The following is a 72,089-nucleotide window of genomic DNA, read 5'->3' on the forward strand; positions in this document are numbered from 1 at the left end:
AGGTACTTCTTCTCAGGCTTCTGGAAGTAATCCGATTTCCCTAAATGTTCCTCCTGCAATTCCTTTAGCTCCCCCAGAACGTTTCTCAGGTGACCCTTTGAAAGCGCAATCTTTCCTGGTTCAAGTGGAACTACACTTCACCTGCAGACCAAATACTTTCCCCGATGCCCAGTCCAAAGTAGCTTTCTTGTTATCATATCTGTCTGGGGATGCAGCTACTTGGGCAATTCCTCTTGTGCGTAAAAATAGTCCCTTGTTGTACAACTGGAGAAATTTTGTTCGTGAATTTGAGAGAGTTTTTGATCGTAGAACTGTAACACAGTCAGCAGATCGTGAATTATTAGATTTACGCCAAGGGAATCAAGACCTAGGGGGTTATTCTAACTTTGGAGGAGGTGTTAATCCGTCCCAAAAGTGACGGAAAAGTGACAGATTTACCACCAGCCGTATTACGAGTCCATTATATCCTATGGAACTCGTAATACGGCTGGTTGTATATCCGTCAATTTACCATCACTTTTGGGACGGATTAAAACTCCTCCAAAGTTAGAATAACCCCCCTAGTGTCGTATTTAGCCAACTTTAACCGGCTGGTTGCCGAGACATCCTGGCCTGAAGAAAAACAAGCGTTCTTGTTTTACAAGGGACTCAAAGAGGAACTAAAAGATATCTTACCGCAAATCGACCCACAACCTACAGACTGTCAAGAATTAATAAATCTTGTCTTGAGACTTGATCATCGTTTAGCAGAACGTAAAGGAACGCGCAAAAAGATTGAAAAATATTCATGGCGCGTTCATGATAACAGAGACTCAAGAACTCCGAAAGAAAGAACGCCGGAACCGATGGAAATTGGAACCATCAGAAGACCTTTGACCAAAGATGAAAAGGACCTACGCAGAAAAAATGGACAATGTCTTTATTGTGGGTGAAAAGGTAATTTTGACAAAGATTGTCCAATCAAACCAAAGAACAAGCAAGGTCCAGTTCAGAAGGTCGCAGCCAATGCACCAGTCGAGTTGGAAAATTAAAACACCCAAGATGCAGAGAAGGGTTGCTCTTGGGTGTCACCGTGGACCCTTCACAATCAAGACACCTTAAACTGGAAATAAGAGTTCAGGTCAAGAAAAAGATCTATTTAAAAAAAGCTCTAGTCGATTCTGGGGCTACTGGGAACTTTGTTGATGTCCAATTGGTTTGTGCATGGGGGATCCCATGTATTGAAAAGAAGACCCCAGAAATCATCCAGGCAGTCGATGGAAAACTCTTGACAGGAGGTCCAGTAACTCTTCAGACTATCCCCTTGTCGATGATTTGTGAAGATAAGAATCAAAGAAAGAAACATAAAGAGAAAATCATCCTTGACGTGATCCATGCTCCCCAATATGGGATTATCCGCGGCTTGCCATGGTTAACTCATCACAATCCGGAGATCAATTGGGCAGAACGAAAAATCGTGTTCTCATCTGCGCTATGTAACGAACAATGTCTCCAAAAGATTCAAGTACCAAAAGTTTGCAACTCTTACATAGTTACTGCCGCGGAGAAAGAACTTCAGCTGCCCAAACAGTATTCATCTTACAAAGATGTATTTGATGAGAAAGGAGCAGAGACTGTACCTCCTCATAGATCTTATGACTGTCAAATTGATCTAGCCCCATGTGCGATCCTTCCCAACTGTCGTGTATGTGCCCTGTCAGAACATGAAAATCAACATTTACGAAAATACCTAGATCGATTTTTGGAGAATGGCTTAATTCGCCCCTCTATGTCTCCTGCAGCTTCGCCTTTGTTTTTTGTTCCAAAAGCTAATGGAGAACTTCGAACTTGCATCGACTATAGGGGTTTGAACAAAGTCACCATCAAGAATAAATATCCTTTACCCCTAATTCCGGTCTTCTTGGAACAAGTAAAGAGAGCAAAAATCTACACGAAGCTTGACCTTCGAGGTGCTTATCATTTGGTCAGAATGAGAGAGGGTGACGAATGGAAAACAGCGTTCAGGACAAGATATGGCCTTTTTGAATACTCCGTCATGCCTTTTGGTCTGTGTAATGCTCCAGCAGCATTTCAATTTTTCTTGAATGACGTTCTTAGAGAGTACCTCGACATATTTGCCATAGTCTACATCGATAACATTTTGATCTACTCAGACAATGAAAATGAACATGTCCAACATGTCAAGAAAATTCTTGCAGCCCTTCGAAAACACTATTTGTATTGCAAACTAACCAAGTGTGAGTTTCATGTTACCACAGTTGAGTTTTTAGAGGTTATTCTTACCCCTCAAGGTATGGTGATGGCAGAAAAGAAAGTAAAAGCCGTATCTGATTGGCCCACCCCAAAGACTGTTCGTGATGTACAATGTTTCCTGGGGTTTGCAAATTTTTACCGGAGGTTCATAAATCATTTCTCCCAGACAGTGGCTCCAATCACTAAGCTACTAAGAAAGAAAGAAAAGTTTGTATGGTCCCCAGAAGCTGATCAAGCCTTCTCAACTTTGAAGGAAGCTTTCTCCACTGCCTCAGTCTTGACTCATCCTGATGTGAATCAACCTTTCATAGTGGAAGCTGATGCTTCAGATGTAGCAATAGGAGCAGTCTTATCACAACGAAATAAAGACACTGGTCAACTTCATCATGTAGCTTATATGTCTCGGAAGTTGAACGAAGCCGAACAGAACTATGTCATTGCTAAAAAAGAGCTTCTGGCAATTCGTGACGCCTTTAAAGAATTGAGACATCATTTGTTGGGTGCCAAATACACTGTCACAGTATATACTGATCATCATAATCTTCAATTCATGAGTTCCGCCAGACTTTTGACCCCTCGGCAATTACGCTGGATGCTTTTTTTTGCCGAATTTGATTTTGTAGTAACCTTCCGGCCTTGTAAAGATAATTGCAAGGCTGACGCCTTGTCCCGTCAAGAGTCTACCACGTTGCCTGCATTTCAAGGCTCCAGAGCTATCATTGCTCCTGACAAGGTTCTATGTATCATAAAAACTGAAGATTTCTTTGAAGAAATTCGCAACTCTTTCACTGTTGAAAAATGGCAAACATGGGCCCAAGCAGATCCCAAAAGGTCAATCAAGCAAGGTTTACCCTTTCATGATGCTCGTTTGTTCGTACCCACTACCAAACTTCGCAAGATAGTGTTTCATTGGTTGCATAATGTACCTACGGCAGGTCACCCAGGTACTCCTAAAACTCTTGAACTGATCCAACGCTATTTTTGGTGGCCTACCCTAACAAAAGATATAACAGCAATGGTAAACAACTGTGAAGTTTGTGTTCGCATTAAAACAAGTCATTCAAAACCAAAAGGGTTGTTTCATCCACTTCCAACCCCAAGTCGTCCATGGGAGCACATTTCTTTAGACTTTATTACCGGTCTGCCAGTGGTTCAACAGCATTCAGTAATTCTGGTGGTAGTAGATAGTCTCACGTATTATGAACATTTCATCTCCTGTAAAAAATTGCCCACTTCTAGTGAATTGGCAACTATTTTACTGAACAGAGTGGTTCGTTATCATGGACTGCCAAAGGTTATCCTCTCCGATCGGGGGGTCACAATTTTCCTCCAATTTCTAGAAGACATGGTGTAAAAGACTCCAGGTGACATCCACGCTATCTACTAGTCATCATCCTCAAACAGATGGTCAAACGGAGAGACTAAATCAGACTTTGAAACAATACCTACGTGCCTACGCTCAAAAGGCACTTCATTCTTGGACCTCTATGCTCTGGTTAGCTGAGTTAGCTTACAATAACTCCTTCCATACTTCTATTGGCGTTACACCCTTTTTTGGTTTATTTGGCTATCATCCTGACACCTTGCCCATCACAATTCCTCAAAAAGTTCTCTTACTCCAGCTGTGTCAGAAACACTTCAGCATTTACATCAAACCCAGAAACTGATTCAACAGCATTTAGAAAAAGCCAAACAAAAATATAAAAGGCATTATGACAAGAAACATTGTGAGGGACCGCAATATCAACCAGGTGACAAAGTGTGGCTTTCCACAAAACATATAGACTTCAAGAAGAAGCACATGTTTAACCCCAAATTCATAGGTCCTTATACTGTCCTTCAGCAAATCAATCCGGTGACCTATAAACTACAATTGCCCAGATCCTTACGGATTCATCCAGTGTTCCAGACTTTCCTCTTGAAAAAGGCAGTCCAAAAGGTCCACTCTCATCCAGCTCCTGTTCTAGGACAAGGGGAAGAAGAATACGAAGTCAAGAAAGTGTTGAATTCTAAACTGAGAGGGCTTAATCTATGATACTTAATCTCATGGAAAGGTTATGGTCCTGAAAGTAACTCATGGGTTTCCGCATCTGATGTTCATGCTCCAGTACTTGTGAGACGCTTTCATCATCTTAATGCAAGCAAACCACCAGGCCCTAGAGCGCATCTGGGAGAGGGGAGTACTGTCAACACCAGAGCAGTACGTGCTCTATTGGTGACAAAAATGCAAAAACCCAGCACTCTCAAAAAAACGTAATTTATGCGTTGTGGTTTAACCTTTTGCATTGCAGAGTTCAATCCTGAAAACTTATTTTTAATATGCTTACAAATACTGTTCCTTTGCAATGTATTTCTGCAGGTTTTCAGAGTGTGTTAGGGTGTGGCCCCTTTCCAGGGCCTTCCGGAGACTTTCCCTGCAACATGCCTGGGCATGGTTCTGGGCTGGGCGAAGATTCTATAAAAGAGAGCCAGCCCAACTCCCGGTGCTCACTATTCAGAGGTCCCGGTGCAGAGCAGCAGCTTCTTCCTGAGCTCCTGTCCCGGAGGCCTATTTGGATCTTCCAGTCTTCTGCCCTTCATCCTTCATTGGTGATCATTGTTCCAAGCGGTAAGACAGTGGTTGGACTGTTCCGACACCGTTATTGAGAATTTTCATATTCTTGGTTTAATTCTTAAATGAGTAACAGATTACTTGCACGCTACCATTTCTTGATATTTATATGGTAGTTTACAAATAGTCAAGACGCGCAATTTGTTTCATAAAGGTTTGACTTTGTTATTCATTGCGTGCTACCATTTCTTGACATTGGCATGGTGGCTTAAGAATCAGCAAGACGCGCGATTCATTTTATGGTGTTCAAACATTGTTGTCCATTGCACGCTACTATTTCTTGACATTTACATGATGTTTTACGAATTGGCAAGACGCGCAACTCGTTTCATGAGGATTTTACTTTGTTGTTCATTGCGCCCTACCATTTCTTGACATTTACATGGTGGCTTAAGAATCGGCAAAAGAAGCGCGATTCGTTTCATTGTACTTTGATCTTGTTATTTATTGTGAGCTGTTATTTCTTGACATTTACATCGTGTTTTACGAATCGGCAAGACGCGCGATTCGATTAATGATGATTTGACTTTGATATTCATTGCGTGCTACCATTTCTTGGTATTTTACATGATGACACTCGAACCGGCAAGATGCACGATTCTCTCCTCGAGTTTATTTCATGTTGTTTATTGTATGCCACTATTCTAAGATATTTATTATGTAATATTTGAGTTGACAAGTTATGTGATTTGTTTCCTGAATCCATATTGTGTTATTCATGGTGCACAACCCTTTTATGGTGTTTACTATATATAAATATATATATATATATATATCTGCAATATGCACAATTTGTGTTGAAACATTTTAAGAGTACACAGAAGGCCAGAGTTTCTAGATGCAATATTGTATGGTCCTAGTATACATTCTCAAAACAGGATTTATATGACTGGTTTAAAATATAGTCAGAATGTTTTTTCTGATTCTCATGTAAAGGAAAGTACTTGAATAAGAAAGTTTTCATTTAATTCATCTTGATTCCCTTACAGGTATCTGGCCATCTTGAAACTTAGTCATTTTAAACTTAACTCTTAGATTGTTCATGTTTTCAGAGTGACTAGGCTTAGAATCATAGTCTAGTATTGATTTCAGGAGATATAATTTTCATATTGTGAGTTCTAACCTTTTTCTTACTACAGGTCTCCTTCCCAGCTGTTCCCTTCCTAATCCCCTCTTCCCCTCTTGAACTCTCTCAGTGTCTGTGATTTATCTATCAGAGTCTTGGAGCTGTTCAGTGGTGGACGTGTTGGGAACGTGCACAGACCCCGAGGATCTGGTGACTCTGACACTATTAGGCTCTAGGGATTTGGCAAACCTGGGCACAAACCTTCATGTACGAACATAGGGTGAGGGTTGCTGGAACTGTGCTCAAGGGGGCAATAACCCCTGGATATAGTCCATCTACTGGAATCTAAGTGATTTTCATTGAAGTCTACAGCCAAGTAGGTTGGCTGTAGAAGCCCCTCCTGTAGAACAGCCCACAAATAGATCAACTAAGCAGGTAGCCATCTCAGGTACACCTTAAATCCTTATCCACAGAGGAGACAGCTACTCCTGGGACATCAACTCGCTATTCAGAAACCATCATATTCACAAAAAGGAGGACAGTTACTCTAGTTTTTGTGATAGTTCTTCTATTCTTATTTGGATATAATCTGTGATACTAGATGATATCATATATCAGTCTACTCCCTGACACCTCATCTGCATCGGGGCATGTGCATAATGAAAAAAAGGTCCTGTGGATCTTGGCTGGTAACAGGAGGGCACAGAAGCAGGTTATATCAGCCTGCCTAACTAACCACTCAATACTAACAAAACAGGTCTCCAAAGACCAGAGAGATCTGACACACGCTGCTGGTCTCCAGCCGTCTCTAACATAATCCACCCAATAGGTTCCAAAATGTCAGATATCCTGAACACCAACCTCCTATTACAATAAATTGATGTACACAACACAGTTCATCTCCTTAGCTGAAGTCTCATCTTGACAATCATACAATGAAGTACTGTATTGTAGTTTATCTGTGCAGATCTCTGATTGTCACCTTCTCCTTGTCCACAGTGACTGGAACTGAGAATGTGAAGAAGAATTACTAACACAACTAAGGGAATGTAAAGGGGGTTCAAAAGTGGGCCAAGAGCCACAGACTGACAGTCCGAGGTCCAGGTCTAAGGAAGATTCACTATAACCAACATCTTTGTTTCATCTGCATTCAACTTCAAATTGCTATTTGTTATCAAGCAAGAGACTGAAGAAAGATAGTCCAGCCATTTAGGGGATTCTCAGAGTTACAACTAATTTGTTGTATTAGCAAATCAATATTAACAATATAGTTCAGAATGTAAAGGGAAAAAACAAATTAAAACATCTATATGGATTAAATAAACATGAAAGGAATCCACAAAGTGCAGAATAATTGTTAACAAATCAATGTCGAAGATTTTCACTTTTAAAAACAAAAGACTTTAATTCACACACAAATGAATATTAAACAAAAACATTACGAACATTCACAATTACAGAGAGACCTCTTTAGCACCATCTAATGGAGAGATAGGAGTCAGACCGTTGCGTAGAGTTAGACTCTGTATTGCCCATTCCTATAATGTTTGTGAAGGAGTTCACAACATGAAGTTCTTGATATTATAGTTGCCAAAGACTACTCAAAGTAAAATACTCCACTCTTGCATTTGTATTAGAAGCCACGATGTAAACCCTCTTCCAATTGCTTTTCTCAAAGTGTTGACAACCTGACTCTCAGACTATTTCACAGAGCAGTCTAGGACTGACTCATAGAACTGTTAAGGGTTCGAAACCCAGAAATAAGCAGCACCCAAAATAACAAATATTAACTAAATGACCTACCAATGTATTTTCTCTAAAAAGAAAATATACCTTAACGCAGACATAGTTAAGTACTGTATAGTGGTATGTGAAATTATCCCCAATGACGGAAAATACCTCCTTGTGTCCATTTTGGATGCATTTGATTCTAAACGAATTAGGCCCATATTTGTACTTTTTTTGCGCCGCGTTTGCACCTCTTTTTGACGCACAAGCGGCGCAAACTTGCAAAATACAATTGTGGGCCTTATTTGTACTTTTTGGTGCAAAACTGCACTAACGCAGTTTTGCACCAAAAAGTTTTGCACCGGCTGGGCATCATATTTATGGAATGGTGCAAGCCGGTGCAAAGGGTAGGTTAGCGTAAAAAAAATGACGTTAGGCAGGTTAGAGTCAAAATAAATGATTCTAACCAGATTAGCATCATTTTTTTACGCTAATGGGCACTTTTATATTCTGTTTGCACTGAATTAGTGTTATTTTGGGCCATATTTATACTTTTCGATGCACAACTGCGCCAACGCAGTTGTGCGTCAAAAAATCTAACGCCGGCTAACGCCATTCTGAAGCTCCATGCGGGCGCCGTATTTATTCAATGACGTTAGCCGGCGTTAGCCGGCGTTAGCCGGCGGCGCTGCCTGGTGTGCGTCAAAAATAATGACGTACACCAGGCAGCGCCGGCGTAGGGGAATATGGAGCTTGGGCGCCAATAAATGGGGCAAGTCAGGCTGAGGCAAAAATATTGCTTCAACCCGATTTGCGCCATTTTTTTTTACTCCCAACCCCCATTGAAATGACTCCTGTCTTAGCAAAGACAGGAGTCATGCCCCCTTGCCCAATGGCTATGCCCAGGGGACTTCTGTCCCCTGGGCATGGTCATTGGGCATAGTGGCATGTAGGGGGCACAAATCAGGCCCCCCTATGCCACAAAAAAAATTAAAAAAAATACTTACCTGAACTTACCTTATGGTCCCTGGGATGGGTCCCTCCATCCTTAGGCGTCCTCCTGGGGTGGGCAAGGGTGACAGGGGGGGTCCCTGGGGGCATGGGAGGGCACCTCTGGGCTCCTTCCGAGCCCACAGGTCCCTTAACGCCTGCCCTGACCAGGCGCTAAAAAACGACGCAAAAGCGGCTGGACGTCATTTTTTTTGACCCGCCCACTCCCGGGCGTGATTTTTGCCCGGGAGTGTAAATACGGCGCACATGCCTCGGAGTCACTTTTTTAGACGGGAACGCCTACCTTGCATATCATTAACGCAAAGTAGGTTTTCACGCTAAAAAATGACGCAAACTCCATGGACTTTGGCGCTAGACGCGTCTTACGCCAAAGTATAAATATGGAGTTAGTTTTGCGTCAGAATTGCGTCAAAAAAAACGATGCAATTCCGGCACAAACAGAGTATAAATATGCCCCTATATTTCTGGTTAGGTTCAAAAGATTTATGTCATAAACCAAAATTATTTATTTAAGGTCTAATGCTCCGTCACACTTGAAAACAATATTCTTACCTTCTATGTTCTATCTATGAAATTATTGATATTACAATATTGTTAACACCGTATTTATGTTTCACACAATTTTTGTAACAGTATTTTGTCAGAATTGCCACAGAGTGCAGTGTGCACTATTAATTAAAAACATTTTTAAAGCACTTGTTTGTTGCAAAGATAAGCACTGGGCTGTACTATCAAGTTAATATACTGTATAATAATTCATGTGTCCTGAATCTGTTATATCCCCACGCTGTCGTCCAGGAGAAGACTGTGACTGCTATCACAGAGTTATGTGCTAAAGGGGCTGTACGTGGCCCTGTTTGCAGAGCAATAGCCACTCAGGCCCCATGACAACAGAGGCAAATGACCCTACACCCCACGGCTTAGGCCCATTAATCCCTGTTTGCCCTATGTCTTGCTGAGCAAGGTCTGCACTTTGAATATCAAGTCGCACTACCACTGCTGTTAACCATGGCCAAGAATGCCTCCATCCGGTTGTATGACACGCATGCCCAAACCAAGCATGCCTTAACAACTTGAACAGAACCACGACTGTTTCTGTACCACGCATGCCTTTACTGTGCATGCCTTTACAATGAATTTCATTGTAAAAGCATGTTTGGTAAAGGAGTATGCCTTGTAAATTTCACCCCACCACCCCCGTCCTGCCCCTAATGCCCGATACCCTAGCCCTGCAATCCATTTGCCTCAGTGCTTAAAACTACCCCTTCCCCCTGACCTGAGCCCTAAAAATGACCCTGCCCTTAAAATTAGTTGACCCCCACCCTTAGCCCTAAACCTGGTCCCACCCTTGCCTTAAAACTACATCGACAAGCCCCTACCCTGAGCCCTACAACCGACCCACCCTGCCCTTCAAACGACTCCTTCCCCTGCCCCGCCCTGAGGCATAAGCCCCTGCCCTTTCCTTAAAACTACCCTGACCCCACCCCTAAAAACTGCCTCTTCCCCCACCTCCCTCAGCCCTAAAACCCAGCACCAGCGCTTAAAACTAATCGACTTTGCTGCCCTGAGTCCTAAATCCCTGTCCCTTTAAAAAAACACTACCGTGGCCCCCCCACCTGCCCTGAGACCTAAAACTGCCCCACCCCTAAAAACTACCCATACAAACCCAGCCCTATGCTCACTTACCCCTCCCAATCCTTCCTGTTCCTCACTTCACTCTCTGACCCCTTCCTGAAATTTATTCCGACCCCGGCCCCCCTGTCTTTAGCCCTAACAAAATCCCCCACCCCTGAAAACTGTCCCTTCCCCCTTAAACCCATCCTGACCCCCTGAACCCTAAAACACTGCTCCCTGTCAAAAAAACTACCACAGACCCCCACCCGCCCTGAGCCCCCACCCAGCTGATTTTATGTTTCAGTAGGAGCTGTGACATAAGCTACGTCCATAGGCATACTCAGTGACAACCGAAAACTATTTTAAATGTGAAATATCAATAATGAATCTGTATATAGGTTCCCATTCCCTGTATGACAATGATTCCTAGTTATATATTGACAGGTAACACCTATCTACTTTACATACTCGTTAATTTGATTAAGTATTTTGTTAAACATTTGCTAGATAAATTGATTTACATGCATTTCCTACTCACCCCAAATTAGCAATTAATCGCGTATCTATGAGACGTACTAATACAAGTTTTAACATACATCTGTATTAGTTTAAAGATATTTACAATTTTATCGTAGAGCCACATGTCAAAAAAGTATGCATGATCTCGTGTCTCCACATTTTTTCGTCTTGAGAGTCTGTCGATATTGTACTCTGTATTAATATCTCCATACTGATGTTGAACATGTCCTGCTGTATGCTTTTTTGCAGTTATATGATGTGCGTTTCGTGTCTTTAGCCCTGGTCTAAATACATAACTATGGTTATTTATGTGGGGGAGTTCAAAACATATTAACCATGTTTCAAGTCAAGATATATCTCGAAATGTTCTTGTGCTTGTGTGATTCATACATAACTACCAGTTCTTACCAGTAGGCCTTTTCCGTACACACCACCTTCAAAACATATGCTTTTTCTGAAAATATAAGAATAATGTGTACTCCATGGGAACTTTGCTCCTACATTTGTGAAACAGTTGTTTTCATGACATATTGCTTACATATTGATGTAGTGTATATGCTTCTTTTTCCTGTAAATGTGTGGTATGCCAGTAGGTACGATAAATGTGATTAGTGCTTTCTATTGCACTTACGATGTGTAGAAAACTGGCTGTGTCATAGCAACACATTTACTAGTTGTTTATTGAGCTGCATTGAGGGGTTAAAGGCACATGGGGAGTGCAATGCAGTACATGTCTTTTATTTGCTTTTGATTGTCATCTATCATATGCACCTGTTTTTTTTTGCACTTGCCTTAAGTAAAGCCGTAGCATATGAGATTTGTGAATAAAGGTTGAAGATATTGCTTATGATACTTTAACCTAGATTTACAAACATTTTGAACTATGTCGTGTCCTGTGCAAGATTTTATTTTTAAAATTACCTTCGGAAGGTTTTTTCAAAGTAACACAAATAAAGGCAAAACACTGCTTTGCTCTACCCTGCATCAAAGGATCTCTCCATTGGTGTTACATGGATGCTCCCATGGTCTTTGACACAAAACCTACCTATTAACAATAGTAGATGGGGTTGCACTAAAAATAATGCCACTTTGAAGGAGGCATTAAAATGGAGAAATGTTTTTATTTCTCCTAACTTTTCCCACTTTACATGGCTCTACGCCACACATCCGAAGTGTGAACAATTTTAAAATGTGTGTACAAATAATATTTTGTACCAGAATCTTACCCTTTCAAAACACTACCTATGCTAGACTCACAAATCAGCAACTTTCCAACATGGTGCAAATGTATGTGTGCAGTGGGGGGCGGCCTAAACATGTGCCAGGGCTAAGGAGAGAGCAGGATAGTGCCATCTTAGTACATATGGTGCGTTCCTTCTCTCTCCCTATCATTGTGTAACATTTTTATAAATCTGGGCCTTGAATTTGTACATATTCAGTTTTGTCTACTTTACCTACTTTATTCATATTTTTTAGCAGCACAACACTTAGGTCCTGATTATGAGTTTGACGGTCCATGCACCACCATGGTGGCGGCAGCGGTCCAACCGCCATTGGCTTGGTGATCGAACCACTCTATTACAATGCTGGTGGCATATAGAGCAAAGACCACTGTGGTAGTGCCGGCACTGCCAGGCAGCACAGGCCACTATGGTGACAAGGCAGGACAAACAGGCCGGCTGAGCCTGTGTTTCCGCCAGACTCTTTATGATGTTGCACACCACCAATGTGACTGTGGCAGTCAAACCACCACATCCCAGCAGGCAGAAACAGAGACCATAAAGGAAGGAACTCACCTGCAGGTACCGTTACACATCCTCTGCCACCATGGAGCCCAACACACACGGCCTACCACTGCTGCTGCTGATCGAAGGTGCGCGAAAACCACATCACCGTGGATGTAACTGACGGTAAGTACACATACCTACCTGTGTCATTAAGCTCAACAACAAATTGTCTCGCCATCTTCCAGATGATTTGGGACTCACGCTATGGGCACCAAGTACACGTGTCATTGTATATACAGTTGGAGTCACTCACAATGAATGACACATTCACAGCCATTTAAACATGTATTTTTGTGTAGTGTTGCAGTGCAGGTCACTGACACAACACCACAACACTGCACAAATATACACGTTCAACCATCTGAGGCACAGGGACAGCGAAGTGTACACAACATTGTGCCACACAACAGCAACAACACAGCAGCAACACATCTACAATACAACTGACACTCTCACATTGCACACATGCCATGGACTGTCATCAGATTGAACACACATATGTATGGATGTGTCATAGAACACAAACACCCCTCCCATCAAACAGCCGTGCAATGGACCCACACATCATCCACATTGCAACACAATGGAATGACAATGGGATGCACAATAGTTTGAGAGACAAATATACAAAACTTACTATGCAAACAATACCTGCACAATAGGGATGGTGGTATCAGGAGCACTCAGGGAACAATGCTGCACTGGGACACGTTACACTTTGAACATGCCCCCCAAACAACATTTGCACAGGCAATGGCCCTTCAGATGTCTGTGGGACAAACAATAGTAGAGCCAAGTGACATGCCTCTCTCCGGAATGTGTAAGTGCAAGTCAAGAAAGAGCATACAACTGCAACAGCATAGGGCATACATATAGATGAAGTAGTTACGAGGTACACACATGAAAATGGACACATTCACAGTCAACTGCAAATTAAGCTAGCACAATTGAACACCCTCCATTTCTGGAGAAGCCTAACAGCATACATGCTGACATTGGATAACACAAGATGAAACACTTACCATACCAAACAGAACACAATGTAATGATACCACATTTGCATTAATCAATCAATTAATCAGTGTGTTTGTAAAGCGTGGCTATTCACCTTTGAGGGTCTCGAGGCACGGGGTGGTAAGTGAAGGTCAGAGGGCATCAGGCGAAGAACCAAGTTTTGAAGTCCTTTCTGAGTTGTGATAGAGTGGGAGATCTTCTGAGGTGGTTAGGGAGGGAGTTCCAGGTCTTCGTGTGTGGTGGGAGAAGGACCTTCCTCCGGCTTTGGCCTTCTGGACGGCGGCAAGGGCGAGGTCAGCGGAGCAGAGTTGCCCGGTGGGTGTGTAGAAGTGGAGTCTTTGGTTGAGGTATTCTGGTCTGGCATTGTGGAGGGCTTTGTATGCGTGCGTGAGAAATTTGAATGTAATTCTCTTGTCTATTGGGAGCCAGTGCAGGTCTCTCAGTAGGGTGGAGGTGTGGCTGTGTTTAGGGGCGTTCTTGATGAGATGGGCAGAGGCGTTCTGGATGCGTTGTAGTCTTTTCTGTACCTTGGTGGTGGTTCCGGTGTAGAGTGCTCTGCCATAGTCCAAACGGCTGCTAGCGAGGGCCTGGGTGACCGTTATTTTGGATTCGGTTGGGATCCATTTGAAGACCTTCTGGAGCATGCACATGGTGTTGAAACAGGCAGAGGAGACTGTGCTGACTTGACGGTTCATCGAGGGTGCTGAGCCCAGGATGAATCCGAGGTTGCAGGCGTGGTTGGTGGAGGCCGGAGCGCTTCCAAGGGCATTAACAAACACATATCCATACAGTCAACATCCACCCTTGTCCTGGGTTACACCACACTGCCCCCAAAGTCAGATTTTGCAAACAACAGGAAATGGATCAGCAATCAGGTGCAACTGTAGTCATGCAACACAAGTTACTCAGGAACAATGTAAATGTGTACCACAAAATACAACTACTTAAGTTTAGTAACTGGAAAGTCTTCAGAACAAAGGCCATTGGCTAGTCCCATTAATGTACTACAACAAGAGGGACGGGAAGATTAATGCTTTAGTGTACAGCCTCCCGACCTATGATACTTAAACACAAGTGTACACTGTTCCAGAACAAGGAAGGACAAGTCCACAGAGGCACTCCTAAAGTAGAAGAAAATGCCCTCAAACATCCAGTCGGATGTCATGCTTCATCATAGGGCTTGCTTCTCATCAGACCGGCGCTTCAATGTCTGACGGGCACCCCATAGAGGGGGCACTTTACTAGAGATCTTTTTATCAGAAATATGTTCTGCGGTGTAAGCTATGGGGCAGAAATTCCACTTCCATGTAAGCAGACAAAGGGAGAGCAGAAAAGAGAAATTATAATTGGCCCAAAACCCTACACATAAACCTTGGATTTTTTTATAAAGAAAAAGGTCTTGATCAAGATTAAAATTTGTATGGGAGGGAAAAAGAGATAATGCTCAATCACTCTCTCAACACTTATCATATAGGAGTGACTATCATCCCCTATACTAGGTCAACATGTTTCACATCTAAGGGGTTCATATGGATCCAGTGATGCTTCATCAGGACCAGCTAACAAAGAAAAACACTTCTACTCGGTATTACAAAAGAAAACCACAATGTAACAATTTGGTGAGTCAAAAATACTCTCATCACTTACTTATAGAAAGTCCCTATATGATAATCTAGTTGTATATGGGGGAGACCTGTGGAGAAGGAAAAAGCAGAAAATAAAATGCAAAGAAATCAGTACAATTATGTGCAAAAAATAGTGCTATCATGCTCAGTGATGACGTGGATACTAAGATATACTAGCTTACCATCCCACATTAGGAACCAGGCTCCATAGGAAGCTGCGTACCACAGGACTGGCGTAATATCTACAAAAGAATGAGATTTAAAAAAAATCATATAAGTTAGGTAATGGTTCAGTAAGTGTATGTTCATCTGAGTGAATGATCCATCGTACATGAGACACACAAGGACACACAATGACCCCATTGCTCTGCTATATCCGTGGTGTCATAAGTTATGATCCCTACATACAGTCTCTCCTCATTGAGATAGTGAGAAGACTAGATACTACAGTATCTCCTACAGAGTCAGAAGAGCGAAGACTGCAAAGAAATACTTCTACTTAGTCATGGTTGCTATGGACACACTGACTAATGTTACAAATCATATCTTGCCACACATAGATACCCTGGGAGAAGGAGGATGTGACAACCTCCTGTCTACCGTCCACTGCCAGATCTTCAGACCATGGAAGAACACCACATCATACAGTTGTACCGTCTGAATAGGCAAACAATAGTGAACTTATGCCATAGGTTGTAGCCAGATCTGATGCCAGCTAACAGTAATCTAACCTGCATACCACAGATTGCACGTCATGTCAGCGTTGCACTTCCTGCCACAGGGTCCTTCCAAAATACAGTGGCCCTATCTGCTGGTATGTCCCAACCTATGGTGAGTCTGGTGTTGAAGGATTTCCTCTGAGCAATGTTGAAACACATTGACAGCTTTATCAGGTTCCCCCGACCTGTGGCGTTGGCCAATATGAAGGCTGACTTCTATGGTTTTGCCCACCTTCCACATGTGGTGGGGGCCATTGATGGCATACATGTTGGCTTGGTGCCACCACAGGCCACTGAACAAGTCTATTGCAATAGAAAGTTCTTCCATTCCATCAACATGCAAGTTGTCTGTTTGGGGGATTTAAGTCCACTTAAATGAGGCTCATGGAAGAACACAGCAGCCACTTGAGCGGTCTCTGGGGCACCTGAAGGACAGATTCCTCTGTTTGGACAGGACTCATGGAGCCCTCCTCTACTCATCTAGGAAAGTGTGCCAGACCTCTGTGGCATGCTGCATGCTCCACAACATCAACCTTTCCCATCAACATTGCCCTGTGGAGAAATATCTTGTGGATCCTAGAAGAGGGGAGGCTGCAGTGCCATCAGCTGAGAATCCTGAAATGTCAAGTGAGGATGACAGTGGTGAAGAAGAGGAGCTGAATTGCGAGAAGATCTAATCGACAGCTTCTTCTCATGAGTGTAAGTATGTCATGTGATGTCATGACTGTGACTGTACAATGAACTGTAGTTGTGAGAATGTATGGAATTGAGGGTTTTGGAAACAGCTAGGGAGTTGATACTCTGCAATATTCAGCCAAAGGCTATTTGATAAGATAGCTTTTGAAACATCCCCACCTTGATGATGTTGCTTTTTGTCAGGTTTCTTTCAATGCACGTTGTTTTCCAGATGCTTGCTATGTGATGTGTGTCATATGTATGGTTTCAAGCCTATTCTTGTTTTGTTCTTTGTATAGGTACCTTCACCATGACATCTTCATTGGGGCATTTCTGAGTTGTGACATTGGCAGGTATGTGATGCTGGTCTGACATAGAAAGCGGACATGGATTGTTCCAGGTCATGAAGGTCGCAGAGTTTGGGTGTATGAGACCTGTACTAAGACAGTTTGCACAGTGTTTGGTTTGAGGTTCAGAACTGCCCATTGGACTTGTTTTGTGTGCTGTGGTGGGCCTGATGCCTCATGTGTGCCATTATGTGGCCATCACATATGTTGTCCTAGCTTACAACCAAGTAATTTTCCTTCACGTTGGCTAAATTGTTTTTGTATGACCTCTATGTAGCTGTAGATATGTTTCATCCTTGTAGGCCACAGTGCCTGTGCCACAGCACTGACATATGTTTGTGTCATACCACCAGATGCATGGGAATTATATTATGATGGGCCTGTGATCAGGGACTGTTGTCTATCTGTTGGATTATGTGATGCTTAATTACTTTGATGTGGTATGTCATACAGTTCAACCTGCTGACTTTAACCACATCAATGTTTGCCTAGTCTACAGAACAATGTCTGGCAAATCCCTTATTTTTCTAGTCTGGGGGTCTGTCCCTGTCAATATGCTAATTTACTCAGTATGAGTCGATCATTCTTTATTTCCAATAGTTTAGACATATTGATAGCCTATAGCTGAACACTGTAATAAAAACGTTGGTTTGACTGGACACCTGTATGAATGTTTTTGGACAGTAGGGTTATAATTCTGAGCTAGACACTGTGACATGCAACATATCCCATCTTGAACAAGTACCTTGAAGTGTCATTGTATGGTTCACATAGTCTGACATATCTGTATGGCTAAATATGAAATCAAAATCAGCAAAGAGTCAGTGAAGGATGATTGTATTGTGCAGCTATGACCAACATAAAATATAAGAAATGACTCAACAAAAATTGAAATGTGAAGGGGTCAGTCATGCATGGTGAATGAAATCATTGGAGTAGACACCACACCATTGGAAGTCCAAAGTCCAAAGTACTCCTCCCATTGGAAATGGTAGGTGGTTCAGGATTAGTCCAGAGTGAATGTGTAGCACACAAAGGAGGTCCTTAAGGAAGAGGCTTATTACTAGCAGTGGTGGGTGTCTTGCCATATGTACCTCTTGGATTTTTTGCTGGATGTCCCCGCTTGTGTGGGGATAGGGATCTGCTGCTTCAGAAGCAGGGACATCTGGGGCTTGTTGTTCCTCTGGCAAGGCCTCTCTTCCAGTGGCTGACACAGATGTTGATAGGCCTGCTGTTGTTGAGCCAAAGGAAGGGGTAGACTGTTGTTAAAAGCACTGCTCAGGGTGGTGTGTACGTCCCTCAGCTCCCTGTCAGGGAGGCAACATTCTTATTGTCGGCCTCCACCTGTTACTGCATGTCCCTTTGCAGGTCCCTCTGTAGCTGCTTGATTTCCTGGAGTTCAGCCAACATCTGACCCATCATGTCTTGGGACTCCTGATAGACCCCCAAGACGTGGCTGATAACATCCATTGGCCTTACCACACTGGCCCAAAGCCACCCTCCCTCACACCCTACACCCACAAGCCTTTGCCCTTGCCATAGGGTACCATCTCCAACTTGGTCCTGGACCCTTATTGTACGAAGTGTTGCCCTGCAACTCAGGATCCAGGACTGGGGGGCATGAGATGGAAGACAGTGTGCTAGGGACACGGGTTGGGGACAGAATGGTTGCCTGTGATGTTGATGCAACAGGGCTTGGAGGTGATGTTGTGGGCACAGTGAGACTCACTGTTGGCATCTGACCAGGTTGCCCAGATGCGCCAGAACCGTCCTACACATCCACACGTCCAGGAGTGTCGTCTTAACTGAGGGCTTGATTCAGAGGGGTAGTGGCAGTCTGTTCCATGGCCTCTGTCTGGCCAGCAACAGCTTGACTTGTTGATGTAAAACGTACACTGTTACTGGTTGTATTGTGACATCTACATCCAAAGGAATACAGTTACAGTAAGCAGAGACCTTGTAAAAAAGATAAGTTGTAGTTAAACTAATTGTGGCAAGTATCCATGGTATTGAGTGATTAGACATGACATGGGTGAAGCATGCCAATCAAATTTGACTCAGGCAGCTGCTGAGATGTACAGATCCCTTACACTTGGGAGGATGTCCTGAAAATGACAACTTGCCACTAGTGAAGCCAAAACAGTGGCTAGGCAAGATATGGCTTTGACCGTTTGGAGTCCTAGTTGGTTGTGATGCAGGCAGACCCGGGACTTTGTTGTATATGTGACTGGAGTCATCATGAGCACAGTGCTGTGTTAACCTGCCTGCTGCCAATACCAATCTGGTGATTCATCTTGAGACCTTATGAATACTTGTTGTATACACTGGGTCAGGTGTCATTCCTGTCCACAATATTAATTAATCTTGGGTTAGCAAGTCCAGATGGAGCTATGTCGACAGACACGTCTCTGATTTGTGCATGATCTGTGCTTGATCACTCCCGGGTGAGCATACTTCATTTGAGAGTTAACAAACAGGGGTATTTTGACAAGTGACCACTGTGCTGGTGTTTGGTGTTCGAGAAACAGGGCCTCCTGGTAGTTGCAGTCAGGTCACTCTCTCTACTCCCCGACACACGACAAATGTTATATCCCCAGGTGAGTATACTTTATTTGAGAGTTAACAAACAATTGTATTTGGACAAGTGACCACTGTGCTGATGTTTGGAGTCACAGAAACAGGGCCTGCTGGGAGTTGCAGTCAGGTCAATCCCTGTACTACACACACTATACAAATGTTATGCCCCAAGGTGAGTACACTTAATTTGAGAGTAAACAAACAAGGGTATTTGGGCAAGTGACCACTGTGCTGGTGATTGGAATTACAGAAGCAGGCCCTGCTAGGCGATGCCCTCAGGTCAATCACTGTACCACACACACTATACAAAGGGTATCCCCCCCCAGGTGAGTACACTTCAATTGAGAGTTTACAAACAGGGGTCTTTGGACATGGGAACACTGTGCTGGTGTTTGGAATTAGAGAAACAGTGCCTCCTGGGACTTGCACTCACGCAACTCTCTCGACTCAACACACTATACAAATGTTGGGTATTTTATATCTGTATGCAGACTGCATTTAGGTTTGGGCAAACATTTACATGTTGAGACATACCATGAGTCCTGGGATATATTGAAAGACATAATTTGGATGTATGGCATGTGATGGTCATTGGTAGTTGTGATGTTGGGTCAAACAATACAGATTGACAGTGTTTAACTTCAGGTACTCTAGGTATTGCATGTTGGTGGGGTCCATCAACAAGACTATGGCAAAAGGTGAGCTATGAGCATGCTTGACATTGCATTTGTGTGACATCTTTTGTGTTGTGACTTACCAGACTCCACTCTCCCAGGTGTTCCTGTCAAGCCCTCAGGATGCAGGATGGCTTCTCTTTCTAAGGAAAGAGTATTAATGTTGCACTGGGAGAGCCCCACCAGTCTTCTTGGCATGCTGCTGGTGCCCAAAGATAGAGAATGGGCGTTGTCCATGAGGATATTCCACCTCTTCCTAATGTCCTTCTTTGTGCGCAGGGTGGTGCCTATAGCATTCACTCTGTCGACGGTCCTGACCCACATTTTGATTTTCCTACTGAGAGGAGTATGTTGAACTTGTGCTCCAAACAATTGTGGCTCTAATCATATGATTTAATTCACCAAGTCATCTTATGAACTGTGATTTTGTTTAATGTGACATGGTGGAAAAAACACTATATGTGATTGGGAATTACTTAACAGGGGAAGTGCAATAGAGTATGAATGGACCAAAGTGTGTGTAGGGCTTTTCATGGGATGGTGAAACAAAAGGGTGCCTAATCTATGAAGTCTATAGAAAATAAGGTGCTTAGCCTTCTGTCTCTCACATTGAAAATGCAAAGGATTGTGGTATGTGAAGGGGTGTGTTTTATAATGCCCTTTGCAGGTGTGTCCACTGTGTTTTTTCAAATCCATCCAATGTGCAGTTGTCTGTTACTTTGCTAGCCACAAACCGCTGTGTTCCAGACTGCCCCTGGCTGACCGCCATGGCAACTGTCTTCAGGCTGCCGTGCCACTGGCGGTCTGCCAGTTTTGCTTGCTGGGTAGTGATCCGGTCTGCATAACTCATAAAAGGGCGGTCTGGAAGACCGGCAGAATGGTGGTCCTTTTAGGGCTGCCAACATGGCGGTCTGGTGGTCCAACTGCCAAACTCGTAATGAGGCCCTTAGTCATATCACACAATTCTAATGTGATGTTTTACACAAATTTGCAGTTGGATTCAGTAGTTGTTTCATGCTAAAATATGTGTTTTTTTGTGCTGCGCATACACTGGCAACGTTTGTTAGCATGTCTGGGCCTATGCATATAGATACTTGCTGTAAGAAACTGAGTTATTGGTTGTGGGGTGTGGAATCCCCCTCAAGCAGCAACCACAATCTTAGCCAGGGTAAACCATGAAAAGTCACTAAATTAACCTGTGCGTAATCGTTCGTTAGCTTGGCACAAATCTGTCAGACTTGGTGTAGCGCACAAACAGTAATACACTGAAACTACAACATAAGAAAAATTCCAAACCAATTTAAAAACATTGATACATTTTGATAAATATAATGATACCAGAATGGCAAAAGTCTATAGAACCAGTGATATTCAGGTCCTGATTTATGAAAAGTTTACAGCGCCTTTGCATCATTTTTTGATGCAAAAGCGGTGAAAATTTACAAAATATAATTGTATTTTGTCAGTTGGCACCATTTGTGTGTCAAAGAATTACACAAAGATGGCGCAAACGTTTCATAAATCAGGCCCTCAATTTTAAATTTTTAAGTGAAAATAGCACCTAGAAGCGCAAAGTGTCACTCGCAGTCATCTTGTTGTGTTAGACGTGGGTCATAAGCTCAGGTTGAAAATGATGAAGCATGTGTCACATACAGGGACCGGGCTGTTCCCTCAGAAGAGTTACCTTCTCAAGTCTGGAGTGGAAAATTCCCTTCCCTTTGGAGGAAGCTGTGAGGAGATGACTTTTGCTGTGAAGGGTAGGTTGAGCGTCACAGGGGGTTGTTGCTGTAGCCTGAAGATCCATTTGTCACTGCAGGTTCACAGTAGCAGTTATCACAAGCTGTTGTCACTGTAGCACAAAGTGCAGGGCTCGCATTGACTGTCATTGCAGATGGTTGTTGTCAGCAGATGAAACAGCTCTCACTAGACCTTTGTGTTGGTGGTCATCGCTGGCAGCAGAGTTTCGGCATTAAAGGGTCAGTTTGCAGTTTCAAAGAGCTTTTGTTCCCAAAGGAGTTTCCACGGATACCAGCCAGGGGTCCAGAACCCTGGTGGGCACCTCCGGGGGATCAGGACTGACTCCAGCAGAAATGAGCAACAGGGCTCAAGCTGGTCCAGGCAGGTCTAACTGCAGGTGGTCAGCCGAGCAGTTGCAGGGATGCCTCTGAAGGTTGTAGTGTCCCTGTAGCTTATACGCAAGATCAGTGAACTGACCTTTGTAGTCACTTTGGATAGCCTGGGATCAAGGCAAGCAGGTTCACTCTTCCTTCTTTTGGCAGCAAGGGAGTCCATCAAGCAGCAGGGCAGTCCTTCTTTTGACTCTTCCCTAGGTCCAAGAGTGTTCTGAAGAGCGGCTCTGGAGGTTCATCTCTGTCAGGATGGCCCATCCTGTCCACACCTAAGGCCCATTTGTGTCACTGGCAGGAAGTAATACAGAAACTCCAACAGTAGAACCATTCTGTCATGTGACCTAGGACACAGGCACAAAGGCACAGTTGGTTGGGACAAAAAAATGCCAACTTTTTAAAAGTGGCATTTTCAGAATTCAGAATCTTAACGTAAAATACGACATTAAAATTTGAATTACAATTCCTGGGTGTGTAAACAGCATATCTCTATATGCTCTTACTCTAAAGTTGGCACTTTTTAAATGTAATAATGTAATCCAGTGTTAGTCAATGGGAGAGTTAGGCAGTATAGTGAAAAATGAGTTTAGGAGTTTTTCCACTGTCAAGACATGCAAGACCACAGTGCATGTGCTACTTTTGAAATACAATGCATCCTAACCTATGAGTCTTCAGAGCCTATCTTAGGGGTAACTTATAGCTATTAAAAAGGAATGTTGTGGCCTGGCAAAAGGCTTACTTTCCCAGGCCGAATAGGAAGTTTAAATCCGCCTTACAGGCTGCAGTGGCAGGCATGAGACATGTTTTAAATGGTTACTGTAGTCGTGGGCACAAGTAGCGCTACAGCCTACTTGTAGTATTTCATTTACAGGACCTGGGTACATGTACATGTAGTACCATTTACTAGGGGCTGCAATGTAAACCAAATGTACCAATCAGATATATGCTAATTGTACCATTTTTTAGGGAGCAAGTTAAGAACCTTTGCACCGGTTAGTGGTGTTAAAATACACACAGTCCTTAAGCCAACAAAAACAAATTCAGCAAATAAGAGGGGTGAAGCCAAAAGGTTTGGCGGAATATCATGCTAAGGATGTCAAGCCTAGCACCTGCAATGTCAATCACTGAGCCATCTTTACAGCTATATAATTCATGTCATGTGGGGATATACGGAATAATTTAAAACACAGTTACTGTGGGATCTTTAAAATATATAACATAGAATATACTTACAGGATTTTCCTCTTGAGAACAAGAGTGGTTCAGGCATGCAAATATTTTTAATGATTTAAGAGTTTGGGATGCTGCTCATGTTATTCCTAAAGGAACATTTAAGTTTGTCAGATTCTTTGGGAAATAAAGTGGTCTGTCATCTGAGCTGGTATTATGATCATTTATTTAATTCTTTTAGGTCCTTATTCATACTTTTTGGTGCAAAACTGCACTAACGCAGTTTTTCACCAAAAGATTTGCACCGGTTTGCACCATTTTTTAGCACCAGCTGGGCACCATATTTATGGACTGGTGTAAGCCGGTGCAAAGGGTAGGCTAGCGTAAAAAAAATTACGTTAGGCAGGTTAGAGTCAAAATAAATTACTCCAACCAGATTAGTGTCAATTTTTGACGCTAAGGGGCATACTTATACTATGTTTGCACTGAATTAGTGTCTTTTTTTTTAACTCTAATTCGGTGCAAAACTAACTCCATATTTATACTTTGGTGCTAGGCCCGTCCAGCGTCAAATTTATGGAGTTAAAGTCATTTTTTGGAAGTGGAAACCTACCTTGCCTTAATGAGATGCAAGGTAGGTGTTCCCGTCCAAAAAATGACTTTATGGCCTTAACGCCATATTTATACTCCCATGCAAAAATGGTGCAAGGGAGGGAAGAGGGGTTTTTAAAGCCTCGGTCAGGGCAGGCATTAGGGGACCTGTGGCCCTATTTCCATGGTGGAACACCATGGAATAAGCCCACAGGTGCCCTCGCCAGGCCCCAGGGGAACCCCCACCCACAGCAGAGGGACTGCGGAGGATGGGGGAGCCCATCCCAGGTAAGTACAGGTAAGATTTCATTTTATTTTTGAAAGTGCCATTGGGGGCCTTTCAGGGCCCCCTTACATGGCACAGGGTGCAATGGCCATGCCCAGGGGACCCTCGTCCTCTGTGCTGGCCATTAGGTTGGTGGGCATGACTCCTGCCTTTTCTAAGGCAGGAGTCATGTGGCATGGTAGGTTTAGCACCATAAAATGACGCTAATCTGGTTAGAGTCATTTTTTTTTTACTCTAACCTGCCTGAAGTCATTTTTTGGTGCTAGACCCTCTTCTTCAATGCTGCCAGCCCAGCCCGACTAAAGAATTTGTTTTCACTCTAGCCTACCCTTTGCACCGGCTTGCACCATTCCATAAATATGGTGCCCGGCTATTGCACAGAAATGGTGCAAGCTGGTGCTAAACTTTTTGGTGCAAAACTGAGTTAGTGCAGTTTTGCAGCAAAAAGTATAAATAAGGGCCAATATTTTGTAAGTTTGCACCACTTTTTCGTCAAAAAATGAAGTTAATGTGGCGCAAAAAAAGTATAAATCAGGGCCTTGGTGCTAGATAGGTCTAGCACCAAAGTATAAATATGGAGTTAGTTTTGCACTGAATTAGAGTAAAACAAAATGGCGCTAATTCGGTGCAAACAGAGTATAAATATGCCCCTTAATTTTTATGTAGTGCTAACTATGACTTAAAGGGCAACAATGCACTGCACAAAAAACCTTGCATGGAGGTGTGTATGCAATTCCCATAACATGATCACATTAAAACTAAGCAATAATTATGATACGGGGTGAACATATGGAAGGAAAGGTGAAGTTTACAATATAACGCAGTCCAGTCTCTCCATGGGAAGCTTCCGGACTGGAAGGAGACAGCCTGGGGCAGGTTAGGCTGAGGGGGAAGAAGGGGAGGGAGCTAAGGGAGTTTGTAAGGAGTGGCGGGAATGAGGATCGGCCTCTTCCCAGGTTGTCGCGCTGCAGTTAAGGTTAGCGCCGATCCCCTGGGGGCATTGATTTAGGTAAGGGATGGCCACGTCGCATGACGCGGCGGCCATACGAGCTGCGCTTCACGTGTTAAGCGAAGCCGGTCGTAGGGACCTCCTCAGGCCTGGTGTACTCGACCAGGCCTGGAGGGGGATGCAGCACGCGATGAGCACTGCCACACATGGCATCGCGGTGGCAGTTTCCACCTGCCGCTCGCCTGCCGGGGGAGAAGAAATAAATCTTGGGGGGTCGGGGACGCTGCAGGTCTGCCCCCCAGGGCCCAAAATAGTTAGTGGGGCACTGAGGGAGCCTGAAACCTGGCAACAGCAGGTGGGGGCGGGATAACCAGAGGAGGCAACTGGGGATGCACCTGGGCCCAGTCCCCAGGGCCTGCCTGTAGGGCATAACAGCCCTGATGAGGTGCAGAGGCCTGGTGGGCCTGAGGGCATAGAGCTCCCCCTGGATCTTTCAGTGGCCGGCCAGCTTAGCAAGGCTGGCAGGAAAGGAATACCTGGGGGGTATGGTGGTGCAAGGGAAAGTCTAGAGCTAAGAAAGCACAGGTGTCAGAGGGGGGCCGAGGTGGGAGCAATTGAGAGCAGGGTGAAGGAGGAGGGACTGGGGCCCAGTAGGGAGCAGGGGGAGTCAGGTGTGGTTGGCCAGGGTGGGAGATTTTTGAGCAGCAGCCAACCACTGACTGGTCAGCAGTGGACATTGAGGCCAGGAAACAGGAGCAGAGGTAGCTAGTGGTGGAGACAGAGGAGCGGTGGGCGCTGCTATGTAAAGAAAGGGGTGAGGCAGAGGGGCGGGCCAGGGAGGCAAAGAGAAAGTCGGGGGTCAGTTAGGTACCCAGGGGCTGTAGTTTGGTGCACTGAAACTGGGTATGGGTCCTGGCAGAAGAACAGGGTAGGAAGCAGGAAGCTGGTGCCACTGGTGGTGCATATGGCCAGGTGCGGCACGGGGAGTCAACGCCAGCAGCGGAGGTTGACAGACAGATGGCAAAGCCAACGGGGTGCATCACGGCCCCTGGACGTTGGCCCAAAGCAACACCGTGTTTTCTACACCGCGGGACTGCACGAAGTACGCAGTTGGCAGACGCCATATGGGTCACGGGACAGTCTGCCAGCGTGAAGCGGTGGATGATGAGGTTGAGAATAATGAATGGGGTATGGACGAGGAAGATGTGGTTGAATTGGGCTATGACGAGGAGCTGGAGGAATGGGAAGAAGGGGAGATACACAGCAAGTAGGTGAGCGGGGACCAGGGGAGGGGAACGGGGTGCAGATGGGTGCAAACCCCTCTTCTTTTCCTGTTTTGCAGGCATCAAATACTGGCACTGGAGTGCAGGAGGTGTTGCACACGGGAGGCAGCGGGCCCAAGGCCTTGTTGGAGTAGAGTACTCGAGCTCACGGAGCACAAGGTAAGGGAGACTGGTGCTCACTGTGGGGCGAGTGGAGGGGCAAGGCTGGTGCAGCCCAATATAAGTCTATTGGAGTAGGGGATGACTCAGTACATGGCACACCTGGTACCAGTGCGGTATCTGTGAGTGATAAAAAGCAAGAGGCAGAGAAGGTTGCAACACCACAGGGAAACGGAGGACACTGTGGTGAGTGGGGACAAGAAAAGTGATGTTAAAGGGGGGATAGCCATGAGAAGCAGCTTCTCTACATGGGTTTAGCTATGCCACTGGGGTCTCACGTGGTGAAGAAGACGAAGGCTCGGATCTGGAAGCGTGAGTATGTTGAAGTATTTTGGCTCCTACATAGAGACATTCAGGCTAAAGAAGGCTCTAAAGAGGAAGAGTGGGAACTGGCGTGTAGGCCTGGAGTACCTATCACTATGGATAATTGGACCTCAGCATTCCTGATTTATGCTAGTATTTACAGCCAGAGCCATTGCCATGTTTAAGTACATGGACATTATTCGCAAGGCCCAAATGCATTTTTGAGGTTTTGCACGGTTGAGCTATGATGAGGAGTTCGGGGCTAGAGTGAGTGTTAATCCTGAAAACTGTGAGGGGACGTGGACCCGGAGCTATGGATGCAGTGGATGGCTTCTTCGCGGTCTGCTGCGTCCACCCATACAGCTAGTGGCCTTCTGATGGTCCATAGGCCTTTTCAGCTGCGTCCCGCCATGGCTGGGGTGGGTCAGGTACCAAGAGCACCATTGCCTAACTCAGGATCATGCTGGAACATCAACAAGTGGTTTTGCTCTAGGCACCCTTGCAAATTCAAGCATGAATGTTCAAAGTGTGATGGGAGGCATCCAGTCACACATTGTTTGTCCTTGACCAGTCCGGCGGAGCAGTGGAGATCTTCCAGGGGCAGAGGAGGCCAAGGCGCTCCAGGGCCAAAGGGCGCCTGCTCCAATTAAGTTGGGTAGGTTACTGCCCTGGTTGCGCATGTACCCAGACACGGACATGGTGTGCGAATTGGAATGGGGTTTCAGACAGGGTTTTCGCATAGGTTACCAAGGCCCGCGGGTGAGGAGATGGGCGGAGAACTTGCAGTCAGCATTGGCCATGCCCGACGTGGTAGCGACAAAATTGGCCAAGGAGGTGGCAGAGGGCAGGATGGAGGGCTCCTTTTGCAGGTGGCCCATGGATAATCTTATGGTCTCACCTTTGGGTGTGGTCCCCAAGAAGGCTAAGGGGGAGTTTCATTTGATACACCATTTGTCATGGCCATAAGGGGCATCAGTCAATGATTTTATTTCACCAGAAGATACCGAGGTGGTATATGCCTCCGTGGATGACGCTATGTAGCTCATAAGGGGATGCGGCAATGGCATGGAGTTGGCCAAGTGTGACATCAAGGCAGCTTTCCGGCTGCTACCTATTCACCCTGAGGATTTCTCTTTGCTGGGGATGCAGTTGGGAGGGGCTATTTACGTTGACAGAGTGCTGCCATGGGGTGCACAATTTCTTGTATATTGTTGGAAACTTTCAGTACATTCTTACAGTGTTTTTTTGTGCAGGTGAGTGGGCATCAGACGGTATCACTCTGGATGACTTTCTTTTTGTGGGGGCACCATATTCGGGAGCGTGCGGGAAGGCCTTGCAGTGTTTTGAGAGCTTGGTGAAGGAGTTTGGGATGTCTTTGGCCCATGAAAAGACAGAGGGCCCTAGTTGCGTGTTGTCATTTTTGGGCATTGAGCTGGACATGTTGGCATTCATGGCACATTTGCCTGCAGACAAGGTTGCTGAAAACCTGCAATTTTTGCGACAGATCATGTTGCGACTGAGGATAGAACTGCGTGTGGCACAACAGCTCCTGGTCTTCCTTAACTTTGAATGTAGGGTGGTTCAGGGAGGTAGGACCTTTTGTAGACTCATGGGGCTGGTGATGTCTGGAGCATCTCTTCCTCATCACAGGAGTTGGCTGACGGTAGGTTTGAGGGAGGACATCAGGGTGTGGGAGCTTTTCCTGACACAGTTTAATGTGGTTTCCATGGCTTTTCAGTCAGAGGACACGGTGTGGCAAGTGCAGATTTCTTCAGACGCGGCAGGGGCATCTGGTTTTATCCTTTTTTGGGATGGACAGTGGTGTGTGGAACCTTGGTCCGGACACTGGTAAAACCAGGGAAGGAACATTGCGTTCCTGGAACTCTTCCCTCTATTGCTGGCTTCGGTAGTGTGGGGTGACAAGCTGGCAAACAGGACCATAATGTTTCATGTTGACAACTTGACAGTGGTTGAGCTGGTGAATAGAAAGAGGTCAAGGATTCTTAGGGTGCTGCACCTTTTGCAAAGATTCATGCTGCGCTGTTTGTCTATGAACATCATATTTAAAGCTGCACACATTCCTGGGGTCAACAATTCTATTGCAGATTCCCTGTCTCGTTCGCAGTGGCAGCATTTCCACGCATTGGCACCAGGCACAGCAGAGCACAAGACTGCGGTCCCAGCAGACCTTTGGGAGTGGGGGGCGTGATGGTCATGAAACTGGTGGAGATGCTGCTAGCTAAATCCACTCTGAGGAATTACTGCCTAGCATGGTGGAATTTCAGGATTTTGAGGTGGATGGAGAGCATTTCTGTTGGCAAGGGATGGGTGTGTATGAAGCGTGAGTGGTGCGTTTTGTGCTATTCCTGATTCACAAGGGTTTGTGTCTTTTTATGGGAAGTTGTTCTTTGGGTTGGACCCTGCAAAGGATAACATTTTGGTGAAAATGTTGAAAGGGTGGGGCAGGGCACAATCAGGGTCAGGTGGGGTTGTGAGTGAGGCTATTACGTTTGACCTATTGGTACAACTGTTACATGTGTTGCCGGTTTGTTGTATGGATGCGTATGAAGTAGCACCTTTTTGTTTGTAAATGACATGTGTGTTTTTGGGGGCTTTCTGAGTGTCTGAGTTGCTAGGCGTGGGTAAAGATTGTGGAATTTGGGAGAAGGATGTGTGGAGCCAGGGTGTGCGTTTGGGCATCTGGTTGAGGCGCTCGAAAACGGACCAGTTGGGGGCAGGGAAGTGGATATGGTTGTCCAAAGGTGGGTAGGGGGAACCATGTCCTGTTCAAGAATGGGACTCTTTCCGAAGCACATTTCTGAGCAGGGAGGGGGTGTTTTCTGTCATAGGAACAGGAAGAAGCTTACAGCTTTCCAGTTGTTGGCTGTGATGAGAATGGCTTTGAAGCTTATCGGAAGGCAAGTGGGTAATTTTGGAACTCATTCATTCCCGATTGGTGCGGCTATTGAAGCGACTCGTTTGGGTTGGGACTAGTATCGAATCAGGTGCATTGGGAGATGGCAGTCGAAGTGTTGCGAGTGATATGTCAGGGCTTGAGAGGGAGTATTTTCCAGGAACAGGACATTTTATGCGGTGGGGGGGTTTCTGTCCCACACTGACATATGTTTATCTTTCTAGGTTGTGTGTACGGCCTGGAGAAAGCAAAATAGGTGACATGGGCGGTCGGACATTTGTTTATTCACCGGGCTGCAAAATAGGCAGAAATGTAAGTATGGACGATCACTGGGACTTCCGAGTAGCAGACAAGAGGTGTTGTGGTGGGGGAAGAGTGGCATGAGGTGGGGCAATTTGCTTCCTTTTATAACTGCAATGTTGCCGACATGGGGTTGTCCTGATGTTTTGGTATTGCACGTAGAAGAAAATGATCTGGTTTGATTATCGGGGCTCACCCTACTGAAACACATGCAGAGGGATCTGGCCTTACTGAAGCACAATACGCACGGGACTTGCGTGGTATGGACAGAGTTTGTGCCCAGAAGGAAATGGAGAGGAGCCTTGAAGCACGGAGCCATTGACCGGGCCAGGAGAAAGCTCAATTGGGCTATGCAGGTGTTCTGTGGGACACAGGACATCAAACTGTTGACCCACGAAGGCATTAAGGAAAGTGAACAGGGACTTTTCAGAGATGATGGGGTACATTTGTCAGAAATGGGGAATGTGCATTACATGATGGAATTGCGTTTTTTGCTGACTAATTTGTGGGGAGAGAAGCTGTGGCAGGGTGAGTCTGTTTGATTTTCGAGTTGCTGTGGGTTCGCTGGTGGGGCAGCAAAATGCCTAAAGGGTTTATGCTGGGTGGCAGTAGAAGGGGAGGGAGGAGGGTCAGATGTGGGCCTGGCCACCCTTCCAACCTGGAAAAGAGGCAGGTGAAGGATGACAGAGTGGGATGCCAGTTTTCAGGCAGGAGACAAATGCAAAAGGGTGATGCGTGTGAGAAAGGAAGGGGATGCTGGGTGAACAGAGAAGTGGAGAAGGAAGTGAAATTTGAACACAGGGAAGTTCAAAGAGAAAAGAAGAAAGTGTTCAATCAAGTTCCAGTTATGTTAATGTTATGTTATGAAGCAAGCCTGTCCTAATAAATGGCCTTTTACACTATTGAGATGGGTATAGAGTGTTTATGTCCCAATGGAGGGCCCAGTGGAGAGATGGACGCAGTACAGTCTCTCCATGGGAAGCTTCGGGCCGGAAGGAGATGTCCTGGGGCAGGATAGGCTGGGGGGGGAAAAGGGGAAGGAGCTAAGGAAGTTTATAAGGAGGGGCAGGAATGGGGATCGGCCTCTTCCGCAGCTTGTCATGCTGCAGTTAAGGTTGGTCGCCCACCCGCCCTACAGGATGACAGCGAGGGTGGTAAGTGTTTGAGTGATAAGGAGGAACTGGGGATGGGGGATGGAGGGAGGGGTGTATACTGTTTGTAGGGCAGGGTTAGGGCGGCTTGCTGGTGCGGGCAGCAGATGGGGAGGGTGAAGGGTCAGATGCGGGCCTGGCCACCTTTCCACCGGGAAAAACGAAGCAGGTGAAGGATGATAGAGTGGGATGCCAATTTTCAGGCAGGAGACGAATGCAAAAGGGTGATGCGTGTGAGAATGGAAAGGGATGCTGGGTGAATAGAGAAGTGGGGAAGGAAATGAGATTGGAAGACAGGGCAGTTCAAAGAGAAAAGAAGAAAGTGTTCAATCAAGTTCCAGTTATGTTATGAAGCAAGCCTGTCCTAATAAATGGCCTTTTACACTATTGCGAAGGGTGTAGAGTGTTTATGTCCCGAAATAGAGGATAGAAAAAACACAACAATTCTTTAAAATGGACCAGACCCAAGTTGCCATGAGGCACTTCAGATAAAGGTTCAGGCGGTGAGCATAATTAATGATGTAATTCATTCATATTATCAGATTTTTGAGAGGGGGTATAAATGAAGATGTGACAAGCATGCAGTTTCTTAGTAGTACTTACAAACATATCCTTAGCAGACAACTTAATTACCTTAGTATTATTTGTATTAAGTTAAGTAAAATTGTGCTTTTCTTTAAGGTGCAGCAAAGCAAGATCCCCTGTGTCTAGAGCCATCCTCCTAGAGCAGCAAGAGGACCCTGTCGGTGGGTGCTACAGGAAGGATGCTTTCAGGAACACTGTCAGACGTTCAGACAGTGTATTTACCATAATTCTACTAGAGTAAATGTATTGCCTAACTCCTAACAATTAGGACATGGAAAAATGTAGTTTACATTAGTATTATCTTGCATGTTTTCTGGAATTACGTGTTATGCTTGTTACTCAGAATGCTCAGGATTACGACAAAATGCCAGTCGCTTAATTACGATGTTTTTCGGGTACAAATCCTATGTTAGAAGCACGAGAACAACATGAACGAACAGGATACAAGCAGATATTGTTTGCTTCACATAATTCTGCACTATTTTTACGCCCTAAATAAATTCATGCTAAAAAATAGTGCAAAAGACTGAATCACCTTTTTACATAATTTTTCAGGAATTTCAAGTAATTTCCGCAAAGCAAATTACTGGATTTCTTACCATGTTCATAAAAGTAACTGTGTTAGGTTTTATTATAGACTGAAAAGGGGACTGGGAAATTTTGCATGTTTCTTCTCCCGAAGATTTCCTCCACTTCTGGGTCATCGCCAACGTGAGTGTAAACACACACCTTCACATTTTCAGGACCACAGGTGAAGATTGCACAAAGCGGCTCTTCTTGCTGTTGAATCTTGCACTGTGCAAGGAATGGACTCCATCTTTCTTGAGGAACCCTTACCCACAGGAAGTGATGTGGTGGTAGGGTGACCAGGTGTCCCTCATTTGCAGGGACATTTCTGGTTTTTCACCACCTCTCCTCACAGATTTCTGAAAATGTATCTCATGTCCTGGTTTTCAGAGAGAATCGACTGAGAACAATCGATGTATGTTTGTATGTGTTTTAAAACAGTACCAGCTGTCAGCTGCTAACAGAAAGCAATTTAATTAAAAGATATGATATTGGCTGTAGAAATGCTTTTTTATTTATTTCCTTAGTGCCTCATTGTGGGTGTTTCTGTGTTGAGAGCTGGCAATGTGCCTTTCAGTTAATGTAAACTTGCAGTCCCTTTTCTATTCTTGTGAAATGTCCCGCGTTTTTAATTTAAAAATCTGTCAACCTATGTGGTGGTCTGCACCAATTACATTCAACAAAGAAACCTCCGCTCAAGATTGGCACCGCCTCAAAAGACCATCATACAAGAAAAAGACAATAGATGGAACATCTTTCTCTGTTCAAGCGGCCAAACTATGGAATTCATTACCACCAAATATAAGACCCATGGATAACTATCTCATGTTCAGAACACTACTCAAGAGTTTGCACTTTCCTACATAATCACCATACTCAAACAGCAATGGACTGCGTATACCTGTAGATTATATATATATTCAGCTGGTCAGTTTCTTCAGGTGTTGGTGCAGGGGACTCTGGTTAGCAATGTTTCACCTGTAGCAAACAGGGAGTCTCTCCTTGAACCAGTTGAAGCCAGCCAAAGTCTTTCTTCTGGTGGAGCCCAAGTGTGCAGCTGGTGCAGTCCTCCAGAGTGCAGTGTCAAGGTGCAGGTCAGGGGTCCAGCAGGGCAGTCCTTCTTCTTCTGTAGTTCTTCCTTGTTGGAATCTGCTAGGGATCTCAGGTGTGGTTGCAGGTCTCCCAGTTTTATCCTTGCTCCTGGGGAAAAACAGGGGTGGCCTGGTTCTCCAGTCAGGTATAGGGTCCTTCCCCCTGTGATGACCACTTCCTGGGAAGTGTTGCAAAAATCAATCCCAGGGAGCAGCATTCCTCAACAATCCATCATGGCAGAAAGTGATTTTTGGAGTTTCCATCTGACAGAGCCCACCCACTGGTGTGGCTAAAAATCTTAAACAAACCCTTCTCCTGCCCTCTCCTAATCTAATCAGGGGGGCAACTAATTTTCTGGGTTGGTAGGATGTGGGGAAGGTGCTGGCTTCTCCAAATGTCATTCCCTGCCTTTGACGACCAGTTTGTCAGCCCTCCCCCTTCCTGCTTTTCAATCTGCTGAGTGAAGTCTTCTGCCCCAGGCACATTCCATTGTGCTGAACCCAGGCTCACATTAGGGCCCAGGCTCCATAGGAAGCTGCGTACCATAGAACTGACGTAATATCTACAAAAGAATGAGATAAAAAAAAATCCTACATGTTAGGTAATGGTTCAGTAAGTGTATGTTCATCTGAGTGAGTGATCCACCGTACATGAGACACACAAGGACACACAAGGACCCCATTGCTCTGCTATATCCGTAGTGTCATAAGTTATGATCCCTACATACAGTCCCTCCTCATTGAGATAGTGAGAAGACTGGATACTTCAGTATCTCCTACAGAGTCAGAAGAGCGAAGAATGCGAAGGAATACATCTACTTAGTAATGGTTGCTATGGACACACTGACTAATATTTCAAATCATATCTTGCCACACATAGATACCCTGGGAGAGGGAGGATGTGACAACCTCCTGTCTACCGTCCACTGCCAGATCTTCAGACCATGGAAGAACACCACATCATACAGTTGTACCGTCTGAATATGCAAACAATAGTGAACTTATGCCATAGGTTGTAGCCAAATCTGATGCCAGCTAACAGTAATCTAACCTGCATACCACAGATTGCACGTCATGTCAGCGTTGCACTTCCTGCCACAGGGTCCTTCCAAAATACAGTGGCCCTATCTGCTGGTATTTCCCAACCTATGGTGAGTCTGGTGTTGAAGGATTTCCTCTAAGCAATGTTGAAACACATTGACAGCTCTATCAGGTTCCCCCGACCTGTGGCGTTGGCCAATATGAAGGCTAACTTCTATGGTTTTGCCCACCTTCCACATGTGGTGGGGGCCATTGATGGCATACATGTTGGCTTGGTGCCACCGCAGGCCACTGAACAAGTCTATTGCAACAGAAAGATCTTCCATTCCATCAACATGCAAGTTGTCTGTTTGGGGGATCTCTGCATCTCAATTGTGTGTACCCGTTATCCTGGATCAGCTTATCGTTCCTTCATAATGCAGAACAGCACTATACCCCAGCTGATGTCAAAACTGCACCAAGCGAGGGCCTGACTGGTTGGTAAGTCACATCTATCCTGATTGTGTGTGAGCAATGTCAGGTGCTACAATCATGAAGTCAGTGACTCATTGTTGCACTTATGTCCCATTTCTTAACAGGAGACTCGGCATATCCAAACCGTCCTTGGTTATTGATGCCGCTGAGGAATCCAACTATGCCAGGGGAAGTCCACTTCAATGAGGCTCATGGAAGAACACAGCAGCCACTGGAGCTGTCTCTGGGGCACCTGAAGGACAGATTCCTCTGTTTGGACAGGACTCATGGAGCCCTCCTCTACTCATCTAGGAAAGTGTGCCAGAACACAGTGGCATGCTGCATGCTCCACAACATCAACCTTTTCCATCAATATTGCCCTGTGGAGAAATATCTTGTGGATCCCAGAAGAGGGGAGGCTGCAGTGCCATCAGCTGAGAATCCTGAAATATCAAGTGAGGATGACAGTGGTGAAGAGGAGGAGCTGACTTGCGAGAAGATCTCATCCACAGCTTCTTCTCATGAGTGTAAGTATGTCATGTGATGTCATGACTGTGACTGTACAATGAACTTTAGTTGTGAGAATGTATGGAATTGAGTGTTTTGGAAACAGCTAGGGAGTTGATACTCTGCAATATTCAGCCAAAGGCTATTTGATAAGATAGCTTTTGAAACATCCCTACCTTGATGATGTTGCTTTTTGTCAGGTTTCTTTCAATACACGTTGTTTTCCAGATGCTTGCTATGGGATTTGTGTCATATGTATGGTTTCAAGCCTATTCTCCTTGTTTTGTTCTTTGTATAGGTACCTTCACCATGACATACATCTTCATTGGGGCATTTCTGAGTTGTGACATTGACAGGTATGTGATGCTGGTCTGACATAGAAAGCGGACATGGATTGTTCCAGGTCATGAAGGTCGCAGAGTTTGGGTGTATGAGACCTGTACTAAGACAGTTTGCACAGTGTTTGGTTTGAGGTTCAGAACTGCAATTGGACTTGTTTTGTGTTCTGTGGTGGGCCTGATGCCTCATGTGTGCCATTATGTGGCCATCACGTATGTTGTCCTAGCTTACAACCAAGTCATTTTCCTTCACATTGGCTAAATTGTTTTTGTATGACCTCTATGTAGCTGTATATATGTTTCATCCTTGTAGGCCACAGTGACTGACATATGTTTGTGTCATACCACCAGATGCATGGGAATTATATTATGATGGCCCTGTGATCAGGGACTGTTGTCTATCTCTTGGATTATGTGATGTTTAATTACTTTGATGTGGTATGTCATACAGTTCAAGCTGCTTACTTCAACCACATCAATGTTTGCCTAGTCTACAGAACAATGTGTGGCAAATCCCTTACTTTTCTAGTCTGGGGACCTGTCCCTGTCAATATGCTAATTTACTCAGTATGAGTCAATCATTCTTTATTTCCAATAGTTTAGACATATTGATAGCCTATAGCTGAACACTGTAATAAAAACGTTGGTTTGACTGGACACCTGTATGAATGTTTTTGGGCAGTAGAGTTATGATTCTGAGCTAGACACTGTGACATGCAACATATCCCATCTTGAACAAGTACCTTGAAGTGTCATTGTATGGTTCACATAGTCTGACATATCTGTATGGCTAAATATGAAATCAAAATCAGCAAAGAGTCAGTGAAGGATGATTGTATTGTGCCGCTATGACTAACATAAAATATAAGAAATGACTCAACAAAAATTCAAATGTGAAGGGGTCAGTCATGGTGAATCAAATCATTGGAGTAGACGTCACACCATTGGAAGTCCAAAGTCCAAAGTACTCCTCCCATTGGAAATGATAGGTGGTTCAGGATTAGTCCAGAGTGAATGTGCAGCACACAAAGGAGGTCCTTAAGGAAGAGGCTTATTACTAGGAGTGGTGGGTGTCTTGCCATATGTACCTCTTGGATTCTTTGCTGAATGTCCCCGCTTGTGTGGGGATGGGGATCTGCTGCTACAGAGGCAGGGATGTCTGGGGCTTGTTGTTCCTCTGGCAAGGCCTCTCTTACAGTGGTTGGCACAGATGTTGATAGGCCTGCTGTTGTTGAGCCAAAGGAAGGGGTAGACTGTTGTTAAAAGCCCTGCTCAGGGTGGTGTGTAAGTCCCTCAGCTCCCTGCCAGGGAGGCAACATTGTTATTGTCGGCCTCCACCTGTTAGTGCATGTCCCTTTGCAGGTCCCTCTGTAGCTGCTTGATTTCCTGGAGTTCAGCCAACATCTGACCCATCATGTCTTGGGACTCCTGATAGACCCCCAAGACGTGGCTGATAACATCCAGTGGCCTTACCACACTGACCCAAAGCAACCCTCCCTCACACCCTACACCCACAAGCCTTTGCCCTTGTCAAAGGTTACCATTTCCAACTTGGTCCTGGACCCTTATTGTACGAAGTGTTGCCCTGCAACTCAGGATCCAGGACTGGGGGGCATGAGATGGTAGACAGTGTGCTAGGGACACGGGTTGGGGACAGAATGGTTGCCTGTGATGTTGATGCAACAGGGCTTGGAGGTGATGTTGTGGGCACAGAGAGACTCACTGTTGGCATCCGACCAGGTTGCCCAGATGCGCCAGAACCGTCCTACACAGCCACACGTCCAGGAGTGTCGTCTTCACTGAGGGCTTGGTTCAGAGGGGTAGTGGCAGTCTGTTCCATGGCCTCTGTGTGGTCAGCAACAGCTTGACCTGTTGATGTAAAACGTACACTGTTACTGGTTGTATTGTGACATCTACTGCCAAAGGAATACAGTTACAGTAAGCAGAGACCTTGTAAAAAAGATAAGTTGTAGTTAAACCAATTGTGGCAAGTATCCATGGTATTGAGTAATTAGACATGACATGGGTGAAGCATGCCAATCAAATTTGACTCAGGCAGCTGCTGAGATGTACAGATCACTTACACTTGGGAAGATGTCCTGAAAATGACAACTTGCCACTAGTGAAGCCAAAACAGTGGCTAGGCAAGATATGGCTTTGACCGTTTGGAGTCCTAGTTGGTTGTGATGCAGGCAGACCCGGGACTTTGTTGTATATGTGACTAGAGTCATCATGAGCACAGTGCTGTGTCAACCTGCCTGCTGCCAATACCAATCTGGTGATTCATCTTGAGACCTTATGAATACTTGTTGTATACACTGGGTCAGGTGTCATTCCTGTCCTCAAAAATAATTAATCTTGGGTTAGCAAGTCCAGATGGAGCTATGTCGACAGACAAGTCTCTGATTTGTGCATGATCTGTGCTTGATCACTCCCAGGTGAGTATACTTCATTTGAGAGTGAACAAACAGGGGTATTTTAACAAGTGACCACTGTGCTGGTGTTTGGTGTTCGAGAAACAGGGCCTCCTGGTAGTTGCAGTCAGGTCACTCTCTCTACTCCCCGGCATGTGACAAATGTTATATCCCCAGGTGAGTATACTTTATTTGAGAGTTAACAAACAATTGTATTTGGACAGGTGACCACTGTGCTGATGTTTGGAGTCACAGAAACAGGGCCTGTTGGGAGTTGCAGTCAGGTCAATCGCTGTACTACACACACTATACAAATGTTATGCCCCCAGGTGAGTACACTTAATTTGAGAGTAAACAAACAAGGGTATTTGGGCAATTGACCACTGTGCTGGTGATTGGAATTACAGAAGCAAGCCCTGCTAGGAGATGCCCTCAGGTCAATCACTGTACCACACACACTATACAAAGGGTATCCCCCCCCAGGTGAGTACACTTCAATTGAGAGTTTACAAACAGGGGTCTTTGGACAAGGGAACACTGTGCTGGTGTTTGGAATTAGAGAAACAGTGCCGCCTGGGACTTGCACTCAGGCAACTCTCTCGACTACACACACTATACAAATGTTGGGTATTTTATATCTGTATGCAGACTGCATTTAGGTTTGGGCAAACATTTACATGTTGAGACATACCATGAGTCCTGGGATATATTGAAAGACATAATTTGGATGTATGGCATGTGATGGTCATTGGTAGCTGTGATGTTGGGTCAAACAATACAGATTGACAGTGTTTAAACTCAGGTACTCTAGGTATTGCATGTTGGTGGGGTCCATGAACAGGACTATGGCAAAAGGTGAGCTATGAGCATGCTTGACATTGGATTTGTATGACATCTTTTGTGTTGTGACTTACCAGACTCCACTCTCCCAGGTGTTCCTGTCAAGCCCTCAGGATGCAGGATGGCTTCTCTTCCTAAGGAAAGAGTATTAATGTTGCACTGGGAGAGCCCCACCAGTCTTCTTGGCCTGCTGCTGCTGGTGCCCAAAGATAGAGAATGGGCGTTGTCCAGGAGGATATTCCACCTCTTCCTAATGTCCTTCTTTGTGCGCAGGGTGGTGCCTATAGCATTTACTCTGTCGACGGTCCTGACCCACATTTCGATTTTCCTACTGAGAGGAGTATGTGGAACTTGTGCTCCAAACAATTGTGGCTCTAATCATATGATTTCATTCACCAAGTCACCTTATGAACTGTGATTTTGTTTAATGTGACATGGTGGAAAAAACACTACGGGTGATTGGGAATTACTTAACAGGGGAAGTGCAATAGAGTATGAATGGACCAAAGTGTATGTAGGGCTTTTTATGGGATGGTGAAACAAAAGGGTGCCTGATCTATGAAGTCTATAGAAAATAAGGTGCTCAGGCTTCTGTCTCTCACATTGAAAATGCAAAGGATTGTGGTATGTGAAGGGGTGTGTTTTATAATGCCCTTTGCAGTTGTGTCCACTGTGTTTTTTCAAATCCATCCAATGTGCAGTTGACTGTTACTTTGCTAGCCACAAACCGCCGTGTTCCAGACCGCCCCTGGCTGACCGCCATGGCAACTGTCTTCAGGCTGCCGTGCCACTGGCGGTCTGCCAGTTTTGTTTGCTGGGCAGTGATCCGGCCTGCATAACTCATAATAGGGCGGTCTGGAAGACCGGCAGAATGGTGGTCCCTTTAGGGCTGCCAACATGGCGGTCTGGTGGTCCAACTGCCAAACTCGTAATGAGGCCCTTAGTAATATCACACAATTCTAATATGATGTTTTACACAAATTTGCAGTTGGATTCAGTAGTTGTTTCATGCTAAAATATGTGTTTTTTTGTGCTGCGCATACACTGGCAACGTTTGTTAGCAGGTCTGGGCCTATGCATATAGATACTTGCTGTAAGAAACTGAGTTATTGGTTGCGGGGTGTGGAATCCCCCTCAAGCAGCAACCACAATCTTAGCCAGGGTAACCAATGAAAAGTCACTAAATTAACCTGTGCGTAATCCTTTGTTAGCTTGGCACAAATCTGTCAGACTTGGTGCAGACCACAAACAGTAATACACTGAAACTACAACATAAGAAAAATTCCAAACCATTTTAAAAACATAGATACATTTTGATAAATATAATGATACCAGAATGGCAAAAGTCTATAGAACCAGAGATATTCAGGGCCTGATTTATGAAAAGTTTACAGCGCCTTTGCATAATTTTTTGATGCAAAAGCGGTGAAAATTTACAAAATATAATTGTATTTTGTCAGTTTGCACCATTTGTGTGTCAAAGAATTACACAAAGGCGGCACAAACTTTTCATAAATCAGGCCCTCAATTTTAAATTTTTAAGTGAAAATAGCACCTAGAAGCACAAAGTGTCACTCGCAATCATCTTGTCGTGTTAGACGTGGGTCATAAGCTCAGGTTGAAAATGATGAAGCATGTGTCACATACAGGGACCGGGCTGTTCCCTCAGAAGAGTTACCTTCTCAAGTCTGGAGTTGAAAATTCCCTTCCCTTTGGAGGAAGCTGTGAGGAGATGACTTTTGCTGTGAAGAGTAGGTTGAGCGTCACAGGGGGTTGTTGCTGTAGCCTGAAGATCCATTTGTCACTGTAGGTTCACAGTAGCAGTTATCAGAAGCTGTTGTCACTGTAGCACAAAGTGCAGGGCTCGCATTGATTGTCATTGCAGATGGTTGTTGTCAGCAGATGAAACAGCTCTCACTAGACCTTTGTGTTGGTGGTCATCGCTGGCAGCAGAGTTTCGGCATGAAAGGGTCAGTTTGCAGTTTCAAAGAGCTTTTGTTCCCAAAGGAGTTTCCACGGATGCCAGCCAGGGGTCCAGAACCCTAGTGGGCTCCTCCGTGGGATCAGGACTGACTCCAGCAGAAATGAGCAACAGGGGTCAAGCTGGTCCAGGCAGGTCTAACGGCAGGTGGTCAGCTGAGCAGTTGCAGGGATGCCTCTGAAGGTTGAAGTGTCCCTGTAGCTTATACACAAGATCAGTGAACTGACCTTTGTAGTCACTTTGGATAGCCTGGGATCAAGGCAAGCAGGTTCACTCTTCCTTCTTTTGGCAGCAAGGGAGTCCATCAAGCAGCAGGGCAGTCCTTCTTTTGACTCTTCCCTAGGTCCAAGAGTGTTCTGAAGAGCGGCTCTGGAGGTTCATCTCTGTCAGGATGGCCCATCCTGTCCACACCTAAGGCCTATTTGTGTCACTGGCAGGAAGTAATACAGAAACTCCAACAGTAGAACCATTCTGTCATGTGACCTAGAACACAGGCACAAAGGCACAGTTGGTTGGGACAAACAAATGCCAACTTTTTAAAAGTGGCATTTTCAGAATTCAGAATCTTAACGTAAAATCCGACATTAAAATTTAAATTACAATTCATGGGTGTGTAAACAGCATATCTCTATGTGCTCTTAGTCTAAAGTTGGCACTTTTTAAATGTAATAATGTAATCCAGTGTTAGTCAATGGGAGAGTTAGGCAGTATAGTGAAAAATGAGTTTAGGAGTTTTTCCACTGTCAAGACATGCAAAACCACAGTGCATGTGCTACTTTTGAAATACAATGCATCCTACCCTATGAGTCTTCGGAGCCTATCTTAGGGGTAACTTATAGCTATTAAAAAGGAATGTTTTGGCCTGGCAAAAAGGCTTACTTTCCCAGGCCGAATTGGCAGTTTAAATCCGCCTTACAGGCTGCAGTGACAGGCATGAGACATGTTTTAAATGGTTACTGTAGTCGTGGGCACAAGTAGCGCTGCAGCCTACTTATAGTATTTCATTTACAGGACCTGGGTACATGTACATGTAGTACCATTTACTAGGGGCTGCAATGTAAACCAAATGTACCAATCAGATATATGCTAATTGTACCATTTGTTAGGGAGCAAGTACAAGAACCTTTGCACCGGTTAGTGGTTTTAAAATACACACAGTCCTTAAGCCGACAAAAACAAATTCAGCAAATAAGAGGGGAGAAGCCAAAAGGTTTGGCAGAATATCATGCTAAGGATGTCAAGCCTAGCACCTGCAATGTCAATCACTGAGCCATCTTTACAGCTATATAATTCATGTCATGTGGGGATATACGGAATAATTTAAAACACAGTTACTGTGGGATCTTTAAAATATATAACATAGAATATACTTACAGGATTTTCCTCTTGAGAACAAGAGTGGTTCAGGCATGCAAATATTTTAAATGATTTAAGAGTTTGGGATGCTGCTCATGTTATTCCTAAAGGAACATTTAAGTTTGTCAGATTCTTTAGGAAATAAAGTGTTCTGTCATCTGAGCTGGTATTATGATCATTTATTTAATTCTTTTAGGCCCTTATTCATAATTTTGGTGCAAAACTGCACTAACGCAGTTTTGCACCAAAAGATTTGCACCGGCTTGCACCATTTTTTAGCACCAGCTGGGCACCATATTTATGGAATGGTGTAAGCCGGTGCAAAGGGTAGGCTAGCGTAAAAAAAATGACGTTAGGCAGGTTAGAGTCAAAATAAATGACTCCAACCAGATTAGTGTCAATTTTTGACGCTAAGGGGCATACTTATACTCTGTTTGCACTGAATTAGTGTCTTTTTTTTTTACTCTAATTCGGTGCAAAACTAACTCCATATTTATACTTTGGTGCTAGGCCCGTCCAGCGTCAAATTTATGGAGTTAAAGTAATTTTTTGGAAGTGGAAACCTACCTTGCCTTAATGAGATGCAAGGTAGGTGTTCCCGTCCAAAAAATTACTTTATGGCCTTAACGCCATATTTATACTCCCATGCAAAAATGGTGCAAGGGAGGGAAGAGGGGTCAAAAAGTGGGGAAAAGCTTGCTTTGCCCCATTTTTTAAAGCCTCGGTCAGGGCAGGCATTAGGGGACCTGTGGGCCTATTTCCATGGTGGAACACCATGGAATAAGCCCACAGGTGCCCTCCCCAGACCCCAGGGGCACCCCCACCAGAAGGACTGCGGAGAATGGGGGGAGCCCATCCCAGGTAAGAACAGGTAAGATTGCATTTTATTTTTGAAAGTGCCATTGGGGGTCTTTCAGGGCCCCCATACATGTTACAGGGTGCAATGGCCATGCCCAGGGGACCCTTGTCCTCTGTGCTGGCCATTGGGGTGGTGGGCATGACTCCTGCCTTTTCTAAGGCAGGAGTCATGTGGCATGGTAGGTTTAGCACCATAGAATGACGCTAATCTGGTTAGAGTCTTTTTTTTTTTTACTCTAACCTGCCTAAAGTCATTTTTTGGTGCTAAACCCTCTTCTTCAATGCTGCCAGCCCGACTAAAGATTTTTTTTTTTTACTCTAGGCTACCCTTTGCACCGGCTTGCACCATTCCATAAATATGGTGCCCAGCTAGTGCACAGAAATGGTGCAAGCCGGTGCTAAACTTTTTGGTGCAAAACTGAGTTAGTGCAGTTTTGCAGCAAAAAGTATAAATAAGGGCCAATATTTTGTAAGTTTGCACCACTTTTTCGTCAAGAAATGAAGTTAATGTGGTGCAAAAAAATAAATAAGGGCCTTGGTGCTAGATGGGTCTAGCACCAAAGTATAAATATGGAGTTAGTTTTGCACTGAATTAGAGTAAAACAAAATGGCGCTAATTCGGTGCAAACAGAGTATAAATATGCCCCTTAATTTTTATGTAGTGCTAACTATGACTTAAAGGGCATCAATGCACTGCACAAAAAACCTTGCATGGAGGTGTGTATGCAATTCCCATAACATGATCACAGGAAACCTAAGCGATAATTATGATACAGGGAGAACAAATGGAAGCAAAGGTGAAGTTTAAAACATAACTAGAACCAGTCTCTCCAAGGGAAGCTTCAGGACTGGAAGGAGACAGCCTGGGGCAGGATAGGCTGAGGGGGAAGAAGGGGAGGGAGCTAAGGGAGTTTATAAGGAGGGGCGGGAATGAGGATCGGCCTCTTCCGCAGGTTGTCGCGCTGCAGTTAAGGTTAGCGCCGATCCCCTGGGGGCATTGATTTAGGTAAGGGATGGCCACGTCGCATGACGCGGCGGCCATACGAGCTGCGCTTCACGTGTTAGGCGAAGCCGTCCGTAGGGACATCCTCAGGCCTGGTGTACTCGACCAGGCCTGGGTGGGGATGCAGAATGCGATGAGCACTGCCACACACGGCATCGCGGTGGCAGTTGCCACCTGCCGCTCGCCTGCCGGGGGGGAAGAAAGAAATCTTGGGGGGTCGGGGATGCTGCAGGTCTGCCCCCCAGGGCCCAAAATAGTTAGTGGGGCACCTAAGGGAGCCTGAAACCTGGCAACAGCAGGTGGCTGCGGGACAGCCAGAGGAGGCAACTGGGGATGCACCTGGGCCCAGTCCCCAGGGCCTGCCTGTAGGGCATAACAGCCCTGATGAGGTGCAGAGGCCTGGTGGGCCTGAGGGCATGGAGCTGCCCCTGGACCTTTCAGTGGCCGGCCAGCTTAGCAAGGTTGGCAGGAAAGGAATACCTGGGGGGTATGGTGATGCAAGGGAAAGTCTAGAGCTAAGAAAGCACAGGTGTCAGAGGGGGGCCGAGGTGGGAGTAATTGAGAGCAGGGTGAAGGAGGTGGGACTGGGGCCCAGTAGGGAGCAGGGGGAGTCAGGTGTGGTTGGCCAGGGTGGGAGATTTTTCAGCAGCAGCCAACCTCTGACTGGTCAGCAGTGGACATTGAGGCCAGGAAACAGGAGCAGAGGTAGCTAGTGGCGGAGACAGAGGAGCGGTGGGTGCTGCTATGTAAAGAAAGGGGTGAGGCAGAGGGGTGGGCCAGGCAGGCAAAGAGAAAGTCGGGGGTCAGTTAGGTACCCAGGGGGTGTAGTTTGGTGCACTGAAACTGGGTATGGGTCCTGGCAGAAGAACAGGGTAGGGAGCAGGAAGCTGGTGCCACTGGTGGTGCATATGGCCAGGTGCGGCACGGGGAGTCAACGCCAGCAGCGGAGGTTGACAGACAGATGGCAAAGCCAACGGGGTGCATCACGGCCCCTGGACGTTGGCCCAAAGCAACACCATGTTTTCTACACCGCGGGACTGCACGAAGTACGCAGATGGCACACGCCATATGGGTCACGGGACAGTCTGCCAGCGTGAAGTGGTGGATGCTGAGGTTGAGAATAATGAATGGGGTATGGACGAGGAAGATGTGGTTGAATTGGACTATGAGGAGGAGCTGGAAGAATGGGAAGAAGGGGAGATACACAGCAAGTAGGTGAGCGGGGACCAGGGGAGGGGAACAGGGTACAGATGGGCGCAACCCCCTCTTCTTTTCCTGTTTTGCAGGTATCAAATACTGGCACTAGAGTGCAGGAGGTGTCGAACACGGGAGGCAGCGGGCCCAAGGCCTTGTTGGAGTAGAGTACTCGGGCTCACGGAGCACAAGGTAAGGGAGACTGGTGCTCACTGTGGGGTGAGGGGAGGGGCAAGGCTGGTGCAGCCCAATATAAGTCTATTGGAGTAGGGGATGACTCAGTACATGGCACACCTGGTACCAGTGCGGTATCTGTGAGTAATAAAGAGCAAGAGGCAGAGAAGGTTGCGACACCACAGGGAATGATGGGGGACACTGTGGCGAGTGGGGACAAGGAAAGTGATGTTAAGGAGGGGGATAGCCATGAGAAGCAGCTTCTCTACATGGGTTTAGCTATGCCACTGGGGTCTCACGTGGTGAAGAAGACGAAGGCTCGGATCTGGAAGTGTGAGTATGTTGAAGTATTTTGGCTCCTACATAGAGACATTCAGGCTAAAGAAGGCTCTAAAGAGGAAAAGTGGGAACTGGCGCGTAGGCCTGGAGTACCTATCACTATGGATAATTGGACCTCAGCATTCCTGATTTATGCTAGTATTTACTGCGAAAAACACACAGACAGAGCCATTGCCATGTTTAAGTACATGGAAATTATTCGCAAGGCCCAAATGCATTTTGGAGGTTTTGCACGGTTGAGCTATGATGAGGAGTTTGGGGCTAGAGTGAGTGTTAATCCTGAAAACTGTGAGGGGAGGTGGACCCGGAGCTATGGATGCAGTGGATGGCTTCTTCGCAGTCTGCTGCGTTCACCCATACAGCTAGTGTCCTTCTGGTGGTCTATAGGCATTTTCAGCTGCGTCCCGCTCCTGCCGGGGTGGGTCAGGTACCAAGAGCACCATTGCCTAACTCAGGAGCATGCTGGAACTTCAACAAGTGGTTTTGCTCTAGGCACCCTTGCAAATTCAAGCATGAATGTTCAAAGTGTGGTGGGAAGCATCCAGTCACACATTGTTTTTCCTTGACCAGACCGGCGGAGCAGTGGAGATCTTCCAGGGGAAGAGGAGGCCAAGGCGCTCCAGGGCCGAAGGGCGCCTACTCCAATTAAGTTGGGTAGGTTACTGCCCTGGTTGCACATGTACCCAGATACGGACATGGTGTGCGAATTAGAATGGGGTTTCAGACAGGGTTTTCGCATAGGTTACCAAGGCCCGCGGGTGAGGAGATGGGCGGAGAACTTGCAGTCGGCATTGGCCATGACCGACGTGGTAGCAACAAAATTGGCCAAGGAGGGGGCAGAGGGCAGGATGGAGGGCTCCTTTTGCAGGTGGCCCATGGATGATCTTATGGTCTCACCTTTGGGTGTGGTCCCCAAGAAGGCTAAGGGGGAGTTTCATTTGATACACCATTTGTCATGGCCATAAGGGGCATCAGTCAATTATTTTATTTCACCAGAAGATACCCAGGTGGTATATGCCTCCGTGGATGACGCTATCTGGCTCATAAGGGGATGCAGCAATGGCATGGAGTTGGCCAAGTGTGACATCTAGGCAGCTTTCCGGCTGCTACCTATTCACCCTGAGGATTTCACTTTGCTGGGGATGCAGTTGGGAGGGGCTATTTACGTTGACAGAGTGCTGCCATGAGGTGAGCAATTTCTTGTGCATTGTTAGAAACTTTCAGTACCTTCTTACAGTGGGTTTTTGTGCAGGTGAGTGGGCATCAGACGGTATCACACTATCTGGATGACTTTCTTTTTGTGGGGGCACCATATTCGGGAGCGTGCGGGAAGGCCTTGCAGTGTTTTGAGAGCTTGGTGAAGGAGTTTGGGTTGCCTTTGGCCCCTGAAAATACAGAGGGCCCTAGTTGCGTGTTCTAATTTTTGGGCATTGAGCTGGACATGGTGGCATTCATGGCACATTTGCCTGCAGACAAGGTTGCTGAAATCCTGTAATTTTTGCTACAGATCACGTTGCGACGGAGGATAGAACTGCGTGTGGCACAACAGCTCCTGGTCTTCCTTAACTTTGAATGTAGGGTGGTTCAGGGAGGTAGGACCTTTTGTGGACTCATGGGGCTGGTGATGTCTGGAGCATCTCTTCCTCATCACAGGATTTGGCTGACGGTAGGTTTGAGGGAGGACATCAGGGTGTGGGAGCTTTTCCTGACACAGTTTAATGTGGTTTCTATGGCTTTTCGGTCAGAGGACACGGTGTGGCAAGTGCAGATTTCTTCAGACGCGGCAGGGGCATCTGGTTTTATCCTTTTTTGGGATGGACAGTGGTGTGTGGAACCTTGGCCAGCACACTGGTTAAACCAGGGCAGGAACATTGCGTTACTGGACCTCTTCCCTCTTTTGCTGGCTTTGGTAGTGTGGGGTGACAAGCTTGCAAACAGGACCATAATTTTTCATGTTGACAACTTGACAGTGGTTGAGCTGGTGAATAGAAAGAGGGAAAGGGATCTTAGGGTGCTGCACCTTTTGCAAAGATTCATGCTGTGCTGTTTGTCTATGAACATCATATTTAAAGCTGCACACATTCCTGGGGTCAACAATTCTATTGCAGATTCCCTGTCTCGTTTGCAGTGGCAGCATTTCCGCGCATTGGCACCAGGCACAGCAGAGCACAAGACTGCGGTCCCAGCAGACCTTTGGGAGTGGGGGGCGTGATGGTCATGAAACTGGTGGAGATGCCGCTAGCTGAATCCACTCTGAGGAATTACTGCCTAGCATGGTGGAATTTCAGGATTTTGAGGTGGATGGAGAGCATTTCTGTTGGCAAGGGATGGGTGTGTATGAAGTGCGAGTGGTGCGTTTTGTGCTATTCCTGATTCACAAGGATGTGTCGCCAGACACAATTGGGGGCAAGCTAGCGGGTGTGTCTTTTTATGGGAAGTTGTTTTTTGGGTGGGACCCTCCAAAGGATAACATTTTGGTGAAAATATTGGAAGGATGTGGCAGGGCACGATCAGGGTCAGGTGGGGTTGTGAGTGAGGCTATTATGTTTGACCTATTGGTACAACTGTTACATGTGTTGCCGGTTTGTTGTGTGGATGCGTATGAAGTAGCACCTTTTTGTTTGTGAATGACATAGATGTTTTTTGGGGCTTTCTGAGTGTCTGAGTTGCTAGGCGTGGGTAAAGATTGTGGAATTTGGGAGGAGGATGTGTGGAGGCAGGGTGTGTGTTTGGGCATCTGGTTGAGGCGCTCGAAAACGGACCAGTTGGGGGCAGGGAAGTGGATATGGTTGTCCAAAGGTGGGTAGGGGGAAGCATGTCCTGTTCAAGAATGGGACTCTTTCCAAAGCACATTTCTGAGCAGGGAGGAGGTGTTTTCTTTCATAGGAACAGGAAGAAGCTTACGGTTTTCCAGTTGTTGGCTGTGATGAGAATGGCTTTCAAGCTTATCGGAAGGCAAGTGGGTAATTTTGGAACTCATTCGTTCCAGATTGGTGCGGCTATTGAAGCGACTCGTTTGGGTTGGGACTAGTATTGAATCAGGTGCATTGGGAGATGGCAGTCGAAGTGTTACGAGTGATATGTCAGGGCTGGAGAGGGAGTGTTTTCCAGGAACAGGACATTTTATGTGGTGGGGGAGTTTCTGTCCCACACTGACATATGTTTATCTTTAGAGGTTGTGTGTACGGCCTGGAGAAAGCAAAATAGGTGACATGGCTGGTCGGACATTTGTTTATTCACTGGGCGGCAAAAAAGGCAGAAATGTAAGTATGGACGATCACTGGGACTTCCGAGTAGCACACATGAGGTGTTGTGGTAGGGGAAGAGTGGCATGAGGTGGGGCAATTTGCTTCCTTTTATAACTGCAATGTTGCCGACATGGGGTTGTGCTGATGTTTTGGTATTGCACGTAGAAGAAAATGATCTGGTTTGATTATCAGGGCTCACCCTACTGAAACACATGCAGAGGGATCTGGCCTTACTGAAGCACAGTACGCATGGGACTTGTGTGGTATGGACAAAGTTTGTGCCCAGAAGGAAATGGAGAGGAGCCTTGAAGCACGGAGCCATTGACCGGGCCAGGAGAAAGCTCAATTGGGTTATGCAGGTGTTCTGTGGGACACAGGACATCAAAGTGTTGACCCACAAAGGCATTAAGGAAAGTGAACAGGGACTTTTCAGAGATGATGGGGTACATTTGTCAGAAATGGGGAATGTGCATTACATGATTGAATTGTGTTTTTTGCTGACTAATTTGTGGGGAGAGAAGCTGTGGCGGAGTGAGTCTGTTTGATTTTCGAGTTGCAGTGGGTTCGCATGTTGGGGGGCAGCAAAATGCCTAAAGGGTTTATGCTGGGTGGCAGTAGATGGGGAGGGAAGAGGGTCAGACGTGGGCCTGGCCACCCTTCCAACCGGGAAAAGAGGCAAGTGAAGGATGACAGAGTGGGATGCCAGTTTTCAGGCAGGAGACAAATGCAAAAGGGTGATGCGTGTGAGAAAGGAAGGGGATGCTGGGTGAACAGAGAAGTGGAGAAGGAAGTGAAATTTGAACACAGGGAAGTTCAAAGAGAAAAGAAGAAAGTGTTCAATCAAGTTCCAGTTATGTTAATGTTATGTTATGAAGCAAGCATGTCCTAATAAATGGCCTTTTACACTATTGAGATGGGTATAGAGTGTTTATGTTCCAATGGACGGTTCCGTGGAGAGATGGACGCAGTACAGTCTCTCCATGGGAAGCTTCGGGCCGGAAGGAGATGTCCTGGGGCAGGATAGTCTGGGGGGGATAAAGGGGAGGGAGCTAAGGAAGTTTATAAGGAGGGGCAGGAATGGGGATCGGCCTCTTCCGCAGCTTGTCATGCTGCAGTTAATGTTGGTCGCCCACCCACCCTACAGGATGACAGTGAGGGTGGTAAGTGTTTGAGTGATAAGGAGGAACTGGGGATGGGGGATGGAGGGAGGGGTGTATACTGTTTGTAGGGCAGGGTTAGGGTGGCTTGCTGGTGCAGGCAGTAGATGGGGAGGGTGAAGGGTCAGATGCAGGCCTGGCCACCTTTCCACCGGGAAAAAAGAAGCAGGTGAAGGATGATAGAGTGGGATGCCAGTTTTCAGTTAGGAGACGAATGCAAAAGGGTGACGTGTGTGAGAATGGAAGGGGATGCTGGGTGAATAGAGAAGTGGGGAAGGAAATGACATTGGAAGACAGGGCAGTTCAAAGAGAAAAGAAGAAAGTGTTCAATCAAGCTCCAGTTATGTTATGAAGCAAGCCTGTCCTAATAAATGGCCTTTTACACTATTGCGAAGGGTGTAGAGTGTTTATGTCCCGAAATAGAGGATAGAAAAAACACAACAATTCTTTAAAATGGACCAGACCCAAGTTGGCATGAGGCACTTCAGATAAAGGTTAAGGCGGTGAGCATAATTAATGATGTAATTCATTCATATTATCAGATTTTTGAGAGGGGGTATAAATGAAGATGTGACAAGCATGCAGTTTCTTAGTAGTACTTACAAACATATCCTTAGCGGACAACTTAATTACCTTAGTATTATTTGTATTAAGTTAAGTAAAATTGTGCTTTTCTTTAAGGTGCAGCAAAGCAAGATCCCCTGTGTCTAGAGCCATCCTCCTAGAGCAGCAAGAGGACCCTGTTGGTGGGTGCTGCAGGAAGGATGCTTTCAGGAACACTGTCAGACGTTCAGACAGTGTATTTACCATAATTCTACTAGAGTAAATGTATTGCCTAACTCCTAACAATTAGGACATGGAAAAATGTAATTTACATTAGTATTAACTTGCATGTTTTCTGGAATTTCGTGTTATGCTTGTTACACAGAATGCTCAGGATTACGCCAAAATGCCAGTCGCTTAATTACGATGTTGTTTGGGTACAAATCCTATGTTAGAAGCACAAGAACAACATGAACGAACAGGACACAAGCAGCTATTGTTTGCTTCACATACAATTCTGCACTATTTTTACGCCCTAAATAAATTCATGCTAAAAAATAGTGCAAAAGACTGAATCACCTTTTTCCATTATTTTTCAGGAATTTCAAGTAATTTCCGCAAAGCAAATTACTGGATTTCTCACCATGTTCATAAAAGCAACTGTGTTAGGTTTTATTATAGACTGAAAGGGGGACTGGGAAATTTTGCATGTTTCTTCTCCCGAAGAGTTCCTCCACTTCTGGGTCATCGCCAACGTGAGTGTAAACACACACCTTCACATTTTCAGGACCACAGGTGAAGATTGCACAAAGCGGCTCTTCTTGCTGTTGAATCTTGCACTGTGCAGGGAATGGACTCCATCTTTCTTGAGGAACCCTTACCCACAGGAAGTGGTGTGGTGGTAGGGTGACCAGGTGTCCCTCATTTGCAGGGACATTTCTGTTTTTTCACCACCTCTCCTCACAGATTTCTGAAAATGTATCTCATGTCTGAAAATATATCTCATGTCCTGGTTTTCAGGGAGAATCGACTGAGAACAATCGATGTATCTTTGTATGTGTTTTCAAACAGTACCAGCTGTCAGCTGTTAACAGAAAGCAATTTAATTAAAAGATATGATATTGGCTGTAAAAATGCTTTTTTATTTATTTCCTTAGTGCCTCATTGTGGGTGTTTCTGTGTTGAGAGCTGGCAATGTGCCTTTCAGTTAATGTAAACTTGCAGTCCCTTTTCTATTTTTGTAAAATGTCCCGTTTTTTAAATTTTAAAATCTGTCAACCTATGTGGTGGTCTGCACAAATTACATTCAACAAAGAAACCTCCGCTCAAGATTGGCACCCACCTCAAAAGACCATCATACAAGAAAAAGACAATAGATGGAACATCTTTCTCTGTTCAAGCGGCCAAACTATGGAATTCATTACCACCAAATATAAGACCCATGGATAACTATCTCATGTTCAGAACACTACTCAAGAGTTTGCACTTTCCTACATAACCACCATACTCAAACAGCAATGGACTGCGTATACCTGTAGATTATATATTCAGCTGGTCAGTTTCTTCAGGTGTTGGTGCAGGGGACTCTGGTTAGCAATTTTTCACCTGTAGCAAACAGGGAGTCTCTCCTTGAACCAGTTGAAGCCAGCCAAAGTCTTTCTTCTGGTGGAGCCCAAGTGTGCAGCTGGTGCAGTCCTCCAGAGTGCAGTGTCAAGGTGCAGGTCAGGGGTCCAGCAGGGCAGTCCTTCTTCTTCTGTAGTTCTTCCTTGTTGGAATCTGCTAGGGATCACAGGTGTGGGTGCAGGTCTCCCAGTTTTATCCTTGCTCTTGGGGAAAAACAGGGGGGGCCTGGTTCTCCAATCAGGTATAGGGTCCTTCACCCTGTGATGACCACTTCCTGGGAAGTGTTGCAAAAATCAATCACAGGGAGCAGCATTCCTCAAAAATCCATCATGGCAGAAAGTGATTTTTGGAGTTTGCATCTGACTGAGCCCAACCACTGGTGTGGCTAAAAATCTTAAACACACCCTTCTCCTGCCCTCTCCTAATCTAATCATGGGGGCAACTAATTGTCTAGGTTGGTAGGATGTGAGGGAGGTGCTGGCTACTCCAAATGTCATTCCCTGACTTTGACGACCAGTTTGCCAGCCCTCCCCCTTCCTGCTTTTCAATCTGCTGAGGGAAGTCTTCTGCCCCAGGCACATTCCATTGTGCTGAACCCTGGCTACTTCACACCTCATCAAAGCAGCCTGGCCAGGCTGCCAGAGGCTGGCCAATCAGAGCAAAGCAGCAAAACACAGCAGGGCTGAAGTTGACAACTTTCAGTTAAAGTTTAAAACCCTTTACCTGAACAAGTTATATGAAGTCCAATAATTGTAAGTTGTGGGATTTATTATAACAATTAATTTGATACCAATCTTAAGGTATCTGACACTTAAGGGGGGACTTTTTAAATTAAAATAAAATCTCCCCATTCTAGCCTATGGAGGCCATTCACTAAAATGAGGGAAAACAAATGTGGCTGTTTTAACTCACCAGGGTTTATAAAACTATTTTTAGAAGGTCCCTACTTATAATAACATGGCACCTAGCCCTAGGGGCACAATAGGCACACCTTAGGGGTGACTTATATGTTAAAATAAGGTAGTGTAAGACTTTGGAACTATGTTTAATTCAAAAGTCGAATTTGCAGGTAAGTTGAGTTTAAAAGCAGCCAGCAAGGCAGGCCTGCCTTTAAAATGACACAGGGCACCTCAGCAGTGCTCCTATAGGTGCACTATCTGTGCTGGGGTCCCTAAACCTACATGCCCTACCACACATCAGGGATTATAGGTAGGTTGACTTAGCCAATTATAAGTAGCCTAATTTGCATACTGAGTTTACACTGAGCACAGGCCCTGGGACAGGTTAGCAGTACCCAGGGCACGATTAGAGTCAGGAAAACAGCAGGAAAAAGTGAAAAATTGAGGCAAAAAGTCAGGGGGGCCTCTGCAATCAGCCCTGTGTTCTCACAATAGGTCATTAGATAGTTTCTATAGAAGTTGCTTGATTAGATGCTTATAAGTCTCTTTTTATTTTATCTATCACAACAGGTAAATATTATCTTTAGATGTATCTACAAGCATTTCACTACTGAAATATTGAAGAAAGTACACAGATTAATTAACTTCAAATATTGTAACTCTTGAAAGCCTATGTTTATATGATACAACTTTAAATCTCAATCTATTATAGTCCTTACATATTTATTCCCTTAAATATGCAATCATATATCCATATATTTACTACTTTAATCCTACTCTACAAGAGAAAAAAATGACCCTCTCAAAAGCTTTACTCTCTCTCACCATCACCGTATACCCCTTTCAATCTGTCCTCTATCTCTACTCTCTGACTGATCCGAAACCCATTCTACTACTATGATTCAAAATAACCCTTACCAGACTCTTCCCTCCTCCACCCCTCCTGGCTCACTCCAATCCTCAGTTTACGACTATGATCTCCCAAACAACCCTACTAAATTCTCCCACATGTATCTTTCCTTTGACTCACTCCAAACCCCATTTAACTGCTATGATCGCCCTAATCCCTTTCTACAGACTCTTCCATCCTCCACCTCTCCTTTACTCATCCCAGACGTCATCTTACTACTATGATCTCCCAATTAACACTTCTTTCCTGCTCTATACCTCCATTATTCGATTCAAACCAACTAACAGACTCACAGGTCCTCCAGTCAAATTAACTCATACCTCCCTATACTAATACTAATATTGTACTCATATTTCTCTATACTAATCAATCACTAATCCTTATGAGTTCCGGAATAGTGTGCTACTCGCCAAAAAGCGTTTTGACGCCTCATCAGGTGTAGTAAGCGCTATATAAATGCAATTACAATTACAATACAGTATCTTAACTGTAGAAGAGGTAGAAGGTGTGAAGAATGTATAGTGCATTTAAGGATTCATTATTTAATAAAGAAAGAAGCATAATACATGACACCAGAGCTGCATGGGTGACAAGCCTACAAAGCAGATAAAAGAAGACAGATAGAGGGGACAATAAAGAATAGAGTGGCGTTAAAGGAATATGTCACCTGAAGCAGGCCAAGTGGTATGAGGCACAATGAGTAGATCTTCTCTATTCACTTTAGGCCACAAAATACAAGGACCTTAAACATCATTGAATATAGTCCGGGAGCTAAGAATGAGTAGAATTGTAGTAGGTGTAGTTATCAGGACCCAAAGCAAGATCATCTGGAAAAGCTTTTTGGCTTTGAGAGAGGTGAACACATGAAGCGAAACAGTGTGCTAAGAGGGAAAATACAGAGTAAAGTGGCAACTGGAGAGGAGGGAATAGATTGAATAGAGCAAAACAGTGTGCAATGAGGGATAATAGAGAGTGAAGTTACGTTTGGAGAGGAAGGAATAGATAGAGGGAAGCAAATCCTGGAGAGCAGGGAATACATAGCATGAAACAGTATATGGAGAAGAGGGAATACAGAGAGCGGAACAGTAATCTGGAGTGGAGAAATACTTAGAGTGAAATAAAGAAATCAGCAAGAATAAGCAATTACATAAAAACAATGTCATGGAGCATTATCTAGGGCTAACACTGGGAATTGTCCTATGAAACAAAAACTCTCTTTGCAAAATTAATTCAATGCATCTTGTGGTTTGTCATACAGGTTAGTATGAAGAGAGTCAATATGTATTTGTTTAAAAGCACTTTTCAAGGCAAAGTGAGAAGTGGAGCCCTCAAACAGATTTACACTATTCCATTATAACCATTTTTTATTATGCAGCTTGGTGAGACTTTCAATGCTGAGTTGAATTAAATCTGTGAACCAATTAATTGCTAATCACCAAATTTGTCAAAGTAACTGCTCATCACCAAATGTGTCAATGCTTCTCTTCAGGGTATCTATATTCTATAATTTCTGACATATGTCATGATAACTCCAGTGCTAAAGCACATAACTTAGACCCTAATTCCACCCCTAACTACTAATGAATTTCAGATCGTCTTTATCTTGCTAAACAATTGAGTCAGTGGTTAACAAGCAACTCTGAGCATACCTGGCCCACCTCAAAATCCTGAGTAATTTCAAATCAGGTTACCACCTCCTCTGAGAAACTGTGAACATCATCATCAGTGTATTTATTATTTTTTATACAATTTTTAATATTTACAACAAATCATGTTTTACAGAGTTGCATTGGCTCTGTGTAATGAATACTTAAGTCATTTGCGCGTTTTTGGAGGCGGCACCAGCGGCAGGCACCACAACCGGGCAGGAGCCCTTTAAATTCACTTCTCGCGCTCCCGCTCGCCGGGAAGCGCGTTTTTGGAGGCGGCACCAGCGGCAGGCACCACAACCGGGCAGGAGCCCTTTAAATTAACTTCTTGCGCTCCCGCTCGCGGGATGCGCACGGGCGGTGCCCGGGTGAAGCCCGGGCCAAGGGAGGGCCCGTCCTGCGCCCGTCAGCGGCCGGCAGAGACTGGGCTGGGCCACCCCCCTGAGATCTTCTTCGTGACCCCAGGATCTGGTATTCACATTTTCAAAACATGTACTGTGTCTTTCTCCCTTGGCCCTCCGTGACTATACTTCTGTAGCCTGTATCTCGCCTCTCTTGTTTCCATCTTTTTTTAAAAAAAGCAGCAGTCTGCTATTCCACCTCCTAATTGTACTTTCTCTTAGTAAATAATTATTGCAGAACTTTTGTCCTGAAGGCAGCCAGTAATAATGGGGAAAAGGAAACAATCCAGTGTAAATGACATTCCATTTAAAAAAAAAACACACGTCAATCCTAAAATTCATCGCTGGAGCAATGGGAGAAATCGACAAACAGATCACCAATGTTGAGGGGAAAATACTCACCCAGAATAAGTCATTAGTAATCCCCAACCCTCCCTCTCTAATAACAATCCCTGAACATCCGACAAACCTTTTTGGAAGTGATACCCAGTTTAAAATTACTAATGGCTGTATCCAAGATATAATTGACACAATCTCAGATGGTGATGACCATCCTCCCTCACCAAAACGTAAGAGGAAACCCCAACCAGCAAGGAAGGATGTCCTATCCAAACAAGAGCCACCTGTGAACGCTAGACATGGCTCTTCGAAAGTACAATCCAATGTATGTATCCAAAATGCTCAAAGCTGCCTCCAAAATCAAAAGTCTGAGCAAAAGAATAAACCTCATATAGTGAAAGGGAAAACTAATACCGCAGAGAAACTGAATGCACAAGAAAAATTAGTTAGTACACGTTTTGATCAAGTAATGGAACGTTTAACTCAATTGGAGGGGAAAATGGATTATCTACTTAAAACACTGAAACCACAATTAATAAACTCTTCATCCCCAACTGCACAACAGCTTTGTTACTCTGATTTTAATGTCAGGCCTCCTTTAACGCATCAGGCCCAATCGCCCACTTTCCAGATTACCCAAAGACAAGCCGACCCTTGTGCCTCACCTGAAAGAACTGGCAATGCCCAACCCAACAAAATACCGCCAAAAAGAAAGGAACACGTAATCACTCCTAACGTTTACCAGGGTGCCCCTATAACCGAGAGAGATATACTTGACCTCCCGCCTGCGGCAACCCCTTACGTGGTAGTTCTTGCCAATGTCCCCATTTTACCTGGACCAGGGGGGGGAATTATGGGCAGCTCTGAGGAACAAGGCCCTGCACTGGATTGCAACTCGCCTAAAACCTGGCCTGACAAAAAACTCTTTGAAGACATCAAGATGGTCAGAAGGGTAAAATCGGTGGGAAGAAATCATAAAATATTCAAGGGTGATTGTGTAGTTCTTTCATTTAAAACCCCTACGTTGGTCAAAGATATCTTAAGGAACTTAACTCCACATCAGATTACCGACCATGGTGTTACCCTGCTTCCTTTGGGTTTCTTTTATACGAGCACCAAAAACTATGAAAGACCTGGCCCTTGTCTTGAGGATCATAGAACCAGGCCTGAGTCACAATATATGATCCCCACCACGAACAGATTTTGGGGGCTCAGTATGGAAGATACTGATTGACTATTATCCAACAAGGAACCTTGTAGACTCAAGCACCTTACAGAAATATCGGACCACACCCATCTGGTTGTAGATAATCCAGTAGCAGACAATGGAGAAGAACGATCGAACATGGAACCCTCTTCTAGGCAATCTGTCAATGATGAATCTTTATCAAGAGCCCTCCCCAAAAAAACTTTTACCTGTGCCCTGAATCCTTTGGTAGGCACAGAAACCACTACTACCTCAGGGAAACCTCAGATAATTGACAAGTCTTCTATTGATCAGGCTAGAACAACGTATAAAGACCATCTTTCTTTCTTATTCTGGAATGTCGCTGGCCTCCGATCTAAGGCGGAGAACGAGGTCTGGCTAGAATACATTCAGTATTTTCCCTGGGTATGTTTCCAAGAGACCTGGTCTGTGAATCCGATTCATATAAATGGCTACAGGACACTACATACTCCTGCCATTCCTTCGGCACGGGGTAGGGCTAAGGGTGGCTTGTGCACCTTTATATCCAACAAATGTGATATAATTAAGGACATTGCTTTAATATCTAATACGTTCTACCAAGTGATTTCATGTCATTTAAAAAATATTGCACAATTGGTGGTCATTAATTTCTATAATAATGTACCTTTTCAAGATCTTCGATTAATACTTAATCTTCTTCAGGATGACATTGACCAAGTATGTGACTCCTCAAATAAACAATCTTATATTGTGTGGGGAGCCGATTTTAACACATACCTGTGCCCCAGCTCAACTAAGGGCTACTGCCCCCACGCCCCTGATGTTGAAAACGATTTATTAAATTTCATTCATAACAACTCAGGCAACTCGTTGAATGAAGTTCTATTTAGTCTCGACCTCACTTTATGCAATTCCCTCACTCAGGGTAGGCCACAATTGAAACCCACCTTTAACGGTAGGCAAGCCAACACGATAATTGATTTTATTCTATTTTCCAACAATCTCTTTCCTTATGTACTTGATTATAGCATTCAAGACACCATAACCCTCAAATCTTAGGCCTTACATTTCCCCAACACGCCTTTATACACAGGGACACGGAAGAGATAGTAGGAAATATTGAATTAGGAGCAAGAAATGGTTACACCATCCGGTGGTCAGATATTGAACCCACAGGTTTTATGAACTAACTAGTGACCAATCATGCTAACGAATTCAACATTTGCCTTGCAGACAACACGTGTCCACAAGACCGTATTGAGGCCTTTATGGTAATCACGGCTGATATAAAACAGTCTCTTAAAGCAACTTTTAATAATCCGAAAGCGAAAGAAGGTAAAGGCTGGTTTAACGCCGAATGTACACAAGCACGTAAGAACTTAAAAAGTTACCTACATTCACAAAACCCGGATAAACGCCAACTAAGTTTAAAGAGGAAGGAGTATAAAAATGCCATAAAGAAAAGGAAACAGAACTTAAAAAGTGAGGCATGGCAATCCCTCTATGATGCGAGCACCCGGAGCGATAACGTAAAATTCTGGAAAATTGTGAATTCACCGCTCCTATGTGATGAAGAAATACCCAAAATTGAAATTGCCATCACGGAAGAAGAGTGGGTTGCCTTCTTTTCCGTTATTTACTACTCAGAAAATTTGGCACTAGAAATAAATCACTCTAAACTAGACTCCTATGACCCCATCTTACCATTTACTTTAAATGAGGTCACTGACGCTATAAACGCAAGTAAAAGCGGGAAAGCCCCAGGCCCAGATGGAGTTCCAGTTGATATCTATAAATCCAATACCTCTCTTTGGGGTCCACTATTGACGCAGGTGCTACGCGCCTGCTGTTCAACTACTTTCATCTCGACCTGGGCTGAGTCAATAATTATTCCAATCTACAAAAAGGGAGATCGCCATAATCCCGCATGTTACCGTCCTATTTCACTGCTTGACACACTTGCAAAGATTGCGGGACGCATCATCCTAAACAGACTACAAGATTGGATGGAGGAAAATCATATCCCCTCTGATCTACAATACGGGTTCAGGGCTGGCATAGGGACAACGGAACATGCTCTTCACTTAGAGATCATACTTGGTAAATATACAAGGGCCTAGCCCGGAGCATTATACCTTGCATTTGTCGATTTAACTTCCGCATTCGATTGTGTGGTGCATTCAAAACTGTGGCCCATTTTGTTGGACTTGGGGGTTGATACCACCATAGTCCATTTTATTAGGGAATTGTATGCTGGTGCAAATGCTAAGGTTCGCTATGGGCGCCAAGGGGAATGTACTTCATCTTTCCCCATTGAACGAGGGGTGCGCCAAGGATGCGTGTTAGCCCCCCTATTGTTTGCTTTGTATATTAACAGCTTAGAGGGGACCCTTTCTGATGTCTGTAGTGATCTTCCAAAAGTAGGCTTTCGGAAGATTCTGGCCCTCCTGTATGCAGATGATGCCGTTTTGATGGCCCGCACCCCAGTTGCTCTGCAAAGATTAGTTACAACCTTTGATAACTGCATGGACGTTTTGGGCTTCAAAATTAATCATACTAAAACTTTTTCTATGACATATCGTAGATGCAGCACAAAAAATTGCCATATAGCCTTAAAAGGTGTAAAACTAGTCAACACAGGGACATTTCCATACTTAGGTATCATGTTCGATGATAAAGGTACATGGGTACAAGCCATAAAAGCGAGAAAATTGTTATTTTCAAAAACCGTTATGGTAGTAAAAAACTTCTCTAAAAGGGTGGGGAGAGTAATTCCCAAAGACATGATGACCCTTTACAATGCGAAATGTGTCTCAGTAGCACTGTACGGGGCCGGACTTTGGGGATATCGAGACTGCACTACTTTACAGATGACAGAAAACGCTCTCCTGAAAACAGTCCTAAGCGTCCTGCAATCAACATCAACAGTAGCATGCCATTCAGAAATGGGAGTAACATACCTTATAGATCTCATTCGTGTTCAACCAATCCTACTTTGGCATAAAGTATGGACTTCAGATCCTGCGAGGTTGAACAGGACTATTATAGTAGATGCCCTAGCACTTACTTACTCGTCCACAATTCCATGGCTAAATTATTTAAAGCACTTTCTTATTAAATTAGGCCACCCTGAGTTGTTTTCTACCCCAGATGAATTGAAAAAAATCTCCAGGAAAAATATGAAAAATATTTGCCTCACCCATCTGGCTGAATTGAGATGGGACGCGGAGGCAAACAAATATAGTGTCAGGAGAAACCATATGATACAACAAACGAATGGCATGGAACCATACTTATGCAAAGTCATGAACCCAAGACATCGGTTTGTCCTTACGCGTTTGAGACTAGAGTCTTTTCACCGCCTCGTTAGCTTCCCCCTGATTAATGATTGGTCTCCACAATTGGACAAATGTCCCTTTGATAATGTCTCTGACCAAAATACAATGCACACACTTTTCTTTTGCAAATATTACTCAACTTTTAGGAAAACGTTTGTGATACCACTTTTAAAATTAATGCATTTTAAACAATGTCGTCCAGATTTCTTGCATCTTTTATCTCTTCCGTTTGTCATGGTTTGTAATGGATTAGCTTTGTTCATGTGTTCAGTGATTAAGGCCAGAAAATGTCTTGAGGCAAATGGGTGAGATTTCCAAGTACTATATTCGAGGCCTTTTTTTTTTTTACTACTCCCCTTAATCAAGCTGTTCATTAATTCTCGTTTCTTTTTAAAAATTTTAATTTTAAATTTTACCTGTTTATATTCATATTTATATGTATTTTACTTTTTGCATCCCTTCTCCTGCTGAAAACTGTTTTTTATGTAAAATGACTTTTATGATTGCTAAAAAACAATCGAATAAAGTTTCTTTGATGATGATGATGAATACTTAAGTCTTTGGAGACCACTATAATCAACGTCCTAGAAAATCTGCTCATCATTTCCTTGAGTCAAGGGATACCTCATGTTCTGATTCTTCTTCATCGCTCAATGATGTTTATTATTGTCAATGATGTCATACTTTTGGAATGTCTTGCAACCAACTCAGTGTTGAGGGAACAGCCTTAAATTGTTTGCCTACTTTGTAACCAACAGATCACACTTGGCCTCTTTCTTTCATGCTCTTCCTACAACACCCATGGAGCACACCGAGGATCAGGACTCCAAACCTTTAATACATGATACCGCTGGTAAATATGTTTGGGAGCCATAGTGAAGGCATTCTGTGTGTATGTGCATGATACCCAGATCCACAGAAAAGCCTCAAAAGATGCGACCAGTTGCAAAATATCATGAAATCTCTGGTGAACGTACAGCACTGGATGCCCTATAATTGGCTTTACCTTTACTATGCTAATACTTCGAATTAGCTTTCAGGTCCAGGTGATCAGAGTGCACTTCTATGTATCTACCATCAACTCTCTTTCAAAAAGATGGGCAACACACTGAGAACGACTTGGTTGAGAATATTAATCTACACATTGACCCTGCAGGGTAGGCTTCCTTGGTGGGGCAAACAGTTTCAATGTAGGTTGTTTGGACATTGCTTGATGCGACTACTTGTCTGGAATGTATGTGGTGAGAAGTTACAGGGCACGTTGTTGTTGCAACTCACAATGTAGTGGAACATGTAATGTAAATGGAAGACTGTATTATATACTATATTGATCATACCAAGCGGGAAAAATGGCTGCCCCAACTTGCTTATGTGCAATGAATCACATGAAAAACTACAATAAAATGTCTGAAGGCCAAACTGTGTATAACCTGTGTATTGCATTAAATGCTAACATGTCAATGAGCCCCCAATTCAATAATGTCTCATGAAATACTTTTCACCACTCACACATACTAGTTAATGTACATCTTCTCCAGAAGACTGAAGAGAGCGTTCCTAAGGGGGAATTTCCAATATAATTTGTGCATAACAAATGTATTTGATGTACTTACAAACATTTCTATGACCTATTCCGACCTTGGCCATGTTTTGGCATTTAATGCTGTTAAAGGGAGCAGTGAATCTATGCAATGGATACGAATGGAGAAGGTGCATACCAGAATTGGTGGGATGTAAGTGAGGGCTTTCCTTTACAAAACAACTGTTTTTCCCTTTGGAGACAAATTAAATATAACATTGTAACTGCCATTCAGTGTTGTGTAGCAACTGCCAAAAGTATTCCATCCATACCCAGGGAGTCTATGACTCCTACAATCTCCAAGGCTTATACCAAGATTCCTCTCTGATGGCCAATTACATTTGAAATGAAGTAACTGGACTGGTCCGAAGGTGTGGTAAATAAATAGATAGTGGAGACTTCTAATTTTAGGGGTGTTTGAATAAAATAAACATATTGATTTAAAAATATCAGGAGACATACATCTCCCAAATTATATATCGTGACACAGAAATATTGTGATGCACAAATATCGTCGACCAGTTTGCAGTAACTAATATTGTTGTAAATAATAATGATGTTTTAACATTGTTTTCACTAACATAGTGGTTACGGATATTGTTTTTAATGTGTTTTAGTAGACATTCATTTTATGTGTTACTATTGTTTGAATGAATGTAAAGAATTGTTTTTAAAATATAGCTTGTAATTTTGAGGTGATTTAGATTTTTTAATTTATTTTTTAATAGCAGAGTACAGTGTCATAGTGGGTTGTTGAGTTTGGAAGGAGGTGGGGTGAAGTTAATTAATTAAGAATTATTTACTGCATTTGATGTAGTTATATAATTGATATTTATTATGTAATTTATGCAATAATGATTTATTTTTGTTATGTTATTTGCAGGCTGTTAAGAGTAGAGTAGGAAGTTAGTAATCACATATTAACAATTAATTATTAATTGTTAATCAATAATTTATTGATTCCTAGCTATGTAATGTATAGAATATTTATTTTACTTATATTTTAGTTGTGGGCCGCTAGATGTTTAGGGGTGTAGGGTGTAGGGTGGGAAGTTAATTAAGTATTAATTCATTAACAGTTTAATATTAATTGTTAATTTTTTTTTTTTTTTTTATCATGTCAAATGTGGAATACTGAATTATTTTACTTATATTTTAGTTGTGGGATGCTGGGTTTGTCGGAGTATATGGTGGGAAGGGAATTAAGCAATAATTAATGAACTAGTAAGTATTATTTATAACTTCATTTTTAATCTAATTTTAAATATGTTAAATTGTGGAAAAGTTATTTTATAGTTATATGTTAAGTATGGACTGCTAGGTTTGTATGGGTACAAGGTGGGAAATGTATTAACTAATTATTGAATAATATTTATTAATTTATATTTTGCTTTTATTGAATAATAATTATATAAACCTATTGGTTGTTTTTAGTTGTTTGATACATATATATGAATTTTATGTTCATGATTTTTTCATAACCTCTTTGCAATTAAATTCTTTCCCTACTGTTGCGGTGTTTGGAGTGGGAATAGTAAATTTCACTCCTCTGAAGTCTAATGGCTTCCCTTACTGTTGCTTAGATTGGAGTAGGAATAGAAAATTTCACACCTCCGAAGTCCGACACTTTCTCTATTATTGAACTAATTGGAGTAGGAATAACAAATCTAATTTCTCTGAAGTCCACAACTTTCCATGTTATCATATATATGTATATATATATATATTTATATATATATACACACACACATATATATATATATATGGTCCCCCACAAAGTTTTTGAAATGTAATCCCAGGAATGCGATGGTCCCCCTGGCACAGGAGAGAGGCCTGTGTGGCCCCCAAATATTATTTTATGGTTTCCCTGGGAAGTGGTGGTCCCCGGCACCTGGGAGGGTCTGAGTGGGCCCTCTGAGTTTTTTTGTTACATAGGCCCTGTGGCCAAATCCTGCAGCATACAGCCAAAGGCCATGAGTGACTGGTGTGGTCATTAGGGGATGGTCGCAGGGCCTGTTGTCACACCAGGCCCGGTGGGCTGCCTCCGCTGTGCACGGCTGAAGATGATGCAGAGCACGGGATTGGGTGATTATAGGGGGGGATGGCTGCAGGGCCTGGCCCGCCGCCCATGTCTGAAGCACAGGGTTGAGTGGTTATAGGGGGGGTTGGCCACAAGGGTTGTGGTTGTCCCCGGGGCAAAGTTTTAAATAAATATAAACGGTGTGTGGTGCATGTGTCTATATCTATCTATCTATCTATCTATCTATCTATCTATCTATCTATCTATCTATCTACATCTATCTATCTATCTATCTATCTATCTATCTATCTATCTATCTATCTATCTCTATATTTATATATATATATATATATTTATATATATATATATATATATATATATATATATATATATATATATATATATATATATATATATATATATATATATATATATATATGCATTCACATATCATACTGGCGATAGTCAGTAGCTACTCATAGTTAGAACCAACTTTTCCCATAGGCGACGTGCTTTTTGTTTTGCTAATAACTTTGACGAATCTTCACAACATTTTCAAACCAATTTGCCACTTACTTTATGTGATATGTGGAAGGTTTTGGAGTGGTTTGTCAATCAGGAAGGTCTCAAACCACTTTTTCCTCATAAAATGTCTGTAGGGATTTTGCATTTTTTTGACAGGTCTACAAATCGAACCACTTGACAAAATTGCACCAAATTTGCAAGAACCCTAGATGTTGGTCAAGAAAGAGCCATTTTTGTAACTTGGTGTAAATCTGTTCAGTAGTTTTGGACTTATTAAAGGAAAAATACTATATATACCTAGGGATGCTGATCCTTTGCAGATCCACAAGTTCCCACGTGCACAGTTTTCTCATCAATAATTTATACAGCAAATGTTGCAGTGATATTATCAGTGAAGTCATAGAAGATGTCATGACTGATGCACTATGTAGTTTAATTAGCAGTGCATGGTGAGGGTGCAGGTTATTGTTACCTTAGGGCATGAGTTATAATTACTTGAGATAAGTCCAACCATAACTTTTGAATTTCTATGGTTTTGTGTCTGTAAATTCTGAACCTAATTATAAAATTCCTGTAACCTTTGGTTTTTGTAGTCAGTCTCTAAGGTTTTTTAAATTCTATTTCCTGATTATATCATCCCCCTAACCATTGTTTTTTTCAGTCAATTTCTACCTTTCTACCTTTTTTTAATGTGGTGGGTGGTTGACTACATGGCCTGGCCAGTCCTGCAGTCAACCTCCCACATGCAGCCAACCCCACATAAATGGAAAGGGGGGGCACACAGCCCGAGTCCCAAGTTGGCTGCCACCACTTCCTGGTTAAAGTGGTGGCAGTCAATCAGATCTCATTTTGAGATCTCTGAGATCTGTAGACCCTCTTGACAAATCACCCTGAAACTTTCAAGACAGCTGCTTCAGTGAGTGGAAAACTGGTTTTGAAAATGTTGTGAAGATTTGTGAACTTGTGCCAAGGTTAGTAGCAATATATATACTAATTACCTCCTTGTACTTATTTTCTTAGAAAGGAAAAGCAGCACCAGAAATCACTTGACCCCCTTTTATTATATACAGCTCTCAACACTGCACAAAATGTGCAGTAGGCACATATATATATATTTTTATATGTATATATATATATATATATATATATATATATATATACTGTGAGAACAGACCTTTTTTTGACATGGTTAGCCCCCACTTTAAACTGTTTCACCTTTCACCTGATGTATGATGAAGCCTAGAAATTGTAGTGCCCAGGGCCCCTGCTAACCTGGTTCCCTGGACCAAGAGCTCTTTCCCTAAAACTGTTGAGATGCATTGGCACAATTGGATACTCCTTTAGCTACCACTATAAGTCCTTAGTAAAAGGTACTTTGGTACCCAGGGCATAGGGTATTAAGGGTAGGCCCCTGAGGTCAGCAGCACTGATTGTGCCACCCTCTAGGGCCATGCATCCAGATGCCCCCAGCACTGTCTTTGCAGTCTGAGTGTCCTGGTCCAAACCTAAAATACAAACTCAACATGGCACACTGCCTGTGTGCCCTGTCCACCAGTGTCAGTGTCTGTGAGTGGGTGCTTGAGGGTTTCAGTGGGTCTATAAGTGGGTGTGTGAGAGTCTGAGTGGGTCTGTGAGTGGTTGTGTGAGGGTCTGAGTGTGGCTGTGAGTGGGTGCATGAGGGTCTGAGTAGTTCTTTGAGTGGGTGCGCGAGTGTCTGAGTGGGTCTGTGGTTGGGTGTGTAAGGGTCTGAGTGGGTGTGTGAGTGAGAGAAAGAGATTGAACGGGAGAGAGAGAGACAGAGAGTGAGTGAGAAAGAGACAGAGATTTTTTTAGGCTTTGATAAATGATATAGTTAGAACAAGATATTTCTGGACAAATTGAAAAGAAAAATGTATTTGTCAATTAAAAAGAGTGAGATCACCTTTCAATATGAACCTTAAATATTTGCAGTTGAAAAGAAATTAAAGCAGGTAAATGATCACAGGTACACCAAGGCTGGCACTTTTAAACTTTGGTATGGGGATCTGAGACCTTAACCACGAGGCCACAGGAGACTCAATTTTTGCAGAATCCAGACAATGACATTCAACCCAAAGAATCTGAATACAAAATGACAGAAATGTCCAATCACAAGGACATTTTAAAACTCAAAACACTAATAAATAAACAGAGACACTACCATGTAACACCAGGGCTTGAACTTTCAACCTACTGTGTAGCTGTCCAAAAGCTTTACCAGTAGGCCAGAAGAGATGCTATTCTGGAGTACATCAAAACTTACTTATAACCTTTGTACCAAACATCTTGCTCTTCATTATTCGCGAAGTCGTTGCGGCCAGAGATGTACAAATTTGGATTTCCTTACATTTCTCAAAAACTACTGAATGGATTTACACCAAATAAGCAAAAGCGTAATCTGTGAACTGAAAGCTAGCTTTCAGCCAAATCTGGTGTACTTCCGTTCAGTGGTTAGGGATGTCTAAATGTCCTATGGGAATTAAAATGGGAAAAGCTACTTTTTTGACCCCCATTTTTTCAGCACCCGCTTGACAGATCACCCCAAAACGTAATGTGTGTAACAAGGATCACTGGGGCAGTTGTTTTTGGAAAATGTCATGAAGATTCGTCAAACGGTGCTAATAACATAGGTAAGTCAAAAAACACTTTTTCTATGGAAACATGAACCTAACCATAACTACCTAGTGGCGACTTCCCTTAGGTATAATATCTTTGTGGTGCTTCGAGCTTTGATTATACCACACGATCTGGAAGCTGCAAGTTGTTATCTTCAGTGTCAGGATTTGCCATAGTTGGTAAAGAGTCAGCAGCAGCCACTGAAGTTTCAAAGTCAGCCTTTCTTTCACCATTTCGAGTTAAAGATTGATGAAACACAGGCCTAAAGTGAGAAAAGTCTCTGGTAACTTGATTCTAAGGAATCTGGGCAGTCACCATGTGTCCCTTGACAGACACCACTTGAAAAGGTTCAGCATCACAGGGAGTGTCAGATTTTTTTGTCTGCGTCTGTCTCGTAGTCACCAAATCTCCTTTCCTAAATGAGATGTCCTTTGCATGTTTCCTCTTGTCTGCATAAGCTTTCTTTTTCTGCTTGTTAACCAAGTCCCTTGTATGAATCATGTTTTCACTTCTGTCTCTTCTGGTGGTCCATTTAGGCAACTTGTCATTGCTCTCCCAAACATCTAAGTTGCAGGACTTTCAATTGTGTTCTAGTGAGGTGTTGAACGATAAGCTTGTAGAGTAGAATTCAATACTGTATTCAAACTGAGCTTCTCAAGAGTTGCACGCTTTACTGCTTTCTTTAGTGTACCTATAAAACCTTCAAGAAGTCCCTTGGCCTCCGGACATAAAGGTGTACTAATTTGATGCTTGATATTCAGATGCTCTAAGAAGTCTTTGAATTATTTACTGTTAAAGGGCTGGCCTTTATTATACTTCACAATGGCTGGAATGCCCCACATCGCGAATATGTCATCTAGTTTTTCAGTTACTTGTTTGTGAGTCCTGGATGGAAGATCGTCAATCGATGGAAAATGTGAGTATTCATCTATGATGGGGATTAGATGATGCCCAATATCAAGTGCATCAAAGAAATTGAGTTCTGACATATTCAGAGTAAGTTGAGAAACATTCTTTGGCAGGCAATGTGAAAACGTGAGAGACCTTGAATTCCTTTTAAACCCTTTCATCTAGGTACAGAAACCAAACTCGGTCTCAGAGACCTTTCCTTGTGGCAACGATACCACTATTTCCTTCATGAGCCACTTCAATCAATTTCTGTCACAGACTCTCTGGAATCAGGACTCTTGAACCGCTCAGTACAACTCCTTCCTGAGTTATGGGTAATCAATCTTTGATATTTTTGATATTCACCCTCATTATTAAGAGGGTGAATGTGTTTGTTCCACAACTGATGTTTTATTATGTCTTTAAACTTCAGCAGGTGACGATCATGGCTCGTGGTACTCACAATCTGGGCTAATCATATAGCAGCAGGTGTGCTTGACTTTACAATGAAATTAATGTAGGCCCCAGCCATCTTAGATGGAGTACTGTGACCTTGTTTAGGCACTCTTGAAATGTTGTCAGCAAGATTCTGATCTTTTCCTGGATGATGCTCATTGTATAATCGTACTCTTGTAATTGTAGAGCCCATTGTTCAATGTGAGGAGTCATCTTGGCTCTTGGATTGACATAGATGGTCAGCAAAGCCTGATGATCAGTTACCAGCATGAAAGGTTTGTCGTAGAGTAATATATGGAAATGTTTACAAGCCCATACCACATCAAACTTTTGTTTCCCAGGTTCTGAGTAAACAAGTCACAATTTGCCGTCTACCATTTGGACTTCCACTAAGCTGTGCAAGGATAGCGGCTAATCAGACCGGGTTAACTTCAACTACAACCTCTGTATGAAGCTTCTGATTAACATATGCAATTTCAGGAGAATTTTCAAAGGCATGTTTGATTCTTTTGTAACTTTTCTCACATTCCTGTGACCAATGAAAACAAAAAAAATTCTTGGTCAACTCTTGTGATGGAGCACTAACCGTGACAAAGTCTTGTATGTACCTAGAATAGTAAGTGGCCATGACAAGAAAAGAATGTACCATTGAAACTTCTTTTGGAGGATCAGCTTTTTACAGAGCTTATTCCTTTGCAGACAGGATCATGCATCATACCTCCATCAGAAAAGACACGGCCAAAGAGTTTCAGTTTTGTCTTGTTGAACTCATACTTGTCTGCATCAACCTGCATCATTGAGTAAGTGACACATTTGTGTGAGAGCTTTATTGTGCTTCTTCTGCCCAGCTTCAAAAACAAATATGTCATCATTATAATCAAATGCATTCAAAACAGGTTGCAAGATATGTCAAATGGCATTATGGAAAGGTTCTACAGCCGATAACCCACCAAAACTATGGGCTTTATTTAGATCTTGGAAGATGGAATGCTCCATCATAAACATAAAAGATATCCCATCCACCATATTACTATCTCCATAGGATATAATGGGATTGTAAATCAGCAGGTGGGATATCTGTCCTGTTTGTGGAAAGGTATTTCCCTCTGCCAAGATCTAACCCTGTCCCTAAGTCTCTTGTATCTAAACAAACCAACATGTGTAGAAAAGGTTGTAATGTACCTGCAGCTTTCTTCAAGGTCTAACTGATGATAACCCTTATTTAAATCCACTCAAGAAAGGGTCTTGACACCATTCAATTTAATTATGATGTTGGCAATGTGTGGCTCTTGATGTCATTCTTGTTCAATTGCTTTGTTTGCCTGGCGCATGTCAACGCTTATGTGCACAGCTCCTTTGCTGTCCTTTTAAGTCACTACTACAATGGGAGAAACCCAGGGTGTGTGTCCAGTGGAATGCTCAATAAAGTCATACCTAAGTAAAGGTTCAAGTTATTTTTTAACAGCTTCTTGTTAATGGAAAACAACTTAATATGTCGCTGAGCAACAAGACTGACATCCTCATTAATGTGCAGCTTTACTTTCATAGTCTTTAGCTTTCCTAAACCGTGAACAACGAAGGGAACTGACTTAGTATTTCATGATGAGCATTCATGTTGTAATTCACAGAGGTCAGTCCCATATCAGCAGCTCTGTTGAAACTGAGCAAACAGGCACTGGATGCTGTACTTTGAAGCTCATGGATTGGTGCTTGTACTTTCACTTTCTTGTGCTTGACTTTCGCTACAAATTAACCTTGGCTCTTTATGGGCTTCGATGCAGCTGAAGTATGCACTTTAGCCTTCAACAGCATAAGCCAAAGTAATGTAGACAGTTCATTGTCTTTCTCTTCAGACATTATGTTTCTCAATGCACTGCAATGTATTGAACACCCATTTATTTTCTATGTAATCTTTGAAAAGTGTTGGTATGAGTTGGCTGCCTTGGAATGTAAACTTTTCTTTGACTGACATTTTTCTTCAAAAGCTAGTATGTGTGCACTTTCTCAGGTGTAAATATCGACAAGATGCATTCACTTTCTTCACTTTCACTTATTATTGGGGTGGAGGAACTGTTTGACGATGATTTAGATGACGATTGACTCTGTTTTGTATCCATTTGCCTCAACTGATGTCGTCACCTGGACTTGTGGCCTGCATCAATCATTGCTTCTGGAACATTCTGGCAGCCGTTTTGTCTTCATGCAGTGACACGCTTACTTTTTTCTTCGCTCTATAATCTGTCACAAAATAGCTCTCTTTCCCATAGTCTTAACTTATCTGTCCCTTAGTCGGATACTTTCATCCATGTGCAAATTAAAATCCACATCTAGAACACAACTTTATTTTACATGTAGACATCACATTGTGTCCTTCAGTGTTTTGCTTCAGATTAAAACTCAAACTCATGACTGACCCGCTCTAGGCACCTCCAGTCTCCATGTCAGCAGTTTGTCTCTCAGCTCGTTCCTCAGCTATGGCAGCTATCAACATTTGTTCC

Source organism: Pleurodeles waltl, chromosome 1_1 (assembly GCF_031143425.1).
Source record: "Pleurodeles waltl isolate 20211129_DDA chromosome 1_1, aPleWal1.hap1.20221129, whole genome shotgun sequence".
NCBI classification, from domain to species: Eukaryota; Metazoa; Chordata; class Amphibia; order Caudata; family Salamandridae; genus Pleurodeles; species Pleurodeles waltl.